This window comes from Brachypodium distachyon, chromosome 2, assembly GCF_000005505.3.
Source record: "Brachypodium distachyon strain Bd21 chromosome 2, Brachypodium_distachyon_v3.0, whole genome shotgun sequence".
NCBI classification, from domain to species: Eukaryota; Viridiplantae; Streptophyta; class Magnoliopsida; order Poales; family Poaceae; genus Brachypodium; species Brachypodium distachyon.
The window spans coordinates 41858976-41910536 of record NC_016132.3 but is presented as its reverse complement, the minus strand read 5'-3'; the positions used below and the strand labels follow the sequence as shown (position 1 = coordinate 41910536).

The 51561-nt window shown below is 44.8% G+C and overlaps 2 protein-coding genes and 1 long non-coding RNA gene across 10 annotated transcripts; 2 read left to right on the top strand and 1 right to left on the bottom strand.

Moving 5' to 3' along the window:
* Window positions 1–9500: 9500 nt before the first annotated feature.
* On the top strand, window positions 9501–12051 carry LOC112270952. Its single transcript, XR_002963643.1, has 2 exons — window positions 9501–11004; window positions 11785–12051. It is a non-coding gene; the product is annotated as an uncharacterized LOC112270952 (long non-coding RNA).
* An 11252-nt stretch (window positions 12052–23303) lies between these two features.
* On the bottom strand, window positions 23304–38085 carry LOC100846606 (chromatin modification-related protein EAF1 B). 3 transcript variants are annotated; one of them, XM_010233645.2, is made up of 22 exons: window positions 37848–38083; window positions 36952–37178; window positions 36810–36864; window positions 36641–36738; window positions 35109–36555; window positions 34893–35012; window positions 34529–34789; window positions 34115–34300; window positions 33852–33932; window positions 33155–33215; window positions 32531–33078; window positions 31961–32018; window positions 31646–31839; window positions 29971–30024; window positions 29804–29884; window positions 29394–29531; window positions 29103–29219; window positions 28382–28464; window positions 28027–28242; window positions 27565–27946; window positions 24233–25634; window positions 23304–23643 (listed from the first exon to the last, which is right to left on the bottom strand). In XM_010233645.2, exons 2-21 carry the CDS (start codon window positions 37086–37088, stop codon window positions 24300–24302), a joined length of 5652 nt encoding a protein of 1883 aa, XP_010231947.1. In that variant the 5' UTR covers window positions 37089–37178; window positions 37848–38083; the 3' UTR covers window positions 23304–23643; window positions 24233–24299. The 3 variants fall into 3 exon arrangements, with proteins under 3 accessions (XP_010231947.1, XP_003569253.2, XP_024314272.1); XM_003569205.4 differs by lacking the exon at window positions 23304–23643 and adding an exon at window positions 26698–26734 and having other exon boundaries at window positions 25501–25634; window positions 37848–38085; XM_024458504.1 differs by lacking the exons at window positions 23304–23643; window positions 24233–25634 and adding an exon at window positions 27002–27052 and having other exon boundaries at window positions 37848–38085.
* A 4588-nt stretch (window positions 38086–42673) lies between these two features.
* LOC100846302 (DNA repair protein RAD51 homolog 3) lies at window positions 42674–50963 on the top strand. Of its 6 annotated transcripts, XM_014899503.2 has the most exons (11): window positions 42674–43052; window positions 43133–44156; window positions 44433–44472; window positions 45089–45146; window positions 46090–46212; window positions 46499–46532; window positions 46605–46675; window positions 46756–46982; window positions 47177–47308; window positions 49100–49166; window positions 50328–50963. In XM_014899503.2, the coding sequence occupies exons 2-11, from the start codon at window positions 43897–43899 to the stop codon at window positions 50504–50506; spliced, it is 1191 nt and encodes a 396-aa protein (XP_014754989.1). In that variant the 5' UTR covers window positions 42674–43052; window positions 43133–43896; the 3' UTR covers window positions 50507–50963. The 6 variants fall into 6 exon arrangements, with proteins under 6 accessions (XP_014754989.1, XP_010231946.1, XP_010231945.1 ...); XM_010233644.3 differs by lacking the exons at window positions 43133–44156; window positions 44433–44472 and having other exon boundaries at window positions 42680–43052; window positions 45006–45146; XM_010233643.3 differs by lacking the exons at window positions 43133–44156; window positions 44433–44472 and having other exon boundaries at window positions 42681–43052; window positions 44886–45146.
* The last annotated feature ends 598 nt before the right edge of the window (window positions 50964–51561 follow it).

Here is a 51561-nt window from a genome sequence, read left to right as displayed (position 1 = left end):
ACGTGCACAAAGTGCGGGACGAGACAGACGGGTTGTTCCTGCCAGAATCAAAAAAGATTGTGTACATGGGACACCGTAAGTGGCTGGAGATGAAGGACCCGTGGAGGGATGATAAGAAAAACTTCAACGGGAGGGTAGAGAGGCGGCACAAACCGAGGGAACTGACTAAACACGAATTATACGAAATTGTCAGGGACCTCGAAGTCGTGGCCAGGAAAGCACAGCCGGTTGCAGGTCCAGATGGCGGCGGCCTTACGTACAAGAGAAGGTCCGTGTTCTAGGACCTGCCTTACTGGAGGTTCTTACAGAGCCATCACACCATAGACGTCATGCATGTCGAGAAGAACGTGTGTGACAGCCTGTTGGGCTTGATGATGCACCACGCGGACAAGTCAAAAGATGGACCAAAGGCACGGAAGGACCTGCAGTGGATGGGGATAAGGGAGAAGCTGTGGCCGATAGAGGAAGAGACGCCGCAGGAAAACAAGGATGGTGAACGCACGATATATACGCGATGCAAACCTGCGTGTTACAGTCTGAGCAAAGCCGAGCTGCATAGAATGTGCGAGTGTCTCCATGGCATCAAAGTTCCATCGAACTACTCATCCAGCATCAAGAAACTCGTTGACATGAAGAGCCACAAGCTGGTTGGCATGAAGTCGACTGCCACGTGATTCTCACGCAGCTACTTCCGGTTGCAATAAGAGGCTGCATGGAGCCATGGGTGAGAGAGACGGTCATCAAGCTCTGTGACTTCTTCGACACGAGCGGCCAGAAGTCCATCACGGTGGACCGTTGCCTGCAACTGAGGGACGCAATGATACAGATATTGTGCGAATGTGAGATGTTCTTTCCCCCAACGTTCTTCGACATTATGGTCCATCTGATGGTCCACGTCGCCGATGAGATCTTGTTGTTAGGGCCATCGTTCCTGCACAACATGTTTGGGCCCGAACGATACAACGGGGTGCTGAAGCGATATGTTCGTAAATAGGGCATCCCGAAGAAAGCATCATGGAAGGCTATCATGCAGAAGAGTGCGTTGAGTTCTGCACTGATTGGTTGGCGGACCGCAAACCCATAGGGGTCCCTAAATCACGACATAAGGGGAAGTTAGAAGGTGAAGGTGGGCTTGGCCGAAAGGAGCCTGATGTGCATGCCCGCCAAGGAATGGACGACTTTATAAGAGCACACACAATGGTGCTGCAACTCACGCCAAAGGTCTAGCCGTTCATCGACATGCACATCGAAGAAATTCGAAACCTCAACCCTAACAGGAATGATGATTGGATCCAGCGAAAACACAATTCTACATTTGCCATGTGGCTGAAGGATCTTTGGTATCCGAGGGCTGCAGCGAATGAAGATGAGAAGATTGTCCAGAAGTTGTCACGGCTTCCCGACCGCAACGTCGTGAAATACCAGTCGTACGAAATGAATGGATATACGTACTACACCAAGGCTCAAGACCGTAAGAGTACGTACCAAAACAGCGGTATAGTGCTCGTAGCTGAGACGGGGACCGACAGCGAAGGCCAGACAGAAGCGTACTACGGTGTGGTCGAAGAGATCACACCTTCACCACCATCGCCATGTTTCGCATTAGATGGGCACGCGATGTCAGGCGTGAAGATCATAGGTTCACAACAATGATTCTGCCAAAAGAGATTCCCCGTCATCAGGTGAACGTCAAAAGAATCTCGGCACTGCATGAAACATGGCAGTTTGCTTCCAAATGCAAAAAAGTCTTCTTCGTAGAAGACCCGATAGCGAAAAACCGCGTAGTCGTGAGGAGGTAAAAGGAGCATTGTTGGGGTCGACGGAGTAACTTCACAACAAGACTATGAAGGTTTCCCCGATCCCACGACCAGGCAAGAAGAAGAGGTGGCAAGACGGACGATCCAGACAAGAAAGAAGTCAAAATTACCCACACAAGACGAGGCCTACGCCAGAAGCAGCCACGATGAGGTCCAAACGTATAAGAGGAAAGAGAAGACAACAAAGAAGAAAGACAAGATTGTCAAATAGTTCACTATTTGTGTGATTTTCAATGTAATTTGAATTCTAACGAGGTTCGAATCTTAACTTGTTCAAATTTTAAACAAATGCCGTAAATTTGTTCGCGATGCTCGTTGATGATTTTCAATGTAATTTCAATTCTAACGAGGTTCGAATCTTAACTTGTTCAAATTTGAAAACAAATGCCGTAAATTTGTTCGCAATATTTTTCTACTGTGAATGCATATTTTATTTGCTTGTTTCATCATTATAAAGGAGGAAGAAAAGGTTTTAAGCCCGCCCGGGTCAACTAGGTTCGAGCCCAGCCAAGCGAACCCGGGAGCTGCCTACTACCTACTAGGCTCGAGCGGACACAGGCCCACGGGGCAGTTATCCGAGCACACAAAGAACAGTACAGGCACCGGGCCCACGGGCCAGGCGAGGAGCACAGGAGACAGGCGAGATGATTAATCGGATGCTGATGGGAGAAGGGAGGAAAGCCTTATATGTTGGTCGAACCGCTTGTAAACTAGCGAGGTGGGACTAAACTCCACTGGTGGTTATTACAAGGAAAACCGCCACTGGAAGGACCCCAGTGGCGGTTACTACCAGGAAAACCGCCACTGGAAAGGGACCAGTGGCGGTGATTAAAGGTAAACCCGCCACTGTTGCGTGCTACCAGAAAAGAAGGCAAAAAAGTTTTTTAGCCCGCCCGGTCAACGAGGCTGTTTCAGGTTCGGGCCTAGCCAGGCGAGAACCCGGGAGCTGCCTACTACCTACTAGGCCAGAAGAGCATGGGCCCACAGGGCTATAATCCGAGCCCACCCGTGCAAACAGAGGGTAACGGGCCCACAGGCTAGGCGAACGGGAGTAGAAGAGAGAGCGGCATTTGTTTTTATTCAGAATCTGCAAATGTAAGGGGAGGAAGCTATTTATGCTGGTCGAACCGCTACTAAACTCCCACCTCGCCTCGCGCGGCAGCCCGCAGAAGGAGTACCAGTGGTGGTGATTACAGGTAAACCCGCCACCGGAAGCATCCAGCAGTGGCGGTGATTTCGCTGAAACCCGCCACTGGTGTGTGCTACAAGACTTGGGATTTCTCAAATCTTCTCCAACTCACCAGTGGCGGTTATTTTCCTGAAACCCGCCACTGGTAACTATTTCAGAATGCACTATTATAATCCTATTATATTCTCTGCGTTTCCAAAAAATATAGCGGTTGTACTTTTGGGTGTATAGTAATATTGTTTGTTCCCAATACTAGTTTTAGACATTAATTCATAGTATTTCATACAAATTTCTGTGATTATGTGTGGCTTTGATGCTAATTTAATTCCATAAAATTCAATTTTAATCAAAATGAGCTGAAACTTGGCATGGGAACACCTCTCAGTCCAACGAATCCACATGGAAAAAATCAAGGCCAAAGTTGTTATAATGTTACCATTTTGGATGTTGACTTAGAAGGTATTAGAGATATCTACATAGATGATCCAATATGTTATTCTGATGGGCTTCATTTGGAATTTTGACACCAAACTTCATATACAGCCATATTGTTGTGTAACCAGCTTCCATGCCAAATATCAGATCATTCTGAGCAATTTTGTAATTTATAACAATTTTTAAGCATAGTAAACACTACAAAAGCATAAATATTTGAATTTCAGCAATGTATTTAGCATTGAAATATTTAGTGAGGCAAGAAATAATTATTATACACTTGAAAGTACAGGTGGCATAATTTTCAGAGAGACACAGAATATAATAAGAATATAATACTAGAGCCATGATAATAGCCAGTGGTGGGTATATGCAACACAACCGCCACTGGTGCATCGAACAGGGATGCGGTTACCCTCACTCTTGTTCCAATTACCAATGGCGGGGTTTTCGCAGACCAGCCACTGGTGTGTCTCCAATGGCGGGTTTCCGGAAATACCCGCCACTGGAGCTCTCCTGCACCTGTAACCCTAGGAAGGGTCTCCAGTGGCGGGTATCCACGAAATACCCGCCACTGGAAACCCTCCCCATATATATTACAGGGGGAGACTTCGCCAAAAATTCGTATTCGAGATGCGCGTCTTTCCTAGACCAGCAGCGCTCACGGCCGGAACCCTAGGCGAAGCCCTGCCGGATTCGAGCGCCGCCGCCGCAGCCCTCCCTCGCTGAAACCCTAGCCGCCGCCACCATGTCCGAGTAACAGAAGGGCACGAGCGGGGGGTCGCAACGGACGACGAGGAGTTGGAAGCCCCTCGCCCCGCAGCCCCCCCCGCCGGCCGTCGGATCCGGCAGCCCCGCCTTGCCGCTGCCCCGCCCGCATCGCCGGGAGCGCCGCCAGGCCGCCTCGACGCCGCCGCCTCCGCGGAAGCCGCCGGCCCCCCGCTCGCCATGGCCCCGGCCGTCTCCGCCGCCGACCCCGCGGCTCCCGCCCCCGCCACGGCCCCGGCCGTCTCCGCCGCCGACCCCGCGCCAGCCGCGCCCTCCTCGGCCCGGCGCCCGTGACCCCCACAGCTGCGACCCCCGCTCCCGCCGACCCCACGGTCGCGACCCCCGCCACAACCCACGCCGCCACCACCATGCCCGCTGCCTCGACTCCTCCGCCGGCTGACAAAGCCCCTGTCCCGGTGAGTCAAATTTTGGTTCAATTAGGGTTGAATTAGGTTCAATTAGGGTTAAATTACGTTAAATTAGGTTAAATTAGGGTTAAATATTGTTGTTTATATTTAGTTAGGGTTTAAATATTGTTGTTTGTCTTCAGTTATATAGTTAATTAGGGTTGAATCTTGCTGTTTTCTTAATTAGGGTTGAATCTTATTGTTTATGTTTAGTTAGGGTTTAAATATTGTTGTTTATGTTTAGTTCTATAGTTAGTTAGGGTTGAATCTTGCTTTTTTTAATTAAGGTTGTTGTTTATGTTTAGTTAGGGTTTAAATATTGTTTTTTCTGGTTAAGTATTGATGTTATTGTTGTTTATGGTTTAATGGTACATGCATGTGATTCGGACCATCGTGTCGGTTGATATGAGCAATGTGGGCCCGGCCATCGTGCCGGGTCGTTGAGAAGGGTCCGGCAATCATGCCAAGGGGGTATATATGGGTGGGAGTTTTTTTTTATGCAGGTATAACATTTGGGTAGACTCATTTGTTGTTTTACAGCAATGGTCATGCCGAAATTTTCTTGTTTTACAGCATATGTCATGCCGAATTTTTTACTTTTTTTAAATTACTTTTATAAGTGTTGGATAGGAAGCTCAGGCTCGCGTTGAAGCGGGGGCATCTTCCTCGGGCTCGGAAATTGCCATGTGCGAGGAGCAGCTGTTCCTTGAAGGAGCCATGGAGCAGCTGCTCCTTGAAGGAGCAGCTAACAAGGAAGAAGCCCAGGGTGCGACATCTCAGGCTACGGAGGCGACTACTCGATCGAAGTCCAAGCGGGGGGCGAACAAGGTGCCGACGGAGTCGTGGGTCGTCACCAAGCTAAGCAAAGAAAACTACCCGGAGGAACCAGTGGAGGCCACAGAAAGATTCTCCAACACATGCAAACGCCATCGTACGGGTACGCGCTCGGATCTATCAAAGATGGAGCGACGTCCCGGAAGCTGTGAAGCAGGACTGTTACGAGGTGGCATGGAAGCGGTTCGTGCATGCCAATGATGAGATCAGGAGACGGTTGGAGTGGCGGATGCACCAAGTCATGAGGAAGGGCCAAAGCACGTGGCAGTATAACTGCCGGAAGCTCATCGGCAAAGACTGGAAGACAGAGGTGAACAAGTACTGGAAGGGGATCTCGGGGGAGGACTGGGAGAGGTTCAAGGAGTGGGTCAGCTCAGATGAATTCAAGGCCAGCCAAAAATGGTACAAGGAGCTTCGTGAGAAAAGGCCCTTCGACCACCGCCTCGGCAGTCGTGGACGCCCCGGAAAGGAGAAGGTGTGGGTGAAGGAGGACGCCGCATTGGACCAAGCCGGTATACAAACGAGGGTCCCAACTTTGCTTCGCGGTGAGCGCTCCAGCAAATGGATGCGGTCGTCCATGACCACAAATCAGTGGGCGGGCCTGGAGCCTATGTTAGAGAAGCAAGAGGCTGCACTCGTAAGGCCTCGTCCTGACATCTTCTTTTATCGGTTGGGCTTCTTATACTCACATATAACATTAACACCGAGCATGTTGTTTTTTGTATACAGAGTGCAATGGCAGAGTGGGAGTCGGATGGCTCCCACTCGTCTATCAACCAACAGTGGGATGATGCCATCAGGTACGCTCTGCAACGAAATGAGCACGGGGGCCATATGCGAGGTGTCGGTTCCGGGCCCTTTCGCAGGCAGATGCCGAAAGAGCAAGGTTCCCACAAACGCAGAAGGGCGTCCAGCAAAGAACAGAGCTCAGCGGACCTAGATGAGAAGATCCGGGTTTTGGCGAGGGAGGAGCTCAGGAAGTTGATGTGGCTTGCAAGGGACCAGCGTGACATCGACAACTTCATCGATCACGGTGTTTTCCCAGAGGCGCCCATCCAACCAACCCCACCCGCATCGGATCCGTCCCCGCGAGGGAATAAGAGCACCTCATGCTCCGGCACCGAGTGCCAGCTTGACCCGCTTGGGCCACCCGACGAGAACCTCACGGTAAGCGTCTTCGCCCGCTACGAAAAATTGAGAAATACCACTATCATGCTCCAATCCATTAATGATGTTGCCATGTTTGTCATGCGCAGAAGGGCGTCAAATGCCGGCTACACATGCCGACGGTGGGGAACCCTCTGGGCGCGCACGGGTTGCTGATGCCGCGTACAGCCGTGGTGCACCACGTGACCCTGCGAGACGACATGGTCAGAGTGCAGGTGGACTCCGTGCTCAGGGGCTTCGAGGACAAACCGGTCCCTTATCGTCCGCACGAAGAGGCGACGACCCTAAGGGATTGCGTCAACTCCTACCTCATCTGGCCTAGGAGGTTGGTGGTCCTCGCTACGGAGCCGTCTCCATCTCCGTCCCCCCGCCTCGGTCCGTCTCCACCCGCCCGGCGCATGTCGTCTCCGTCACCGCTTGGCGCCTCACCCGGTCCTTTCGACTGTGAGCTCGCGGAACGAGACTTCTCACCTGCGGCGGAGTGCGGTGACGACAATGCAGGCGAAAATCCTCCGTCGCCGCCCAAACCCGAAGCCCCGAAGCCATCCGCACCAAGACCCGTCCCTCGGAGAGCCGCAGCACAATCGGCCCCGTTGGAGAGCCGTCCAAGTGCCCTGCTGGGATGCAGGTCCCCCCGAAACCGGACAGTTTCGATTTCCTGAGACGCGAGAAAAACAAAAGGGGGACAGGCCGCAAGGCAAGCAAGGGCTCCTCCAAGGAGGCGAAAGAGTCGTCTTCTACGGGAAGACAACCAAAGACCGCGCCGCAGATAGAAGGGATTTGGGAAGAGCGGCCAGACATTCTGAAGATGCCCACCCACCCTCGTGTTGGAGATAGATTGCCTGATAGGTCTTATTTCGTGGACAGGCGATTCTCCCAATTTTTGTTGTTTCACCCCGAACAACCGATGGTGACCCAGGATGACCTGTATCGCCTGCCACGGGAGATGCAAGAGCTCCATGATAAATACATGAATGTGGCATCATCAGGCACAGACCTCCAGAATCTGGAAATCAGGGTTCGAGTGCCAAAGCATTATGGCTTCTTCAACTCCAATACGGGGGAAATCCATAAGGAAAACGACGTTACCTTCGGCATTGACTTTCTCGACTTGTTTCACCTCTTCAACCGCAAGTGTCTCGACAACGCCATATTAAGACTATGGTGTGTACACTACACGAGGGAGGCCTATAGGGTGAAGCAATATGGGATGGCCGTCGCCGACCCCCTACTCTTCAACGCCACTTTGCTTTGTCCAGACCCATTGTTGGCCAAAAGTAGAAGGTTGGCGATTGAATACCTCACTCAATTCATCTTGAAGCACAGAGACCGCCATTTTGTATTGATATTGTACCATCTACAGTAAGTTGTTTTCAATTCGCGTGAATACATAAATATTTTTCTATCGGAAGACTTGCTTGTTATATTATTTGGCTAATACAATGTGCTCTTTTTGTGAAATAGCGGCCATTGGGTGACAATCGCCATCTGCCTCGATATGGGAGGGGTCACATATTTTGATCCACTAAGACGCAAGGGGAATGAACCACAACGCGACTTTGGGCCCATCAAATATGTCATCGACTCAGCCTATCGCGACGCGGTGAAATGGTACGGGATGACTGGCTTCAGCCGCAATCCTGACGCTCCCCTCAGGCACAATTTCAACTTCCCCTGCGAGCAACAGCCTGAAGGATCCGTCTACTGCGGTTACTACTGCGCGCACACTATTCAGTAGATGATCAACGACTTTAAACCGAAGGGGAAGAAGACCTTCGAAGAAGTGAGGAATTGGTTTCTGGCCAACGCTGAGTTAGGGCACAACTCTGAAATTCTCGTGTATGAGATCCAGAAGGACATCAGCGAAATCCTCAACAAGGAGGTCCTCAAATCGAGCGGGGATTACTACGGCGGCGGGATTGTCGCCAAAAGTGGCTAAATTGTGTGGAATACTTTTATTTGTGGCTCATTCTTTCAAACACTTTGTATACAGATGCATGTGACTTGAATGTTTAACTCGTGTGGAACTTTGTAATATATTTGCTGCTATTTCTGTTTCTTTGATGTTGTTTGTGCTGCTGTTATTATCTGTGATGTGCTGTATTCCTGCTATTTCTGTGCTACAGGGATATTTATTTTTATAAATAACTCATTTATTTTTTGGGGAAAAAAATAGTACCAGTGGCAGTTAAGAACCACCGCCACTGGAAAAGGTTCTAGTGGCGGTGGCCATAGACCGCCACTGGAAAATGTCCAGTGGCGGGTACTTCGCCCGCCACTGATGTACTCCACGCACTTTTTGGGTGATGCCGGAGGGATTTACAGTGGCGGTTTGTGGGTATTCGGTGGCGGGTATTTTATCCGCCATTGGTGATTTCGGAACAGCAGTGGCGGGTATTTTAACCGCCACCGGTGCCAAAATCTTCAGTGACGCAGAATTGGTGGTGAGCGTGATCACCGCCACCAACCCTATTTTTTGACCGCCACTGGAGGAGTTTTCTGGAGCAGTGAGGTACAAGTTCAGGCAACACGGTGCATACAGTCCTCCTTAATTTAATCCACAATTCCATATTACACGTGCATGTATATACATGCGTGAGCTCCAATTAGCTAGACACCACCAGCACATACATACATATATTTCAGCCATATGCCGCATGCATGCAAAGCTAGTGCGAATCAATCACCTGCCTCATATATTTGGAACCTAATGCTGCTGCGTGCACGACACGGCATGAAAGGAATCAAGAGATCGTCAATTTATCAGAGGAAATCGCTGGTTTCCAAGTATCTGTGGCGGTGTGCGGTGCTTTCCTTCTTTAGCACTACCTCCTGCCTATATAAACTTGCAGGGACAGATCAATGGGGGAGGGAAGAGGCGCCCCAGGCAGTGCCGAGGACGGCCACGCCAAGGCGAGCGGCGGCCATGGCCCTCAGACGTACGTAGAAGAGCAGAAGTCGCCTCGGCGGCGCCGATGCGCACGCACGGCAAGCAGGCCGCATGGAGTTCCCACTCTGGACTTTCATGTATATACATGCGTCTCTGTCTTTTTTTGTATGCAGGACATGATCCAGATCGACCAATAGCGTTCTAGGCTCGGCAAGCCACATGGTAAGAGGTGACCCGGCAGCGGAGCCCAAGGCGAGGGCCAGCCGGCCAGGCGCCGGGCAGCGACGACAGGAACGCGCCCCAGGCGGCGGAGGTGCCCAGCGGCCTCGTCCATGAGGTAAGGGCGGCAGCGCGTGCCCTAGACAGAGGGCAGCGATATGGTGAGTCAGGTGAGAGGCAACGCTGGGAGAAGAACCACAGCGCAGACGCACATACGCGAGCTCGACGCACGAACGTGCAAAAGTTCACCTGTGATGATAGCAGCCGTCTTCCCTCAAGCGGAGGATTAATGCTAATGCATCTTCTTTACATTTCTTGTTTTCCTTTTTATCAGTGGCCATGAGATCGGCCAACAAACTACCGGCGTACATCCCTTGTCGGTCTCATCCACTGAGACGCCGTTGCCGTGCGGCGAGCCACGGCGCTCGGCCGTACATCGGCTCATCACGTGGTTGGTGGAGACACTAACGGCGCACGACCCGGCCATGACATCGTCTTGGCGGCGCCCTTCTTTCTCACCCAGCCACGACATCGACATCGCCACACGATGGCGACGAGGCTGCTAATAACGTGCAGCCTTCCGGCGCGCATGGAGCACGGAGCAGAAAGCGAAATCGATACTAATCTCTCTTACATGTATATTCTCCCCCAGGTGCAGCTCGCCTACATGATGCTGCTGGATGGAGGCCTTGCTCGTCGTCCGTGCCTTACCGGCCGCATGCTGCCGTGTGCACCATCATCGTGGACTCCGCGGCTGGAGATCGAAAGCTCGCGGCCATGCGGATGGCATGACCTATATACACCGACATCATCGTCCACTCCGATTCGTCCCTCCCGTCTCGAGGCCGCGTTACCGTCCATGAAGTGGCCCAAACCATGTTCAAGATTAACGATGGCTCTTCCATAGAGCTACTAATCTTTATTTTTCAGGTTCTTGATACACACCGTCATCATCCACTTCGACCAGAGCTTGCGGCCGTGCCACGTTGGCATGGCCGTACACACCGTTGTCGTCAATCCCTACGGCAGCTTGTGCGGCTACGCTGCCAGCATGCTCATTCGTCATCATGCTAGACGCCGGTGTCCCTCCACGTGGTTTCTGTCGAGACACCGCCATATACGGTGCCATGCTAGACGTCGTCGCTCCATGCAAGGCACCGAATACATCATCGACACGTCGCCGTCTACTCCAACGTCTACGCCAACACTCTTCCCCAGCATTGTCCAAACGCCGACGAGCCGAGGCTTTACTCCACCGACTAGTCATTCTCCGATGAGGTAACCCGTTACTTGCACACAGAACCACTACGTTCCATTTGGCATTTGCATTGCATGCACCCAGATTTGTGGAGACTTGTTGGTGACTTTGCATTCATATAAGATTGCAGCTCTAGTCTGGAGTGGTCATCCTGCGGGCCCTGAACCACTGTCAACTGTCCTCGCAACTCTTGAGTCCGTACGACGCTTCGGCCGTGCTCTCGTTTCGGATAGACTCAGTTGGGTGGTCCCCCTGGATTAGTTGTGGAACTTGGAAACGTCGTGTCGCTCAATCCAGCCAGCGCACATTTGAGTGTGAGCACGCTTGGTATTCGTGGGTTGGTCGAACGTGTACGGGTAAATTGGTGCACCCTGTAGGGATAAATTTTTTGGAAAGCCGTGTCCGCGGTTATGGACGACTTGGTTGGTCATTACTTGATCATAGAGAACTTTCACCAACTTAATCTCAACAACTTGGCTAGTAATTAGAAATTATTCATGGATATGCTTAAAACTGCTTAAGTGTGAGTTTCTTTTGGATTGCTTCCTCAAAGGGTGTTGAGGGGGTGGTACGAGGATTGTGTTTGGTTGGTGTTAGTTAATAGAAGATCACCTCACTTAGTAGACGCTTCTCATCCTCTCATTAGACGTTGTTAATAGAGTGTCTCTCCAGATATTGTTGCTGCTGCATAACCCCACCATATTCCCTCTTTTGAGATTTGTTGCATAATTAGATTAGTTCTCCCCGTAAGTCTTGTGAGTACTTTGTACTCAGTTGCTTTGCAACGTTGTTTTCTTCAGAGGTTCCAGCAGAGCAGGTGAGCCACTAGCTTCTTCGTGGAGCATGACGTTGGGTTCGATGTTTAGCCAGGAGATCCAGATCAGGGTTCTGAGACTCATGACGGGTTTCCTTCCAGCTTCCAGCCTCTTCAGGCCTTGCTGTATTCTTGTTCGTACTCGGGCATCGTTCGACTTCCGCTGATGTAATGATGTAATGTTTGGACATGTGTCCTCTCTTTGTAATATTTGTTATTCTGCACCTTGTATGAGCTTTGTAATTACTCTCTTTTGTACAATTTTGGTAATGATATTCATGTTGCAAAACCCTGCGATGAGCACATTAATGCATGTATGTATTGAAGTGTTTATCATAGGTTAAGAACCTGAGCCTTGAATTATGCAAAGGTTAGCAATTTGGGGCTAAATTGCATAATTTCGGTCCTGGGGTCTTACACAACAGCTTCAAGAATCATGGTTGGACCATCCACATGCCCTGTGTACTATCCTTTCCATGTTGTTGGGCAGTTCTTCCATCTCCAATGCATACGATCAATGGAACCAAGCGTGTCAGGGAACCCTCTTCTGCTATTCATAGCAATGAGCCTTTTGGTGTCTTCAACATTTGGTGCCCTCAAATACTGATCCCCATATATCAACGACAGCCCTAAAAAATTTCTTGAAAGTATCTATCATTGTTCTTTGAGCAAGGCTCACTATCTCATCTACAAAGTCAGCAGGAACACCATATTCAAGCATGCGAAATGAACCGACCACCTTCTGCAAAACGGTGGCACCAGGAATGCCACAAGCATTTCTTTTTTGCCCGAAATAGTCGTCATGAGCTTCCACTTCTGCCACTATGCGCAAGAACAACTCCCTCTACATCCTATATCTCCTCCTAAAGAATTTTGCATTGTATATCGGAGGATCTGCAAAGTACTGGTCAATGATCCGCAAATTGGTACCATACATGTCCCTTGGAACAACTATGCGTCCTGGAACTAATCATCGACGCTTCTTCTTCTTCGTCCTCTCATTCTCCTCGATGTCCGCAAGGAGGGCAGCAACAATCATGTAGTGGTCAGAATCCTCCTCTTCTTCTTCTTCCCACCATCGCTCAAGATCATCATCATCATCGAACATCACCATTTTTTTGAAAAATAAACCAACAACCAAGTTCATCTTCCATCTACTTCAATTTCCCACAAATACACCCAGCTACATCATACAACTTCAATTCAGATCAATTCCTATCAAATTCATCTTCCAGCCACTTCAGTTTCCCACACACACGTCATACAAATTCTGTCTCACATCAAATTGAAAAAAAAAATAGACTTACAGTGGCAGTGAGTAGAGAAGGGAGCACACGGCCGTGGGGTGCTGGAACCGGGAGGAGGAGACGAACGTCGTCCGGGTGCTGGAACTGGGAGGAGGCGTCCGGGAGGACGAGACAAGCGGCTAGGCTGGGATGCGAAGGGCGGCGACGGCGGCGGCGGGATAGGGTGGAGGAAGTGGAGGCGTCGGGATGGGGAGGAGCTCGGCGGCTCGGTTCGCCACGGTGGCGGCAAGAGGGGCGGCAGGGGGTGTGGGAGGAGGAGGGAGAGGCGACATCGAGGCAGACGGTGGCTGGGAGGAGATGAGCGGCAGCGGAGGAGGGACAGGGCGGAGGAAGTGGCGGAGCCAGGATGTGGAGTAGCAGGGAGGCTCGATTCGCCGCCGCGGCTGGATGAGGGGCGGCAGGGGGTGCGGGAGGAGGCGACAGGGCCGGGGGCGAGGCAGGCGGCGGCGCGAATTGGCGTATGCGGGAGGGCGCGGGAAGATTTCACGGGAGAGGAAGAGTGTGGTGGGAGGGGAATCGGGGGGTACGGGGCCCCTATGGGTCCGTGGGGATGGGGGCTTGCAAAAAATTTAGGGCTCGTTTGAGGGCCCTGCTGGACCAATTTTTTTTCCTCAAGACCCCAAATCAGGATAGTGGCTCTGTTTTGGGGCTCTGCTGGACATGCTCTTAGTGGCTCGCGTGTAGCCGCCCGTGTCCTTTTAAGGGCCGCCACCACACACAGTAACCATAGGGGAAAGTCAATTGCTCTGCGTGCTGCCCTTGTCTTCCTTTAATCCAGACCATGGCATTCAGGCATCAAAGAGTTGGGTGCCTTTCGGGTCAGATTTTCTTGGCGAAATGATCATTCCGTTCCATTTTTGTGCCCTGTGATCATGTTGCAATACGCAAGCCACAAGGCACTTTCTTTCTCTCTTGGTTTCCTTGCATGTGTTGTCCGCGTGCGTTAACAGCTTTCCCTAAAAAAACAGCTTTCCACTCTATTTTTTATTTGATAGATATTAGCTTTCTGCTTGGCTTCACGTGTAATCACGTTGTAAATTAACCTGGCCCTGCTCTTTTGGTCACCTTTAGGCCTTACAGGTATGCTGGGTAAGTACTGACGCGTGGGAGACAATGAACTGAAATAATCGTGCACGCACCGCGGTGAATTTCTCCAATTTAAGAAACTTGAAAACTTACATGTTGAAGTTGAACTATGTAGAAAAAGGATCAGCCCTTAGCTGCTGCCGGCTCTATCTCAGTCAGGAATGGAGCCACAAAATCGGCACGAGGTGGGGCGAAAATGTTTTGTTCAGTCAAGTGGGAAATGATGTTCCCACACTGTTTTCTTAGATCACTCTCCACGGATGTTTCAGATCATAGCCCGTTGCTCCTCCACGCCGACCTTTTCATTCCGAGGTTTCATGGCTTCAGATTTGAGAACTTTTGGGCGAGTATGCATGACTTCCCCGAGGTGGTCTCTGCGGCTTGGGCTAAGCCATGCTCCTCCTTGAACCCCATTCGACGCCTTCACATCAAGCTGTCCCACACGGGAAAAGCCCTCAAAGCTTGGAACCGTTTGAAGATTGGCAACACGAAGATGCAGTTGGCCATTGCGTGACAGATCATCCTGCGACTTGACACTGCGAGTGAGGTGCGAGACCTTTCTGACGAGGAATACGAGCTCCGAAAATTGCTGAAATCTCGTCATTGAGAGGGCTAAGGCAGACCAGAGATCTCGTCTGAGGTGGCTTCGACATGGGGGTGCAAACACTCGGTTTTTGACTTTTTTCACCTTCGGGCGGCTGCGACAGAAAGGAAAAACCACATTTAGTCTTTGGTGACCGAGCATGGTACGGCTTTTTTGCGGGAAGACAAAGAGAAGATTATTCATGACCACTTCCATGCATCTTTAGGTTCAGCTTCCCCGCAGGGGTCGGCCATCGATTGGGAGGCCCTTAGATATCAGCCCACGGATCTCTCAGATTTGGAGCTCCCTTTCTCGATGGAGGAGATTAGAGACACTATTTTTTTCTATGCCTACCGACAAAGCGCCTGGGCCGGATGGATTCACTGGCCTTTTCTTTCGCTCCTGCTGGAATATAATAAAGGATGATATGACGGCGGCCTTCTCTCACTTGCACTCCCTTCGTTATGATGGGTTCGCTCTCCTGAATACGGCCAATATTGCTTTGCTCCCCAAGTCGTGTGACGCCTCTTCGATTTCTCATTATAGGCCAATTAGCCTCATCCACGGTGTCGCCAAGATTTTCTCAAAGCTCCTTGCAAACCGGCTTGCTCCGCGACTCCATGGTCTTGTCTCCGCCTCCCAAAGTGCCTTTATCAAGCGTCGTTGCATTCAAGACAATTTCCTTTATGTCCAGAACATGGTTCAATCCTTTCTAAAATCCAAATCGTCGGCTCTGTTCCTCAAGCTTGATATTGCTAAAGCTTTTGACACTGTCGATTGGGGATACCTTTTGGAGACCCATGCGGCTCTCGGGTTTGGTGGCCGTTGGCGCGAATGGATTTCCTTGCTCTTCGCCACTGCCACTTCTCGCCCCCTCCTCAATGGCTTGCCAGGGGAGAATTTCTCTCATCGTCGTGGTGTTCGGCAAGGAGACCCGTTGTCCCCGATGCTTTTTCATCCTTGCGATTGATCCCTTGCACAGGCTCTTCCAGCTCGCCTCGCAACAGCAGGTTCTCTCCCCGTTGCCGTCGCGGTCGGCAAAGCTTCGGGTTTCCCTCTATGCAGATGCTGCTGCAATCTTTATCAACCCCACCGCTCAGGACTTGTACGCCACTCAACGCATTCTTGAGTCCTTTGGTTAGATCTCGGGTCTTACAACAAACTTTTCCAAATCTTCTGTTCACCCGATCTGTTGTGATCACCTTGACCTCGACTAGCTCCTACTCCCTTTCCTAGGCATTCGCATGGGCTTCCCGTGCCACTACCTTGGCTTGCAGCTTCATGTTTGCAAGCTAAAGCAGATCCATGTCCAGCCCCTCATTGACAAGATTGCGACGCGCCTCCCGAGGTGGAAAGGGGGCATGCTCTCTACAGCTGGCAGGCTCACCTTAACCAAGGCGGTTCTTTCGGCCATTCCAATCTTCCACATCACGGTTTTCCACATCGCCAAGTGGACTATCAAGAAGGTGAATTAAATCTCTAGATCTTTTTGGTCCAAAGTTTGTAGGCCAAAAAATCGTGGCGGCCTGGGCATCCCCGACTTGGAAAGATTTAGTCGTGCCCTGCATTTCCGTTGGCGTTGGCTCGAGTGGACATGTCCTAACAAGCCATGGGTGGGAACCCCCCTTCCGGTGAACAATTGCGACCGTGCTCTCTTCAGAGCCTCCACCTTAGGGCATATTGGAGATGGTCGTAAGGCCCCTTTTCTGGCACAACTCCTGGCTCGATGGTGTTGCTCCCAGAGTCATCGCCCCTACCATTTTTGCCGTCACTAGGAGGAAGAACCGCACTGTTCATGATGATATCACTGGCGGGTCTTGGATTCACGCTCTTAGGGGCAAGATCTCCAATGCAGTGTAACTTGATGAGTTTGTCTCTCTTTGGTTGAGGCTTCAAGGTGTGGTTATGCTGCTTGACACCTCTGATTCCATCTCCTAGCGTTGGACCTCCCATGGAAATTACACCTCCAGCTCAGCATACAAGGCCCAGTTCCTTGGCTCCATTCAAGCCCAACACACCAATATGGTTTGGAAGGCCAAGACTGAAAATAAGTGCAAATTCTTCGCTTGGCGCCTTGCTCAGAACAAGATTCTCACCGCCGATAACCTTGCCATTAGGGGCTGTCCATACACTCCAGGTTGTTCTCTTTGCAACAAGCCCCACGAGACAGGGACCCATATTTTCCTCAGTTGCCCCTTTGCTCGCCAAGTATGGGGAAATGTTCTGGACCACTACGACTTCAACATCCTACAGCTGGTCAAGCCCACCAACTACGACGACACTCTCGCTTGGTGGATTCAAGCCTCTAAGGAAATTGACAAGAACAAAAGAAGTGATTTTAACGGTGTGGCCATTTACATCATGTGGAACATTTGGAAGGAGCGCAACTGGCGTATCTTTCAGGCAGTGGCCGCCCCTGCCTCCGTCGTCACTTCTCTAGCTTGTCACGCTATTGATGCTCACGGACTTGCTTTTTGTCCGTTGAACGCGTCGTGAAACTCTTTTTGCCCTGTCGGCCAACTGTGCTTGTTCCGATGGGGCGGTTCGCTTTCTCTTTTTGTTTGGCCTTCTTCGTGGTTTTTTGACCTCAGTCTATTGTACATATACTTGGTTTCTCCCTTCTAATATTGCATGGCAGAGCTCCTGCCTTTCTCGGCAAAAAAAATACGGGTCTAAGTAGTAAAAAATAAAAATGCAATTGAAGAACCAAATCAATTTTCTAATCTGAACAAAATCAAATGAATAACCAAATCGATATAGAAGAAGAAGTAGATTAACTTGCGTGCCTGTTGTGGTGCTGCCTGCTTGATTAGTTCGCATCACTCTTCTCGTTTGGCAGATTTTGATTTTGATCTAGAGCAATACTGGGAGCACTGTTGGCTCGCAGCTTCAGACCGGCAGGCAGCCCTTCGAGTTCGAGACGACCAAACTACAACGAGCGAACATATTGAATGAATCAGGAACGTCGTCAATACCTAACTGGGATTCTTTTCTTTGATGCGCTTATGCGCAAATATGCATTCACATATGGGCGGGGCGGGGCGGGATTAGAGGCCCATACATAGTTGGGTTTGGGGGGCACAGCCCCCCGCGGCCCCCTCTCTCCGTCTCTAGCCGCGCAGAGTGGTTTGGAACGATGGGTGACGGTGGAGTACTAGGCGGGCCTAACAGCGAGGGCATGGGCATGGCTTTGCCACGCGATGTTCAGAGCCAACGTGTACGGCTTTGACAAGAAGTTCTGGAAGATTGGCGCTGACGATCCTCGGAAGGCGTGGGCTTTAGGCGCAAATATGCATTCACATATGGTCTGGGGGGCTGAAATTAGAGGCTCATCATGACAGTCATCGTCATTTTTTATTACACTGTTGGTGAGTCGTCGTAACTGATTAAAACGAAGGGCACGCGGGCCAACTGCAATTGTATCATGCATGTTGACTTGGCTAATTTGCTGACTATTTTTTGTATGCACATGTAGTAGGTGGCACCGTGTACAAGGGGCTCAACACGGCGTAGCGCGACAAGCAGGCGTGATCGTGCACAGCGTGAACTGGGTGGCGAGCAACTCCGATGACAAGCTCGACCCGGTCATCACCAGTGGCTCCCTCTTTCTTCTTGCTACGTATCCATTTATCCAACTTCCTAACCGGTTGACATCGACTACTCACTATAGCTAACACCTTCTCCCGGTTCATACCGACGGTGAAGGCGTAGACGCGCAGTTCGACTACAGCGTGACCCATCTTAATCCTAACACACAGCCTCGTGGCCGTGTCGGGGTATTGTGTGGACGAGCTGGCGGCACCAACAAGCAGGTTCGAGTTTGGGCCCGGCGCTGGTGTAGTAGGCGGCCCTGGCCTTGCACCCAACCTTCCCTGGTGGGCCGCGACGGACGGGATGGAGCTGGCCCTATGGTGGATCCGACACGGGAACCTGGGCCCGTAGCCCACCATGCATGTAGGACATCCGCGGCGGGCTATCCTTGAGGATGTAGTATTATTGGCATTTATGCCTAATTTTCAAAAGAGTGGATTTCATTTTGTACTCCCTAGTTTGAATTTTGTAACAAAACTTAACCAATTTAAAAATTTAAGAACAAACTCTATTTTCAAAATGGAATTCACCTTCTCCAAATTATAGTTCAACTTTGCCTAATATTCATCAATTGATGAGACAAAAAAACAGGCTGGGGGTGTCAGCCCCCACCCCGCAAGTTATCAATTAAGCTACGCAACGTAGAAACAAGATCCCAGATTAATTTAGTTGCCAGCCACGAGCTGCAAGGCGATCTGCGGGAGCTCCCAATCAACCTCGCCAAGGAATCGGCAGCTGGGTCCACGTCGCTAATTGATGCTAGCCTGACTTCACCGTGGCATCGCTGTTGGTAGATATATCAGCTAGTGTCGAGAGCGTCGTGGGCGCCGTCGACACCATGGCCAATGTCGCAAGCTTCAAGGATGATGATTTCGACTACAAAAAGGAAGAGACCAAGATGAAAATACACCCGTTGAACGAGTCGGATTCCGACGAGCCACCTGAAAACAAGACAACTAAGCCCCTTGCTGGGCGGGCTTAAGCACCTAGCCTCGTGGCTGTGTCAGGGTATTGCGTGGACGAGCTGGCGGCACCAAAAAGCAGGTTCTGGTTGGGCCCGACGCTGGTGTATTAGGCGGCCCCGGCCTTGCACCCGACCTTCCCTGGGTGGGCCGCGACGGACGGGATGGAGCTGCCCTATGGTGGATCCAGCACGGGAACCTGGGCCCGTAGCCCACCATGCATGTAGGATATCCGCGGCGGGCTATCCCTGAGGACGTAGTATTATTGGCATTTATGCCTAATTTTCCAAAGAGTGGATTTCATTTTGTACTCCCTAGTTTGAATTTTGTAACACAACTTACCCAATCTAAAAAAAATTAGAACAAACTCTATTTTTAAAATGGAATTCACCTTCTCCAAATTATAGTTCATCTTTGCCTAATATTCATCAATTGATGAGAAAAGAAAAACAGGCTGGGGGGCGCCAGCCCCCACCCCCCAAGTTATCAATTAAGCTAATCAGCGTAGAAACAAGATCCTAGATTAATTCAGTTGCCAGTAACGAGCTGCAGGGCGATCTGCGGGAGCTCCCGATCAACCTCGCCAAGGAATCGGCAATTGGGTCGACGTCGCTGATTGATGCTAGTCGCTCTTCATCGCGGCGTCGCTGTTGGTAGATATATCAGCGAGTGTCGAGAGTGTCGTGGATGCCGTCGACACCATGGCCAATGTGGCAAGCTTCAAGGACGATGATGTCGACTACAAAAAGGAACAGACCAAGATGGAAATACACCCGTTCAACGAGTCGGATTCCGACGAGCCACCTGAAAACAAGACAACCAAGCCCCTTGCTGGGCGGGCTTAAGCACCTAGCAACGCGCTCCAAACCAGCTAGACTTAGGACACACCAATACTTCACCATGTACAGTATCTTAAGTATGCCATGTAGCCAAAAAGCTGGTGTGACACCCTATTTAATAAAGAGAGGGATACGATATCTCGCCATGATCTAGATACAACTCTTAGCGGTAAACCCAAAGGAGTTCATATTTTCTCTCTCATAAAATGAGAGCTTATCTAGATACAACATTAAGATACTCATATAAGTGGTGACGAACGACCATGCCAACCTTTTCTCGATTTCAATTTGACAAAAAAAAACATGGAAACGAGAGCATCTGTTGGATTACACAGTTGATAATATTTTATATGCGATTTTGGGTCGTAATCCAGAATTAGAGTTTAGATTGCGAGCCACTTGGTCAATCAACGTTTTCATCTCAATCGTTTGTAGGTGATAATCACATGCTAAATTTATTGATCAGTTGTCTGCATTGATAGACTTTAGCCTCTTATTCGCGTTATTGAAGGTGGCCAGTCAAATTTTCAGAACAAAATAGCATGCGCGCAGTTTTGAACGCTGGCTCCTCCTTTCTGTGTAAAAAATAAAATAAACTGTGGCAACTTCCAACCCGAACTCTGAAAAAAGAATAACTAAAAGCAGCTCGTCAGCATGTTGGAATAGTTTTGGACGGGTCATGATTATGAAACTGAAAGCTCCTAAATATAGCCGGGATGCAACGGCTAACAACATCTCCAAAAGATAGTCATGGGACTTCTCTTTTTTGTGGGTAAAGTAGCCCTTAGACTTTGATACCAGCCCCACGGACACCGTTCGCTACCCCTCAAATCACGAACGACACTGCTCGAAGTATTCTGATCGAAACACAGGAATGTAGCATCAGATGTACAGAGTTCCTTGCCAATAGAGATGGCACCCGTAGGGTATGGGTACGGGTGGTGCCTTCCCATACCCTTACCCGCTTCTTTTGATCTTACCCGTTATCTGTACCCATATCCGTCGATGGGTACAACTTTTTTTCATAACCGTTACCTGTCAGGTTAGATGGGTACCCCGCGGGTAAAAATACCCAATTAAAATTTGATCGCATAGTCGTAAACAACAATATATTTTTTAGAAGCAATAATATTTTTCTAAAAAAAACAATAATCACGTAATAAACAACACTAAACTAGCACAATATAAACAACAACAACACATAAAAAGACAATGTGTCATTAAAAATAGCAACACATCATGAAATAAACTGCAGCACATTTTTAGCCTATCTTCCTGTGAAGATCACACTCACACGCTAGTTAGTATATGGGTAAACTGGTACATGGTATGGGCATTCCCATACCCGTACCCGCTTTACCTGATGGGTGCGTAATTTTTCGCATGTAAGTACCCGTGGGTAAAAATTTTGGCCCAAACCCGTGCCCTAATGGGGATTTACCCGCCGGACAAGCGGGTAATGGGTAACCGTTGCCATTCCTACTTGCCAAATACGAAAAAAGATAGAAATTGAATTTTTCAGGAAAGAAAGATCTCCTGTCCTTGATTTGGTATCAGCCTCACCATCACATCATCAAAATTTGACGCCAGCGCCGAGAGAGAACTCTGCTCGTCGGCAAAAGATAGCGCCGGTGACCCATCGCTCAGCGAAATATTAGAAGTTAATTTTTCTTAGGGCAACTTATGTCGAACCTGTCACATGCATCCTTTTTTTCTTTTTTTAATTCATTTATTATCCATCTTATTTATCTCTCTCTACCTAATAATAAAAGGAGTAATGCTTTCTTAGTCGGTTTGGTACGTCAAGCAATTTTGCGTTTTAACCCTTCCCTTTGTCAAGCATCAACCCGTAGCCCATGGTCCAGATATCAATCTTTATATAACTATACCCGCAACATACAAACGAATCGATCTACACTAATTGATCCATGCGTACATCTAATACAACACGAATATCTTAATCGGTAAGAGAAAATTGGACCTAGATTAAATCAAATCGGATTCTATACGGAAACAATCGATTGATTCACGTACGAATCACACGCACACAAAAAACGATTGATTCCTACTCGCTCACGTACGGACTCCGGCAAGCACATGCAAACTAGCGTACGTATGTTTAAGAGGCCGTGGCAACGCACGTGCATTGTACTAGTATGCAATAAAAGACCATCCATACAATCTGATTGTTGCGGATCTCACGAGGAAAGATTGTTGAGGATCTCACGACGAAAGATACTCCTCCGACCGGAATTGTTAAAAACTCACATGTATATGTGAGCGTGGTGAGAGTTAGGACACGTTTGGCTTACATTAGTCCTACTAAAAGTTCGGCAGATTATAAAGATTTGGTTTTTGTTTGTTTGGTCGTCGAAACATTGGTTGTCTATGAAATTTAACTACCTCACAATCCCTTCACAAATCTTACCAAATCTTTTACAACATGAGACATAAGAAATTCTTCACAAATCTTTTGCAGGCTAGCCAATGGTCGACAAATTTTGGTACAACAAATTTTGGCAAAGACCAAATATACCCTTAACTACTACCAAACAATTTTCAATTGAGAGGGGTGAGCATAAATGCATGAATATGAGAGCCAGGTACAACGAGTTTTATTTTAATTGAATCAACAATTCTTCCGGCTGATTATAACTTTTTGCAACAGGAAACATTCTGTAATTTGTGAATGAAACAAGTATTCCTTCAATTCTATTCCAAAATATAGAACGTATAACTTTTGTGGATGTTCAAACTTTCTAGACTTTGACCAAGCTTATTGCAAACAAATCGAGTGATTTTAATTTCAAGCTTTAGGGCCTCTTTAGATTGAAGGAATTTTAGAAGATTTTTGTAGAATTTTAGCCCATAGAAAATTTCTATTACTTACAGTCAACAAAAGTTACACGCCTTATATTTTTAAACAGAAGGAGCATATTTTCTTGCCCCGAGGCCACAAAGGAACAAATTACATGCACTAAACTTGTTTCTTTATGCACAGGACGTAATGTATGCTAATTCTCATTCGAATCTACGGCATTTACATGTACTATTTTTTCTAATTTTTCAAATTCAAAAGGTACTTTCATTTTTTACCAGCAGCATGTGCCAACACACATAGAGAACGCCAATAGAACTTCTGGAAATGGACAGTTCTGAAGACGTCGAGGCAATTAGGACTTTGCATTCGCTGACTTGTGAGCTGAATATACAGGCTTTTGCAAAAGAACTGTCTCTAACAACACGGACCTCATAGACAAAATATACAGCTGGGCCCAAATTAGGGTTACGATTCAACAACGAAAGGAATTCGCCGTTACAAGAGACATCTCCAGCAACTAGAACCGAACTGCTTGTAAGGTGGAGCCAAAATGGAACCGAACAAATTATCTAACTGACATCGAGGTGACTACAATTAGCTTCGAAGTTGGGGAATCAGGAGCGCTATCATCCATGCATCTTCCATAGCACGGACACCTAGCAAAGCACAAGGGCAGAAATCGGAAAATTAAAGAAAACACTGATAATCACCAATTATATGAAACATGTCATTACAAGATAATCACTAGTTATCTGAAACATGTCATTGTGCATCAGATCAATAATTCCACTCAAAGAAAATTAAATTGGTTATAGATACCCAAATTCCAAAACAAACAAGCATAGGGGCCCTTCGATGTTTGGTCACAAGCACAACTCACTCACAACTAACAACTACGAAACCACATATTATGCAATAGTACTGCATAATTCAGGGCAACCCGGCAATGCAGCACAAAATGAAACTGTTTAAGGGTGTTATAAACTTGCCTAGACCTATTACTTGTCAATTCCCCAATAAAAAATCATACAAAAAAAAACTAGAGCGGGGTAAGAGTGGGAGGTATCAGTCAAATACGGATGGACAAAATATGTTGTGGAGTTGATAAAAAAAACATGGAAGCCATGCCATTTGAATTGAAGGAATAAAGAATCAAAATATGTTCAGAACACCAAAAATGTCTTTGCATCAGACTCAACACCAACATAAGGAATAACTTTCGATAGTTAAGATAAAGAGGGATACCTGTACAGTAAATTTACAAGGGAAAGCAATGTTCTGCAGAATTTATCAACCCAGAGAGACTTCATCATCATCCAGGTCCCGAATTTGAAGGATGAGCATAAACATTGCCTTGAACAACAGGTCTCTGCTGCTGCTGAGGCTGAAGTTGCTGCCGAGCCTGCTGTTGCTGCCGCTGGGCGGCTAGACCATGTCCATGTATAGGCACACCCCCTGACATCTGCCTTTGCAGCAAGCCTTGGTTAGACGCTGACAACGACGTTTCATTTCCAAGAAAGGTATCTTGAGGAGAGCTAGCTAGCTGTGAGGCTGAGGTAATTGCAGTTGGATCATGAGATGACTCTTGTTTCCGCTGTTGTAAAGATGAAACACCTGGGCTACCGGAATCTGTACTCCTCGCAATGGATGTCGATGCAATCACCTGATTATGTTGGACTTGTTCAACGGGCAATTCTATTCTAGCATCAGAGTTCATGTGGCGGTTTTGTTGCATCATCATTCTGTGAATATTACTATGTGATGTATTCAAGTGCCGCTGTTGCTGCTGCTGCAATTGCGACGATGAATGGAGCGGAACTTGTTGGGAAGCTAACAAAGTCTGGTTGGGAGAACCCTGCATTGAAACTTGATTACCAAGATCTGGTGATTGTATTGGTGATTGAGGTATATGAGCAGGATATATCTTCGGTTGATTCCCAGTTTGAACCACCGATGGAATCGATCCTTTATTACCAGCAAAATACGCTGGGCTCTGTTGCACCAAATTTTTATCTGAAACTTGGTTTTTCGAGGTTGCAGAAATGCCACTGGCTTGGGTGGCATCAACTGGGAGACTCTGCTGCATTATATTGCCACGGCCTAAGCTCTTCATAAGCTTAGCTTGCTGGCTGCCTTGATTCCTTTGCTGTTGGTTCTGTCTAGACTGCTGCTGACCCTGTTGCTTCTTCTGCTTATGCGATGTAGTATTATTGGCAGGCTGGTTGAGAAGCACTGAACTATCTTGTGGGTTTTGTGCAGGATGCTGCTTCTTATGCTGTGATTGTGAAGATGGGACAGCACTGCCTGCAGTTTGCTGTTGCATTTGTGAACCATTCTGCAAAGTTGGCACTGCAGAAAGTGGGTGTTGTTGTTGGGACATCATGCGCATAGCATAAGCCTGATGCTGTGGACTTGGCTGGTTTGCTCCTCGGATATGAGAATGGTGTGTATTTCCGAACATGCGTGACTGTTGTGGCATCTGATGTGTTTGGGACTGCTGAACAGGAAAGGACTGAACAGGTGAAGATGTTCCGGCATTGGAAAACGGTGCACCACTGAAATGGACAGCCTGGCTATTTCCCTGCGAGACTTGCATCTGAAACTCCTGAACCATCATCTGTCTGTGCTCTTCCAAATTCTGGCCAGGCTACACAAAAGACAGGTGATCAGCAATCACGTAGCAAAAAAAGAAAAAAGAAACAGAGTTATATGTAACCTTAAGTTAAAATTGATAACAAGTATGCCAAGTAAGGATAATACCAAAAGAACAAGACGCAAGATACTAAAGCAATCACACTGTACAGAACAATAGTACCCCAGCCATCTTGAAACGATTACTTTCTTACATCTAGGAATCGGATTTTCGAATACTGTATTTTAGTTCGTCCTTAGTAGTCGACGAAGATTGAGCACTAATAGTGTGTAGCTGGGTTTTGTCACTCTTAGACATATGAAAGGGCATAGCCACAGCTTGGAAGATTACAAAGTACCAATTTCCATGACTCCAGATGAAAAGGTAAGAACTGCAAATTTAGCAAAGTTTTTATGTCAACCACTGCTCTCACCCGATTTGCAGGTGTGATGTTTTTTCATCAAGACTGACAACTCCAAAATCATCCAAAAGTGTGGGACCATCCGCGTAATCGTGCGCTCATTTAATTTAATTTCTCGCAGCCCTTATGTGCAAGCACTCACGCAAGAAAATTCTTCATCAACAGAAGGCCAGACATCAACAACCCACCATCATCCTTCGTATACCCCCATTGTACCTTGTGCTTGCCTCTGTAAGCCCACTGAAACACCGTCGTCCGCACTGATCGGTGCCAGTGCGCCATTCACTACCTATGTCCACGCCACTACCACCCTCAGCCTGCCCAGCGGTCCACATCGTCTTAGGTACATCACGTTTGGTCTGGTGGAGCGTCTCTAAAACTGGAAACATGTGGAGTGGATCCATTAAGTGGAGTTGTACCGCATCCAAGAGTTCATTCCCTAAAGTGGAGTGGATCCGTAACACCTAGTCCACCAACCAAACACTGGGACGAACCCCTCATCCTAGAACAGTCTTGTTCCTGTCCACATGCTTGTACTAACCAAGCAGATAAGGTGCACCCACATTCATATGAACTCCTTCAGGGGCTTTTAATCTGTGATTTATCCAAAATTACCAAAGAAATCCATAGTGACAGATAGGGGAAGAGTATGTGTACCTGCAAAACCTCATCCAAAAATATGACCATTTGTGTCCTGCACAAAAAAGATAAATGATAGTACACATTTCTTATAATATCAGTACTACCATTTGTCTTTCTTGTGCACGGTACAGATGGTAATATTTTTTGGATGAATACATATTGACATACTCTTAGCCTAGCTCACCATGAATAGTTTGGGAATTTTATACAACTCACAGGTTCAAAAAGCATCAGGGGTGCATATGTGTGCGTGTGTCATATCATTTTGTTCTCGTCGTTCATTTTTTCTGAATTGTACCTGCTGTGTGTGCACTTCAGTTGTGTCAGCCTCGCTTGTGGCAGTGTGCCACGATTAATCTTGCGTGGAGAACTGAGATAGGTTTTGCCATCCATGAGCATACGAACCCAAATGAAACAACCATCAAATGTAGGAGTACCTCAATTAAACCTCTACGCAAAGCAATGACAATATCCAGATGGTTCACTCATCCATTTGGTTTCAGTAACTATGATTATAGCTAATCTCGTAAAACTATCTAAGCTTTGAATTATTCTCCGTCTGTAACATGTTCTTTAAATGCAAGAGGAACAAAGAAACAGTTGTTCACACAGATAAGCCATCGGAAACCAGCTAACACCAGCAAGTCCTGAGCCAGTTCCTGGCCAAAACATTAATTCTCATTAAGCTTTGCAGAGCATAGCATTATACCGACCACTGCTCCAATGCTGGCTTTAACACCAAGTTGCAATCCAAATGGTAAGAAAGAAGATAGGAAGATTCAACTACTTTTTCTGCTTCGGTACTTCTACCACACCGATCAATGCAAATCAAGAGATGCTGAAACTGAAGTATCATAAAACAGTATGAAAGGGAATGCATACCCGAAGCATCTGCACTGGATCACGTGGCCTCAACATCCTATTTCCAGGGCCAGGATGGGCATTTACTGTATTTTGCATGCCTTGCCCGTTGTTAGATAGTATGTTCCCAGACGAAACCATATTTAGCATTCCTGGCGGAACAAGCCTTGGAAAACCAGGTCTCACAATAGGTGGACCTCGATTTAGTCCAGTCATAATTCCCATACCGTTAGCACCAGACACCATTCGAACACCACGATCAACTCCAGGAGGCAACACACCAGGAACAGAAACTCCAGGTTGCTGAAGACTTCTGCCATTGAGCATGTGGTTATACTGAATTCTTTGTTGTTCATCACCCTGTAGGGAGGTGGGTCTAGGCACACCATACCTCTGAGCATCCCTGCAATAAATTCATATGCAGAAAAAACGTTAATAGACAAACTTGTTCAAAATCAGCAAGAGGACAACCAGGTTATTTACCTGGAGGGAGCATTCATTACTGAAGGCGACTGCAAACTGCTGCCGAGTACCGTACCAGGAGAACCTGGTACCCTAACATTCATATTCGAAGTTGGAAGGGTAGGACCAAGCGAACCGTGATGGTTCGGAAGCGTTAAACCACTCGTATGAGGTCCCGGGTAACCAACAGAAAGTGCATCCGGATTTGAACTTATTGCATCACAAAGATCAAGTGGCCTATCAAAGCTTTGAATTAGATACAGGCATAGAGCATAAAATGAGCAGCAGCAGTTGGATTTGGATATACGAACAGAACATGGAAGACAAAGGCACTTTGTGATATCTAAAAGGGGTGGTTTGAAGGGTAGGCACATACATCAAAACACCACCAGAGAAGTTGCTTGGACACAATTGAGAAGGGTGAAGTGCATTTATCTGCTTAAGCTCCTGGCTTTCCCCCTTCATTACCAATAGGGGATACACACAAAGACAGACAGACGACAGAGAAGAGAATAATGTCAGCGAGTCAATGTTAATAATACCCAATAAGAATAATAAACAAAATTAACACAAAAATTGCTGTAAATTGAAGGAAACAACAGAAAGAAAATCACACAAACCCAGATAAGAATGATGTAAATGTAAATTCAGATGAAAACAAACACTGTTCAAATAATAAATCACTTTTTTAATTTAAAAGATATATAGATGCATCAGTGTTTTGGGAAAATATCATCTGTGTCTTGCCGTCACTTATCAGGGTGACTTGGATGCAAGCAATTGTAGGATATAAAGTAAAATACAATGCTTCAACCTAGCTAAACGTAAACAAGAAATGATGTGATATGTAGTTTCCACAAGATCAGACTCCACATATATTTGGTGGCCAGTTTAAGTGAAACTATAAAGTGAGGCCGGTCATGCGTACTCCTGCTCGGAAACTTTCCACATTTCAATAAAGTTAGTAAAAAGTCACAAAGTTCTAAAGCAGTAATTCACCCACCCACCCACCCCCCCCCCCCCCCACAATTACTCTTTCTAGACAGTACTAAAATTTGCAATAACAACCAAAAGAGGATAACAGTAATAACACTAACCTTTCTGCGACATGGACGCAAGTTCTGCCCAAGGATTATTATTTTCTCGAAATGTGTCTTAAGTGTCTCTTCCTCGAATGGTCCTTGAAGGCGCTGGAACAGCTGTCTGGCACTACCCTGATATTCACATGGAGGGGATCAGAGCATTAATTAATTTCTTTTGTGCATCAGCATGCATGCTATTGTAGAAGAAATGTGACCTTATTCTACGGAATCTAAGCGATTTTGATAAAATAATATATCAGATTTAACATACATATTAGTAGGTATACAATAAATGGGGGACCAAACCTTCGGAATGCCAGGCAAAGTGGATTGATAGTGTTGAGATGAGCCTGAGTCATCTGCGCTATCAGCACCATCACCAGAACTTTTATCCGTTAGAAGTTTATGACGGTCCTTACACTCATCAGGCCTTCTATATATACACTGCACATGTGGAATGGAAGAATCCACAATCCACAATTAAAATAAGGAAAGAAATAACCAAAACCATAACATGGTACCAAATTTGACACCACATGAGACCCTTGTACAAGGAAGAAACTAATGTACAGCATTTCTAAAAGGAATTAGAACAATGTACTCATAAAAAGTGATAAAAATGTTTTAAAAAATTACTGAGAATAACATGGGATGTGACAAAATTAACTTCACAAGGCTGGTATCACTAAAGAAAGTAAGTTTGTATCTGTTGTTACCTTCAGTTGGACAATGCTGTTCAGTGCGTCGCTTACTAATTCCCAGTTTTGACCCATATCATGTACAAGCACAACAAGAGCCTGATATTTTTAAGATGGTAGCTGGTTTCAGCAAAATGTAGCAATATAGAAAAGAAAAGAAATAACCATTTCGAACGTAGAATAACCTGATCCTCAAAATTTGACCATGGACTTCCAGGACCGGAATGACCAGCAGCCATCTGACCAAAAGATCAACATTTCAGCAAAACGTGGAAAAAAAACTCTGTATGTGTGCTAAGTAATTATCTTAGTTCAACTAAACATTGTTCAGAAGGCAAAAACATAAAGCTAAAGATCAACTGAATGTTTTGGCTCAATCCAACAAGATCAGGGCAGAATGGACTCATCTCTAACACGGTTTGAACATGGAATCAAATTTGGCTGGTCTTGGTCTCAAACAAGTTGGCTCAGGGCTCAGGCTAGGTTCAGAAATGATGAATATACTAAATATATGATTCTCAACCAATCCAAGAAATCCCAGCCTCCTGGTGGCCCTAACCTGGCCCAACTTCTTGCCCTTAATCCACAAGATTACAACAAATTGGATATCTGGTGTATCAATCGTCATTTCATGGGACCTGGATGAGTTTCAGGCAGTCAGGTGTAAGGGTGCACGAGCATAAAGCCATGGTTGTCCGCACTCACATAGGGATGAAACACAATTTCTCATATCAATGAAGTTTACAATATTAATCCACAAATTTCTCATTTTCTCTTAGTTACATGACTTCTGCATCATTATTCGTTGATAGTTCATGTTGTCAAAATCTGAGGAAAAAATCCTAATGCTTGTGGTGAAACATTTGGAAGTGACAATACTAACAAACTACTTAGCCAATTCAAGCAGCACGCAAGCTTGACCAAGCTTCCTCTAGTCGTGCTGGAGAACTTCCTTCAAACCAGAATGTGAACTAAGCCAAGCTTAACAAGCATGGCTGTCTTTTCTTGAACTCGGCTAGTTCCCAGCAGTTCAGTGATCAACAGAAAGATAAAAGCTACCATGGGAGATTATACACAATTTATAGTACAATCTGGACTACACAAAATGAGCAGAACATCTATTTGGTTTCACCGACAAGGGATCCATCCAAACTTGAATAAGCTTAACTGCAAACAGAGAAAAGTAATGCTTATGTGTACAAAAAAGAGGTTTCAACATGTAAAAAATAGAGGCACAATTGCTCCGTCTGTTTAGGCTGAGGGTGCGATAGATGCGGTGGTGGGCTTGCTGTGGTCGGAAAGCTGTTTTGCTGGGGAAACGGCTGCGATAAAGGTTGTTCATTTCGCAACATAGCTGTGGTGTGGCTGTGAGCTGTGGATTGGAAATCAGGTGGCCATGGTGGGAGGAAACCAGGGATGCGACAAGGGTTTAGAGCTAATGGCATCCTCCGTAATTTCCACGAGGTATCAGGGGTAAGCTGCGTGTGGGATTTTCAGAAGCAGTGGAAGAACTAATAGAGGTGCCTAGGCCAACTAGAAGCTGCTTCAGGTGGTGGTGTGGCATCAGGTGCGTTACATTGTTTGTTTCGGCTTTAGCTTTTGTTAGAAAGCTGATGTAACATATTACTCCCTCTGTCCCATATTAAGTGACTCAAATTTGCCCAAATATGGATGTATCTATACCCAAAAAACGTCTAGATACATGTAATATTTCGTCACTTAATATGGGACGGAGGGAGCACTACTAGAGGTGTTTGTTTGGTTCGTAAGAAGCCCAACCAAACGAAGCCATAGTGACATAGTGTAAATGCAGATCAGGTGCAAAATATATTTACGACCAGTGTCGAAATGTATGGATACCTTCAGTACTTTAATTTTTCTTCCACGGTCCCGATTAGTGATGATCTTTATAATCTTCGTAGGGTTTACCATGTTACTCATTTGTGATGCCCCTGGAGATGCCATCGGGCCAAGTGGTGCAAGTGCCTCCAATGACATATCTGATGCTTGATGTGCAAATTTAGTCTTCTTACCAGCATGCTGGCCATTTACCCCTGTTGATAAATCAGCATCTAACATGTAAGGAGTTATTCTCGTGCGCTCTAGTTATTCTCAATTTGAGGCTATAACATGCTGATAAAATAATGCTATCTGAAGCAGGGAGAAAGGAAGTACCAATAATCCCATTTGAATCAAATTGATAAGCCTCTGGCCTCTTCTTCAAATAATCCTTCTGGTACAAAAAGGACATTGTATTCATCAGAGGTTAATGAAATTACAAGCTTCTTATATTTCTGTTCAGAAGTGCCCGGTGACAGTGGGAACTTAGAGGCTTGTATAATTGTATTTTTGCATAGGTTTCACTAAAACCCTACAGTGCTTTCTGGTTCTAAAATTATAACATACTAAAACCACAAAGCTCAAAAAGGATGGCCAAAATTATGTTGTGTCAGACCCACTTGTATGCCCTCCAATATCATTTTAGAACGATGCTCACAACACATGTATGTCTGGCCACTTCAAAACTACTAGTGGTTTGGCCATGAAAGACTTGTCTGCAAATGTTGATTCACACATTTTGGTCAAATAAAGCCAAAGATAATAACTGCTCATATTGAGGAATCATATCAACCTGAGATGTACAATCGTAAGCATTGTGTAATGCCCTGAAACATCATGATGGTGAACTTTTTCTACCAGATAGGTAAGCAAAACAAAAGAGAGAGTTGGCACCAAGAATTTAACCTTTCCAGCTATCAAGGTACAGGACTCGGCCCCACTTTGTGGTGTCCTGTATCCAGGGTGCTTAGGCTTTTTCTTCTTTTTAGACTTAGTAGACACCTCACTGCCGTCATATATTAATTGTCTGTCAAAATCAACAGTGGATTCGATATCTGCATTCTTCCTGGGAAAGAATCCTCCATGCAATGAACTTTGATCATCTTGGCAGGAGTTTGTGTCTCCACTCGAGGCATCTGTTTTACTTGTGAACTGAGAGGCTCCAGCAACACCAGCCGGGAAGGGGCTTGCAACTCGTTGTCTAGCAGCTGTGCGTATGCGCTTTGTAGGAATTGAAAGGAAGTCTGGAGGCCTTTTGCCATTCGATAAAAACGGCTTGTTTCCTGACTTGCTTTCCAAGCATGGATCATAAGGCAAGTCGACACCAATATCATATGGTCTTGTGCCATTCATCCTCTGATGCATCTGTTGTTTCTTCTTATGACCCAACTTGGACGTTGAATAAGTGTATCCCTCACCTTCATCATCTTCATATGCATTCTCCCTATGTATATCTAAACAAAAATGAAGCATTGATAAGAACATGGAATGCATCGTAATACAAGTATTGAGAAATAGTGTTATATAAACCTGAAACAGAATCGCATGTAGATGGATCATAATCATCCTTGTGTCCAGTGTTAACGAACCTCTGGAATAAACAAATAGTTAGTTTTGACAGTACATGGATACAAAAAAAGTAGAAACATTGAGAATATATGTGCAATTCCGCAACTTATAGCGTATTATGCAGAAGGGCCTTGTTTGCGATTTAACATTGACATGGTAACTGGTCGTGTCCAATATTCGCTGATCCAATAGTGCGAGTGCAAATTGAAATCTTGAAAGCAACAGGACTTCGAATTTAAATGCGGAAGTCGAGATTTTTGTACGCTTCATGATTGAAATAATTCATGGGCGAAGCCAGCCTCATGTAGCCTGGGCAAGGTTTGCATGAGAAAAATGCTGCTCTGGCAGATATTTGCCCAAGAAAATAAACATTTATTCACTCAACCAGTACTAATTAACAGTGCATGCTGACGGACTGAGCCTGGGCAATTGCCCGAGGTGGCCCGGCAGTAGCTCCACCTCTGAAATAATTAAAGTTTGCTAGTATCAAATAATTGAAGACCGCGCACAGCGACACAGTGAATGTTTAATGGCCCAAATTACATTTTCCACTGTATACTGGAGTTTAATATTTTAACAGAACTACCGTGAAGATGAAAAAAAGAAGTAAAAGCATAAGCAAATTACTAGGTCTTTAGTACCAAAAGCGACGTCTTACCTTATTGTACACAAATAGAGACTCCACTGACTCTCTATATGTGTGCATTGCACCAGGGGCTACTACATAAAAGAGATTTTCCTGAAAAATAAAAATAAAATGAACAATTAAAAAGTATTTAGGTAAATTGTTTGTACAGTTCTTCTCATACTAAAAGAAGCCTCCCTAGGCTTTATTAAGTAAGCCATTAGAATGAGATTGGATGCAGAAAGGTGTAAAGAAAGAACGAAATTATCAAGTCCATAAAGGGCCAGATGGATTACTTCTGAAAGTTGATCTGGCACTTTTAGTATGCCAAAATCATTTAGCCTCTCAGGAGTTGGAGGTGCTTCAGCTAATGAAAGGCATTCGGGCGCATTACAGTTGTACTCCAGAAACCGAAGAGCATAACTCCAAATAGGAGATTGATCAGACAACTTAGACTTGTCTTGTTCAAAGGATTCATCACCCTGTTTGAATTCATAGATCACATCAAGCTTGCAGTTGCAACTTGCGAAAATATCAAGCCAAAAAAGTCTACAACAAAGCTTATACAACTTAAACAAAATGGCGAGACATGAAGTAACACTTGTGGCTAATTTTGAGGCTTATATAGAGACCTGGAATCTAAAACTATTCTAGCTGGTGCATGTGATACCCTGAGCTAACGAGTACAAAAACATGAACATTTTGAATACCAGTTCTTTTCCTGCTTTGATTCCAGCCAGCTTCGTTTCTTCATGCCCAACTGATTTCTCTATTTGTGTCGCTTTAGGAATCTCACCACTAGTAGCTCGTAAAGTCTCAGCTGAACGCCAAAAACTCAAAATACCCTTGGCCAGAAATCTAGCAACAGATTTCTGTTTTTTATGAATGTTTGCTTCTTCAAATGCATCTCGACCACTGGAGGCAATCCAGTGGCACATTTGGGCTGCAGCTGCACATCTCCACAGACGCTCCTATTGAATAGAAACAGTCGGGTTCGATATTACATAACGACATAAGATATCTTAGAGGTTGTCTGAGCGTCATAAAAAAAAACAAGATTACGTAAAGAAGTACCTGCATGAAGTCATTTGCCATCCAAGCCATCTCTTCCAGAACAAACTCCCAGTGACTTTTCCGCTTCTTCTCCAAAGAAATATTGCAGAGAGCTCGTTCACCAGCTCTCTTAACATTTACCTATAAATTAACGACTTTTCAGAAGCAGGAGCGCTGACACAAAGGAGAGCACTATATAACCTACACGTCTTTCCAAAAACAATAACCTGCATGTACCTCTATAAACTGAGCCGCTTTAAGTACAGAATCTTCATATTCCTTCTTTGCCATGATAGAATCTTCGCATTCCTTCTTTGCCAGTGTTGCCTCATTTCCACTACATTTGTTAATAGTACCATCAAGGTTATGCACAGAATCAGGCATATCCTCTGTGAGCAACACGGGGGGCACAGAAACAAAATCCGACTTATCGGGACCATTCAAAGCACTAGAATATGTGTTGTTTCTATCCAAATTAGAACCTGCCGCACGATTCCCTTTGTTGCAATCAGAAGTAGTAACATGTACTGTCTCCTTTTGCGCACCAATTACTTTGTTCCTAACTTCAATTTCATCTTCCACAGCACTGTTGACTTCTGGTTGTATAGGAGTAGAACTGTCATCCATGGCAGTGGCCCTGCTACTGCCTTCCAGTAGACCAATTTTCTTGACGTTGCTGTCATGTGATACAACGTTACTCAAGCTTTCATCAGAACTTTCACCAGCCTTCCCTGATACAAAATTATCAGTTTTACCAGAATGCTCGTCAATAATTTTAATGGCATCTCTACGAGTTAGATCCACTCGATTTTCATTAAAACTAGTCGTTTCTATGGCAGGGTGTGGAACAGAAGCCTTATTTTCCGTATCATCTGTGTGAGCATCAACCATGATTTTGTCACAGCAGCCGTTACCTGCCTTTTCATGATTGTGTGCTTCTCTAAAGACCCTGCTGTATGCAGATGGGAAAGAAGTCTTTGATGAAGTTTCTTTTAAAATAGCATTAGGAGATTCTGCATAGGCAGCTGCTGTAGTCATCTGACCACCTCTGGTAAGCTGTGAATTATCAGTCACACTGTTTGGTGAGATTTCTGGAGCTAGCGTGTCATCTTCGTTATTCGTCATTTCATGCTTTTCTTTTTGCTGGCCTGGATGGATTGGTTGAACACCGTCCATCTCATCTACCACCTGGTTATCTAATGATGCTTTCTTCAACATACTGTTCCCATTTGAAATTGTTGGTTTCGGAGAGGCAATGGATGAGGCGCCATGATCATCATTTTTTGCTTCTTGTATTACCCCTTTTGCATCTTTCAACTGGGAACTTAAAGGATGAACCGGTGGAGACCTAACAGGTGCATTATTTGCATTCTCCCTGCTTGACTTTGACCTTCGCCGAGCATATGCTTGGCTCTTTGCCCCAAGGCGGAACAAACCAGACTCCTCGGCTTCTTTTATATTTTGAACATCATTGCACAAGGACTGCTCAGGTTGAGCTGTGCTAGTCCTTTTAGTGCCCCGTTTGATAAGTTTTTCCACACCTATGTTGCTGGTACCTCCATCTAAAAGCATAAGATTATCGGCTGTGTTGGCTTCACGACAGGATGAACTTCCTGGTTTGCCGCTACTTTCAACCGAATCCCCATGAGGTGATGCATCAAGTGCAAAACTGCCTTTAGCTTCACTGCAGTGCAAGAGAGGCAAAAGGCTTAAATATTCAAATAATAATGTTGATGTCATCACATGACAGATCAGGACTTAATTATCACCTTATCACATTTTGCTCAGCTATCTGATCTGTAACAGAAGTGGACTGTACACTGAGCGATGCTACATGTCCAAGTTTGAAATCCAAGGGATTGCCTCCCTGCATAATAGGTGAATAAAGCAGGGGAAAAGGAGAATGTACAAAACCATAAGGACATTGTTCCAATGTACCTTCACTAAAAACTCAAGCTCCCTCCTCCGATCTTCACGGACGTCATACTCCTGCCTGAAGTTTGTGTATATAAGAGCATCAGGTATCCATAGATCCATAGAAAGCGTAAACTAGTCGCAAATAACATGGTTTCCTATGTACCTCAGCTCCTCCTGCGCTTTCTCTATGGCCACACGGCGAGGGGAAGCTTTTGTGTTGGTGCTCAAACCACATTCAACAATTCCTCCCATAGAGCACCGCTCAGTATCAAATGGACCACAGAAGCAGGCTTTGCCCATACATCACTAAAAGCGCATTTTACTCAGAACTCCGAGCCATTGAACGACCGAGACCTTGACATCCACAAAAATGCAAAAAAAAAAAATGACCTGCAAAACCGAATCTGTCATAAACAATGTGCCAATTAAAGCAGATAATAATAGCCAAACAGACAGAAGCTGCGAACAAGTAATAAATTATTGACATATAACCCTCATGCAAAAGCAATCCCTGCTAAAATTAAAAAGAAGTTTATAACCGCAATTATGTTGCCTCTGCCCAACAAAACATGATATGTGCAGAGACAGACCATCCTTTGCCCAAGCAAACAAGCAAGCACACACAACAAGACGACAGCCTTTCACATAACTGAATAAAGCAGACATAACGACATATCATGTGACGCCTTTAAACAAGTGTATATTAATAAACAGCCCACGACCCGAATAACACAAACAAAATATCACATTTTGTAGCTAATCCACACCATCTCACACGCTAAGAGCAACACACCACACCAACAGCACAACGTATGTCAATTGTCAAAGCTATATCATGCACACTACTTCATACGTAGAGGACAGTAGCACGGCCATCCCTCCACGCCCATCACAACGAAGCACAACGGGGGAAACAGCACAGCACTGCCACTCAAAACATCTCACCAGCGTTATTCCAAACAGCACCTTGCCTACTCAACAAACCTCAATTGCGACCCTAGTCGACGGCGCAATCCATAAGGAGACCGAGAGGAGCGTCCGATGGAGCAGGAAACGCACCTACACAGCCCCACGCCGGGAGCTAGGGTTAGGGTTTGGAACAGAGGAGCCTGGGGGAGACTGCTGCGCGGGTCCTGGTAGCAGGAGGGACGCCGGGAGACGCCTACGAGGTGAGGCCGCGGGTTGCCGGAGGCAGCGGCGTCGCCGGAGATCGGGAAGCGGTGGGCTGGGTCGCGGGCTCGCGGGGGCAAGGGGGGTGGTACGTCGTATGCAGGCAAGGTCTTTGAGGAATGAGAATGGAGGGAGAAGGGCGTGCCTCCGTGCGGACGGGCGAACTGGTGCGGTCTGACCCGATCGGTGCAGGGTCGGGCTCGCCTGCGTGCGGTTGGGCTCGTCGGGCTCTATTATTGATGCTCATGGATCGGTGATTCTAACTCTCCCAACAAAAGGGCTCGTCATGGATGCATTCATCTATTATTGCTATGGAGAAAGAACAAGCGTGGGAGCGAAATTGCGAAGAGAAATCCACAGCTCATACATCTCGAGGTTGTGATATACTCCGTCCGGCCCATATTAAATGGCTTCTATATTACATGTATTTGACGGTTTTTAGACATATATATATACATCAATATTTGAACAAATTTGAGTCGTTTAATATGTGACGGAGGGAATAGCTAAAAGTTTGTTTATTATATAATCCATGATTTATATGCATATTGTATGCATGCATTGTATTTCTTAATTATTTTAGATATACCATATAACTAATTACAGGATATCCAAAACAAATTGCGTGGAAAAAAAAGTAGTATCGTAGGAGTTTAGGTTATGAGTTTACAACGGACTTCATCGGTGCCGGCGAAGTGGAAACGGAGAGCATTGAGGGATTGCACTTCGTTTGGATGCGTGTAGATACAAGTGGGTAGCTATAATGAGCATGTGTTTGGTGGTTCTACTGTTTTAGTAGAGCAAGTGCATGGAAAATGATTGATGCATGCTCACGGAAAGAACTCTTCGTCAAAATTTTCTTGTTTCAAGGATTCGAAAAAAGAATCATGAGAATGGTCATCCTCCACCAAGCTCAAGTGACAAAAAATTATCTTTTGCCTACGTCTGTCTCGATACAAACGCTCTTTTTACCTGTTGGGTAATCATTCGATTAAATCTTAAATGAGCCCCTCTAAAGTTGAGGCAAATAAATGCATTTTTATCCATCGTCTCTGATCAATCAAATTAACCTTAATGAGTAACTGACCATTTCTCTTCTTTTGGCCATCCTCTTCCCATTAGCTTAATTCATGTATCAATCTATGTTAAACCCATTTGGGGATTGCGAGCATACCAACAACAACATAGAGAGGTAAGCCAAATTAATGAACACGTAGCACTACACAAACAATGAGGGTGATGATTAATTTGACGGTGTGATGACTTCTTCGAGTCCAAGTGTAGTTTGAAATCGCAGTAGACACATTGAATAGTAGAGAGAACAATCGAGAGTTTAGGTGGTGATCGACGGTATAAAAATTTACACCCGAATGCTATCACTCATGCAATATCCATCTTGAAATAATCATACATAGAAGTGGAGCAAGGCAATCCCAACAACCAGGAGATTTCCATTAATAAAATGTAACATCAGGAGCATATGGACCACACTTAATCTCTCCAACGCAGTTTTCACGCTTATGCTTGGTGTCCTACAGTTGTCCAAGAGCTTTAAATGCTCTAAAATTGATGTGCCACAACTTCCTAAATTTGATGTTTCATACTCTCTTATGTAGGATGCCCATCTTCCATCTTCTTCCTCCCTGCCACATCTCCTATCCCCTTTCCTCCTCTTCTCTAGTAGATTCGCGCGGGCAAGTCTCTCTCGTTAATCACATGGGATGGCACCGACCATTCTCAACATCTCCAGCAGCAGGCACCATGCACTCTTTGACATGGAGGACCTGTTCATGATGACCTCATTGACTTCATTAGCAGGTTCTCTCGGCCTTCAACACGTCTGGTGCTTCGTGTCCCCCTTCGGCGTGCGGCGGAGGCACTTGTAGACCAAGGGTATCATGTAATTTACTTCACTAGCTTTTTTTCTTATCTAATAAGATGTTGTAATCTTAATGCATGTGGGGTATTTCTTAATAAAACTTCTTAAATATTAGTCATTGTCCCCGCGTCGCTAGCCCATTTCTTTTGAGCTTCCAGAGCAGCTTCGAGGCCTCGGGAAGCACAAGCTCAAAGGAAGGAAATTTCTTTTGAACATATATTTTTGTACCACCCTAACCCCCCTCATGCATCTGGAAACCGAGGTGCACTGTTTTCCCCAAGCTTTTCGCTCGTTCATAATAAAAATATGATCAACATGGATCTGTTATTGCTGGCCTCCTGGACCCATACATGACCCCGAATCGCTGCCTTCCCCGATCTCTCGTCCCGTCATACTCTCCTGTCCTCCTCCTAACTAGTCCCTCTAGGTTTCTATTAGACATGTAGTGTATGCACATAATGATGTATTGCAGATAATCTATTTTTCTATTAGACACTTTTTTACATTATAATACGCATATGAACACAATTGATGTGCTGAATTCCACCAAATTCAGACCTCCATCTTTATGAATTAAGACAGACAAATCTTAGTTGCATCCCTGTTCACTTGAAACTGTGTTACAATTTTAATTTTATTTTCTTGTGAAAGTAAACAGCTAGAATTCACTTCTCGGTTCAAATTTTATGCTCAACTCTCTGGTTCAAACCGGTGTAAGCGTCTTCAACCCGAAAAAGCTGGTGTAATAAGCCAGAAAAACGGACAATTTTTTATTTCATGCATGCGGCTTTGGCCACCAAGGGCCTCTCATCACGGAAGACGGAACGGCCGCCTTCTCGAAGCTAGGCCCGAAACAACCGAGGCCACGATCCGGTCGAGAAAATTCTTTCCATATAACATAATACTTTCTCCGATTCTAGATTTTTATCATTGTTTTCAGTTCTAGGATGGGGAGGGAATAGAATATGGGGGTCTCGGCGGGCGGCACAACCCGGCCACCGGTTGGGCCTACTGAGTCCCTTGCCCAAGCCTTCAATTTGGTTCCTTGTACTCCCTCCGTTTCATATTAAGTGACGAAATATTACATGTATCTATACAGTTTTTTGGGATAAATACATCCAATCCAACGGCCACATTTGACTCACACGGAGGGAGTATATCCTTCGACGCACCAGCAATGCAGATATAGGCCCGTTTGGTTAACTAGGCCTCGTTCAAAGCCTGCACACAATCTGCAAAATGAACCCTGCATCCGAGAAATGAAGGGGCTGTTTGGTTTGAGCCCAAAGTTGCCCTACCAAAAATTTGGCCAGCCAAATAGTTGGTGATGGTTTTGCTAGGCCATGAGTTGCCAACTTTGGTCAAAAAATTGAACTAAAGTTGACTATGAGACATTGGCTAGCCAATTTTTTTATCAACATCTAAACAAACAGAACCGAACGTTTTTTCGGTGCAGTGTCGCCAACTCGCCATCTCCCTCTCCCCCTCTTCTTCTTCCCTCCCCATCTGTCCGATAAAAAAACGGTTTTGCTACCGCTCAGTCGCCTGAGAAAATCTATTTCTCAGTCGATTCACGGAGGCATCGATTTCGGACGAAGAGTCACACAATTGGTTAGCGATCTGCTACTTGCGTTACCTACTTAGTACTCCCTCTGCTCCTAAATTGTTGTCGAAATATTACATGTATTTGGACGTCTTTTAAGAATAGATACATCCATATTTGGGCAAACTTAGACAAGAATTTAGGATCGGAGGGAGTACTTACCTTCGTCGCTCCTGGACTGGGCTGGCCGGCATGTTGTTTGTGCTGGGCTGCCAAACGAAGTGGGTGCTCGTGGACCTGGTTTTATTAGTTTTGTGGGCTGATAGATTAGATTGGGAGTATGTTTTCTTGTGCTTTTGGACTTTTTATTTGTTCTTTTTATCTGTTCACACTTGACGAACATGGGTTGTGTGCTATTGTGTAATTTGAAGCCCTCTAATTTTAGGTGTCAAAATTTTTTTACTGGCTTTCTCAACAAAAAAAAATTACTGGCAGATTTGGTTTGTGTAGTTTTAAATTTATGTACTCCTTCCAGCTGGAATTAATTGTCTCAGATTTAGTGCGAGTTGTATTAAATCAACGACAAGTAATTCCGGCCGGAGGAAGTACGTATACTTTTGGGCGCGGGCTAGTTGGGATCGTTTTTCCCTAGGCTGTTGGACTGTTTGATTTTTGTGTTTTAAGTTGTCGGAGCGGGGGTTGTTTCGAACCTCTTTGTTTTTTTCGTGTTTTTTGAGTTTTTCGTCTCGTCCCATGTATGCGACGGTTTGATATTTGCTATTTTTGTTTTTTGGGTGCGAGTGCAATATTTTGTTTGAATTTTGATTAATCTCTAGGTTGTAATTACAAGTGTTTTTTATGCTTGTGTGCGAATTTGGATTTTGAAATGTATAATTGGATATCGCACCTTCGGACGGCTAAAATTGCACATGTATTTTGTGCGTAAATTTGGATTTTGAAATGTACAATTGGATATTGCAGTTTCGAACGGCTAAAATTGCACGTGAAATTTTGTGTGCAATTGAAAAAGATTGGACCGCGTACGTCGACTGAGAAATTGTGTTTCTCAGTCGACTGAGTCACAGCCACTCCCAAAAAATAACTATCAAATTTTAAAAATTGCACCTGAAATTTTAGATGAATTGCACGTGAAATCTTGTGCGCAAATTTAAAAATTACATGTGAAATTGTATCTGCAAAATTATAGGCATGGATTGTTTTCCGCATGTATTCAATTGTCTTGCATGCACGAGATGGCGATGGATAGGCCAGGTATCGATCGAGATTTTCTCAGTCGCCTGATACCTAGTCAAAACCTAAAAAAAAAAAGAAAAACAAATCTTCCCTCCCCATCCCTTGCTCCATCTGCTCCGCCGCCCGCTCCTGCTCCGTCGCCGCCTCCGTGCGCTCATCTGCCTCCTCTACTGGCGCCAACGGCCGGCCCCAGCCGTTCTTCTGCCGCCCGCCGCTCCTCCTCGTCCTCTCACAGCGCTCGGCGCGTTCTCTAATCCCCGATACACCGCAGCCATCGCAGTCCGCAGCTGGTCGCCGCCCACCAACCGCCGGCGTCCTTCCAGCTTCCAGTAGCTTCTCCCCGCCTCGCCTAGGTCACGGGATCGCCGTCCGGGCGTCGGGCGGTCGCTGACTCGCCATATCCTCCCCGACTCCCAGGGTATGTTTGGTTCATGACCAAATTTGCCGCACCAAAATTTTTGGCAACCTATATTTATTTGGTCTTTGTTTGGTTGATAGTCAAAATTTTGGTTGCCAAAAGGAATCTTGTCAACTCTACACACATCTCCTCACAAATCTTGCCAACTTTTTGGCAAACAATGGGCCAACAAATCCTTAGCCAATATATTGGCTAGCCAATTGTTGGCAAAAATTGGTAGGGCAAGAATAGGTAAGAAGCAAACACACCCCCAGTACGGGAACAAACCCCCCCGACTCCGGCAGCCCCTAAATTGGTAGTCTCATTGTCCCAACTCTTCTCTTCTCTCTCTCTCTCCCAAACTTGTGTTCGTTGATGTTATTTCTTCTATTTAGTTTATTAGAGCTTCTGTAGTTTATTGTACAAATAAAATGAATGTGTCATGGATTGATGATTCCCTATTACTCTTCATAATTTGTTGTTTCAATTTACTTTTACAGAGGGACAAGAAGAATAACATAAAAATTGAATATGATTGTTGTCTTTTGCTAGGTACTAGTACTAACTCCATTCCAAAATGTAGGGCATATAACTTTTGTTGACTATCAAATTTGTTAAAGTTTTACTAAGTTTATAGCAAAAAATATCAGCATATGGTTTCAAACCAAGATACTATGGAATATATTTTACAATGTACCTAATGATCTCGATTTGGTACCCTATAGTTTGACATTTTTTGTTCTAAGATTGGTCAAACTTTAGAAAACCTAAGAGTCAACAAAAGTTATACACACTATATTTTGGAATGGAGAGAGTACCATAGTAGTTGGACCATTGAATATTATGTTCAAAATTATTATCAATAATGTCGGACATTTTTTGGTTTAATTTTTTTTGGCTTGGGAAATCAGCAATTCCTGGCTCTGCCGTTGCTCCCCAGTCTTCCTGTCCCCGGCTTCTCGAGCACCGGCGCCGCCCCCAAGCTCCACGAGTTCCAGCTGTACCCCCATCCTCCTCCGTAATCTCTCTTGAAATTCGCCAAACTGCGAAAGGACCACCCGTGAGAGCCGACGAGATTGCTCTTGGTGGTAGGCGAATCTCTCGGCTGCCCTTATCAGGGCGCAGGTGATTTCCTCATCCCATTGTCTTACCTCTGGCTCCCCTCCCCGCCTCTTGCGTGTCGCATCTCTTCTCCCTGTTTGCCGTGGCACCTACTGTCCTCTCCCCCATGGAGCCTTTCCTTGACCCCTCCCGTGGCAATTTCTCCTCTGGCATCCTGTTGCTTTGCTTGTGTTGCTCGTATTCGTCTCTTGCTCAATCTCTCCTCGAAACCTAGAATCTGTACAATCTCTTAAACCCTTATAAATACCTTCCCTGGATTCGCTCTCATGCCTTTTACAGGTTGGAGCTGCGGACCAACTTTTGGTCGCTTACTGTTAAGGTAATAGGATACATAGTTGTCATTTTGTTGTATTCTTTTTAGTCTTCATATAACTCTGAATGTTTGTACAATCTGAACTTGTTAGTAAATCCCCATGTTTTCTTTTTCTTCTGGCAATAGTCCGGTCTTGTTTGTCCATTCTCCTTCTGAAGCACATGGTATTGAGGACGTTGTTCCTCATGTTTGTAGCACAAATGGAATTATTGGTCTAGAGTATTTTTGCTATTTTTTCTGAATAACAAGTGATGCACAATCGTCAAAAGTATGCACTGTTGTGCAAGTAATAATTTACATTGAATAAGTAAAAGGAATATGTGTCAAAAAAGTGTAAGTATTACAAAGTTGGTAAAATACTATATACATCTGGAACTAATTTTGTCATTAAACCAGATTTTTCATGACTTTTTTGGTAGTGGTCCAGTGTGTAGCTAGCATGGAAGCACCTGGTATCTCCTCATTGGTTGATGTCTGAGCTTTAGTCATCCAGTGATTACTTAAACCCAAACTAAGCTCCACAAATTTTGGTGTGCCAGTGCACACCCAGCACACCATCTAGATCCTCCCCTGTTGTACAAATATGAACACTGAGATCCAGGAGGCTTCTGATATTCTCAAGGTCATTGAAAGCGCCAACAAGTTAAAAGGAGCGGAGGAACCTAGCGGTGTTCTCAGAGGTAAAATTACTCCTTATCTGATGCCACTTCTTGGCTATTGCTTATAAAATGCATTTTGATTTCAATCGTCTTGTTTTGTTGGACATGGGTAAGGTGACTTCGAATGTGTGACAATGATATGTTCTATATAATTTGTATTTCATGTTCTACTCTTAAGGTTCTTAGATGTTCTTACGGATTTATTTGAGGTAGAAATATTTCATCAAACTTTCTTCAATGCCCTTTATTTAACCGTTTTAACTGCTGAGCAATTCATTTTAGAAAATTTGCGAATTTCTTTCTCTATATATGTGGTTTTCCCTACTGCAATAGGGCATACAATTTAATAGCTGTGAGAACTACTGCACCTGTTACTCTTACGCCTCTGCCCTTTTTCATTGTAAATTTGGAAGAGAGCAAAGAAACATTGGAACCACATGGTCCTGATAACATGGTATATAATATCTGAGCAATAGAATGCAGCAACACAGGTGCAACATTCACAAAGTATGTCCTGCCGTAAAGGAGAAATGCATGTATCAACCATTTATGGGGTGATATAATTACAGGTGATGTTTAATAGTATGCATATGCATGTAGGTGAGGATGATTAGCCCCCCCCCCCCCCCCCCCCCCCAAACTAAAAATACACTCAAGCCAAGCAGGCCCTTAGGGGTGAAGGGGAGGTCCTTCTCTGCAATTAGGTATGCCCAACATCTGGGGTTTATGATTCACTGGTACTTACTCAAGGGCGAGAAGACTCTGTTCTAGATAGTACTACTTCCTTATGACTCCTTCTACCTGTTTCTTGAAAAAAAGCATTCTTCTGTGTCACCTAAAAGAAGCAGTTAATTGAAAATTTGAAGTGGTTGATGTCCTGTTGGTTTCCTTGCTGTTTCATATTCCTTTGATATGACAATGGGTCGTAACACTACTGCTTGTCACTCATTCAAATACATCACAGGAGCCCAAAATGCATGGGATCTGCTCTCTGATGAGCAATCGCAGAAACACATCACTACTGGTTCTGGTGACCTCAACAGCATACTTGGTGGAGGGATTCATTGTAAAGAAGTTACTGAGATTGGTGCGTTTGCCTCTTAACCATATAATCAACTGAGCAGTTTTTAGTCAGTTTGTATAACTTGTTTCTCGGTCTCCTGTCTTGTAGTGATAGTGATGCCGAGCTTTTTCTACTGTTCTGATGAATTGTACTGGGTTAGAGCGTTTTTGCTGTACTCTGGCTATCGTAGTTGTGTATGAATATCTGATAACTGCTTCCATTTTTGTCCATTGAGTTGTTTTCCTAAAATGGTTATGTCCATTGATGTATCTGGGATGACTGAACTGATCAGCAGTACTGGTTTATTCAGGTGGTGTTCCAGGAGTTGGCAAAACTCAATTGGGGTATGTTGCACCTACTTTTTGGTTCAATGCAAGTTCAGAAGAAGATTCTCTACTAAATGCCAACTTTTTTAGGATTCAGCTAGCAATCAACGTCCAAATTCCAGTGGAATATGGTGGCCTTGGCGGGAAAGCAGTTTATATCGGTATAGCGGGTTCACAGAAAACACTTGTTATCCTGTGTTTATCGAGAAACTTTTAAAAACATTTCCTTTCATTGTAACAGATACAGAGGGCAGTTTCATGGTTGAACGTGTTTATCAAATCGCCGAAGGTTGTATCAGTGACATAATGGAGTACTTCCCATACCGCCATGACAAGGCTTCATCTGGCCGAGAACATCTGCAGCCTGAGCGTTTTCTAGCAGACATCTATTACTTCCGAGTATGCAGCTACACTGAACAGATTGCGGTGATAAACTATTTGGAGAAGTTCCTCGGAGAACATAAAGATGTATTATTCTTGAACAACTCTGTTTGGAGTTTTGTCACCTCAATATGTCCTTTGTTTCTTGCCCTTCACATTTTTGGTGGGCTCAAGATGAGTTTTTCTGGCTGTTGTGTTTTACAGCAGTTCTTTTTCTGCCCTTTCTACTATAATTGATTCAGCATTACCAAATTGTTATTATTTTTCTTTATGCTTGACAGGTGAGAATAATTATAATTGATAGTGTTACTTTCCACTTTCGACAAGATTTTGATGATCTAGCTCTGAGGACCAGAGTACTCAGTGGATTATCACTGAAGTTGATGAAACTTTCAAAGACATATAACGTAGCGGTAAGTTGCCTACATATGGACCTGCGGTCTTCACTTTGATGCAATAACTGTTATCATCATAGGATTAGGTTTGTAAACGGATGTTCGTGACTTCCTCTGAACTTTTCTTCGACTTTTACAACATCTGTAACGCCATTATGCCATCCGTGTCCCATGGCCTTTTCTGTTACTTAGCAAGCTTTTAAATCACGGTTTCCCAGCATCTATCATGTAGTTATTCCTCTTAGTGTTTTTAAATAGAAAATATATTGAATTCACATGAGACAAAAGTCGCATCAAATACGTTAGAAACACACAATAGTTTAGAAGTACAAATACATGTACAGAACACCGTGATTTAAGTATGGAACCAATAAGAGTAGCATGCTAATAAAGTTGTATGTCCAGATTACCATACTATTTTGTGATAAATGTAGCTATATGGAATAGCTGAGCTATCGCTAGCTATAACCTAAGTCAGAAAGCGGAGCTATTTGGAGCTATAGCGCCAATCACTAATATAGTGGACCATTGTCCTGACGCCAGCTATTTAAAACATTTTTACTTAGACGTATTAAAACTGAAGCTATTGTACCGTGTTGCAAAATGACATTTTTGTCTAGACGCTAATCTGTCTATATCTATATATTAGTAAAAGCACATTTACCTTCACTTTTTCTATTAAAAATTCAGCTTATTAGTGAACCAATGAATGCGCTAGTTGCGGGGAATCTTTGGATCTCTTCCATCTTCCTCTTTCATCCCATGCCTTTGATGAATTACTGAATTTTAGACTTCTTATTGCTAGCCTGTTGCATAGATGGTCGTTTCCTTGGGGGGAAAAGAATCAGTTTTCTTCCAGGAAACTCCATGCCATTGCTTTCAATCACTTTCAACTGCAGCTCTCTTTGTCTTGGATTTGGAGATATAGATGTTCCAATAAACTTGAAGTTTTTGTCTGGCTGTTCTTCAATGATAGACTCAACACCAAGGACATGCAGGAAAGACGAAATATTTTTGTGGGAGATGATAGGTTTTGTGTCCTCTGTAATATTAGTGCTTCTGAAGATCATGATCACCTATTCTGGCCCTGCCCCTTCAGAAGGTCCTGCTGGTCGTCCATTGGTATTCAACTTGGCTCTCACTCTGATCTCAACACCCTCATTTCTGGTGTCAAGGACACAGCTTCAGCAGGCCTTTTTTCAGAGAAGCTTTTATAACGACAGCTTGGCAGATTTGGAAGCAGCGCAATAGGAATTTTTTTTTATGGAATCACTGTCATGGCTGATTGTATAGTTTCCTGGCTGGATTCCCTTCCCCCCTAAGTGTCTAGGGCCTCTTTCCCCAGTTGCCTATATTCCCTTGTATAGCTCTCTTGTAAATATCTTTTCTTATACTAATAAAATTTTACTGTCGGGCCTCCCCTACTGTTTTCCCATAACAAAAGAAAATCTAGATTTGAGAAAACCATATAACAGCTCAAATACGTGTAAATTAAATGTTGCTTATTCTTGTACTGAGACAGCACAGTAGCTGGAAATTTTCTATGCACATAAATACTAGAATTTAGGAGCAGCAGATACTTTTTGGGGTGATGCTCTACGACTGACACTTCAGCTATGGCCTGCATTGATACAACCTAGCTATCCTTTGCATCATTCGGCTTTACTTTTCAATCTCTGTCTTCCTTATCTTCTCTGTTGGTACTACATCGCTTCATCTTGTTTATTTATTTTCTTCTCTGCATTAAAAACAACTTGAGATACCCTACTCAATGTGGCTAACAGACTTGCAACTTATTTCTTTGGGCAGGTTGTCTTGTTGAACCAAGTCACTACTAAATTTACAGAAGGGTCATTTCAGTTAACTCTTGCTCTAGGTCAGTTCCTATTCCTACAATTATAACCCCTAATTTTAGTTTTCAATCATTATCAGGTTCCTATGATTCACTCCTCTAATAAGAGCTTCTGAAATCCACAATGCTATTTTCCTATCACGATGTTTTTCTTATCAACATTACACTTGCCTGCTGTACTTGAGGTTCGGAGCACACATTCTGAATGAATAAGGTTTGTTGTCAGACTGATTAAATGTCACAAAATCTGGGACAAAAAAATGGCTCTGAAATATATATTATATTGATATTTTACTGCTCACAAGCAAGATTCAGGTCTGTTCAAATCGTTTAGCACACTTTGATCATGATAATACAGCAGATTAACTCTTGGTCAAAGAAAGTGACCTTAGATTGCTTGCGACTAAATTATTTTAATCTGGATAAAAATGTGTTTATTCTGTTTACATTGCCCATGTAACAACTGTATCTTCAGTAGTGTCTTAAAAGTGTACCCATAATATTGTAATTTATTAGGTTTAAAAGTTAATATTGTACTCGAATTGCTGGCCAAGTTGTAAGTTGTGTTTTGGAAACCATTTCAATTTCTAAACTTTTCCATTTTGTGACTTAGCAGTGTTATTAGTTTATATGACATTATTTTCTTAAACAAAAGAACACAAACAATTGTATGAAATGCACATATGCTTTTGAAGGAAAGCTGCATTAGTTTACAATCTTCTGTACTTTTGCATTGACACTGCCTGGAGTGATTCCTTCTGCTGCTTCTTTTGGGTTTCTCTTAAAAAAGAACAGCAAGTTGATTGTAGCTTATGGTCTTTTCTGAAAATTATTATGACAGTTTATGTGCCGATGAGTTACTAAAAAAATGGTTAGTACTCTATACTCTAACGGTCGATGGCTTCCTGGTTATGGTAATAGCTGCAACATTTTCCAAGGGGGTTGGGTGAATCTTTGCAAAATTAATTTTCCTAGTAGAGTTGTTTCCAGTAAAGCAATGATAATATATTTTAATGTTTGGCGTATCTCTAGGTGCTACAAAAATCTAGTGTCCAACTCTGAATATTTCATGAACTGGACAGGGAAGTTGTAGCAAAACTTCCAATTTGTGTACAAATCTGTCGCTGCTTCAGAGACTGAACCATTCGTTCCGGGAAATGGACATGATGCAATGTTTTTATGCAGGTGACAGCTGGTCCCACTCGTGCACAAACCGGCTGATTCTGTACTGGAATGGGAACGAGCGATGCGCATACCTGGATAAGTCCCCTTCGCTTCCGGTAGCTTCAACGCCTTACACAGTGACAAACAAAGGGGTGAGAGACACCGTCAATTCAAACTGCAAGCGAGTCCGGGTAATGTAGCATTTACCATATCAAAGTAGTTTCTGGAGGAAAAGAGAAGTTTGCTGCTTTGGTCGCATCCAATCATCCAAGGCTTCTTCCAGAAAAGAAAAGAAAAATCAAGTCTTATTCCAGAAAAGAAAAGAAAAATCATCCAAGGCTCCTGTGGCTTCTGTCCCAACATGTAACAACTATGCCATATGGCAGCAAGTGTATCTGCAATTCCGTGGCGAATGCTGATTTGAGAAATATGCGGGCAACTTTTCGTCACAAGAAATTAACAAGTTTTTTTTGTCAGTTTTCTTTGGCAAGCCATCACTTGTGCCGTTCGAGGAATTGCTGGTCTTGAATCTATTTATAGATTGCACACAGTTTTCTTGAATTACAATAACCTTTCTAACCAGTGGATTGACATCTGACCATCATTCTCTGCGCCTCATTCTATATGTAAAGTAAACAGAATTCGTGGTTGTGTTTTGTTAAATTTGGACACTGTAGTACATCTATTTTAGGCAAAATGTTGTGCAAATCTTTTTAGTACAGATATTCGGCTCTGTTGGTTTGACTATCTACAAAGATAGCACGACAGATTGAAAAAACAGAAATGGACAGGAACAACAAACACCCTTGGTAAGATTGAAAGTAACATCACAGATCCATGAAATTTCTCAAAATAAAACTAGGTTTCGTAGAGCCGTCCACCCAAAAGGTTTTGGGTGGAGAACCTAAGACAGTGTGGTCGGTGATGCAACCTTGGTAAAATAGATCGTGAAACCGTTGTTTCATCATCGAAAGGACGATTAAAAGAACCAAAAGCATGGGATTACGAGTCATCAGTCATGATAGCAGTAGCTCTACGTGATGCCGACACCCTTGAAGAATATACAAATCTCACAAAAAGATACAGTACAACACCATAAACAACGTCGACTCGTGATTTCCCTCACTCCTTGAAGCCAAATCGGTTGTCGGAGGCGATCGTAGCCGGCAAAGGTGAAAACGGTGAACTCGTCTTGCTCTGGCTTCGGCCTGTCGGTGTAGCGTATCCTCTGCTCTTTTGTTCCCTAAACTGACAT

Coding starts and splice junctions, on each gene's coding strand:
- LOC100846606 (XM_010233645.2), bottom strand. CDS start 37,088: ATGGGCAAAGCCTGCTTCTGTGGTCCATTTGATACTGAGCGGTGCTCT. Junction 31,840..31,960: donor TGATTCAAATGGGATTATTG/GTACTTCCTTTC, acceptor ATTTATCAACAG/GGGTAAATGGCCAGCATGCT. Junction 27,947..28,026: donor GTAATGAATGCTCCCTCCAG/GTAAATAACCTG, acceptor AATTTATTGCAG/GGATGCTCAGAGGTATGGTG.
- LOC100846302 (XM_014899503.2), top strand. CDS start 43,897: ATGTCGGACATTTTTTGGTTTAATTTTTTTTGGCTTGGGAAATCAGCA. Junction 46,676..46,755: donor CGGGAAAGCAGTTTATATCG/GTATAGCGGGTT, acceptor TCATTGTAACAG/ATACAGAGGGCAGTTTCATG. Junction 47,309..49,099: donor CAAAGACATATAACGTAGCG/GTAAGTTGCCTA, acceptor TTCTTTGGGCAG/GTTGTCTTGTTGAACCAAGT.